Genomic DNA, 72,089 nt, shown 5'->3' with positions numbered 1-72,089 from the left:
AAATTTAGGTCAGGACCGACTTGCCTGAATATCACCAAATTTTGGTCGTGATCGACTCTGCCGAATACGACCAAATTCAGATCTTGACCAACTCGGTCAAATTTTGGTCGAGACCAACACGACCGAATTTTGACCGGAGCCGACTTGACTGAATTCGGCCAAATTTCGGTCGTGGCCGACTCGGTTGAATACAGCCAAATTTTGATCGTGACCGACTCATTTGAATACGACCAAATTTCATCGTAGGTCATCTCAGCCGAATACATCCAAATTTGGGCCAGGGCCGACTCGACCAAATCTTATTCGGGGCCAACTCGATTGAATTCTACCAAATTTTGACTAGAGCTAACTAGGCTGAATATAACCAAATCTGGTCGCGATTGTTTCGACCGAATACAGTCAAATTTTGTCTAGGTCGACTCAGCCCAATGCAGTCAAATTTGGGTAGGGATGAACTCAACCGAATACTTCCAAATTTTGTCCAGGATCAGCTGCGCCAAATTTCGATCGGGACCGACTTGACTGAATTTGGCTGAATTCGGCCAAATTTCGTATAGGATCACGCCAACTCAATCAAATACGACTAAATTTGGGTTAATCCGTCTCAACATTTAACCTAACCAAACCAAAAATATAAATTGAAAATTTGTATTGGATATTTTGGATTATCCATTTTGAAAATCTAGATTTAGAGAATGAATATCCAATCTATAAAATATATAAAATGTAGATCAAATTGATATCCAGGCCAATAAAATGAATTTTAAATAGATTGAATTTTTAATAAAATGAATATTAAATGGATTAAATCATAGAAAAAGTAAATTAAATGATGAAAATTGGATTTTTGTCTTTTTACTATTTTGTAAATTCTAATGGAGTAGTTGGAACGAAAATGATGATAATTTCCTACAAAAATCATTTAACAACACAATTTTTACTTTTATTACGTCACATGTTTTATAACAAGAAAAAAAACTTTTTCTATCATTGTTATAGTCAAGAGCAAAATCGTACTACATAAAAATAAAATAAATCAATAGCAAGTACTTGTATTAGAGTTTAAACAAATTTATTTTAAAAGAGGGATTTGTTCCTTTCAAACATGCAAATTCAACGTTGTTATAATATATCTTAATTATATAAGTCTCAAATTGATTATCAAAGCATGACCAAATCAATTGCAAAAATTAATGTGGATAAACTTTGCAGAATTTTATCAGCTTGAAGATCCATATCACAAAAGTATAAAATATTTCAACATGTCATTTAATACGTTTCGAAAACGTCAACGTATTACCAAAACAAATCCCATAGCGCAATTTGTAGACAAAGAATATTAACAAAATTAGGGTGTGAACTTAGATATATGAGTTTGGGAATAGCAACTCCGATTGGGCCTTCCTTTGTACACGGTCTTCGTTTAACCGGTGAGAAAGAAAACGTTTCCCCTTCTGCAGGTCTTGCTTCAGATCCCAATTTTCCAACACATTCTTCCCTTGGTCATGAATAATACCATTGCTTCAACCCTCCAACTTCATTCTCCTTCACCTTCCTTCAGATTCCGCAGATAGAGCCGCACACGAAGAGACACAACTTTCTCTCTCTCTGCATTATGGATTCTCCCTTTCCGCTTCTGCTTCTGCTCTTCCTCTGCCTCTCTCCCATTCCTTCATTCTCCATTGAGAATTTCCACCAAGCGTGAGTATTGCTTAATTCTCCATTCCTTTCGCTTTCTGCCATATTCAACTTCTATTCAGCTCTCTTTCCTATTTCCGAGATCTGAGCCTCCAAAACTTTGTTTTTCTTCACCTTTTAGATCCTTGATATGCTTACATTGTTTTCCGCAATGCTAAAACTGTTTCACACAAACAGGAAGGGTGATGGCAGGGATTTTTGCCAGTAACGTGTGAGATATGTTGATTGTACGTTGACTTGTAGGCATGCTGAATAATTCAGAACACGAATATAAGGAAAAGAGACACTACAGACTTGTGGCCACAACGAGAGAGAGAGCATTTTCGAATTTGTGCTTTCCCTCAGATGTGTGTTGATATTTGTAGATTTAGTACGGTGTTGTTTTCGCATTAGAGTTGTGCCAACGATAACGTGCACTGTGTGCGTATATCCGTTTGGAGTATGGGACTCGTTTGTTGTTATTATTAATGATTTATGCATGTAGTGAACAACTTTCTTTGATCTATTGTTATTCTTTGTCTGTTCCCAAACGTGGTTTTAGTGACCTTCTCTAGGGCGTTGTACTGCTGAGTTTCTTTCTTTTCCTTATGTGGAGTGCGTTTTTAATTTTGGTTTCACGTTGTGGGGAATTTTACTTATTCTTGCCATTTTTTGTATGCGCAGCTTTCCCATTGTGGAACCTGATCCTGGTCACACAAAACTTCGTCTTTCAAGAGAAGGTTTGGAGGCTATCGAGAGAATAACCAACCCCATTGCTGCAGTGGCGGTATGTTTTACTGAAACTGTAAAGCTTGCTTTATCTGTGTTTTAGACTTACGCCTGCTGTTTATGCGGATGAGTGTCATCCTTGTTGACAATTCCTTACTACTGTGTTTGTCACATAAGGCTGATAAATATGTAAACATTTGATCTATTTTGTTTGTTCTAACACTTGATAGGCAGCAGTAGGCCGTAGATTCTACTTGAAACATGAATGTAATGTTAAAGGCATTTGGCCTTCTGCACTTGATACAGAGTGTGGTCATATAAAGATATTTGAATGAATTAATCTTTTAAGAATTATTCCTGTACAAGTGTTTTTCTAAGTGTGGATGTTTTGATATTTCATAAATTAAGATGATCATTTCCTTCCCTATAAGATGAGACAAAAAAACTTCTCAAGAGATTAAAATTTATGGAAGGTTCAAAAACTACACATGTTGATGATCCAGTCTCTCCCCGCCTCCATATGCTGTGAGTCTTGATATTTGTTCCCTAAACTATTTTCAGTTTTACACTTCGTCTTCAAATCCGGACCATCAGGTCATATTATGAGAGGAAAGGACAAAATCAATTATGTTAAGATCCTCTGTCGTTCATGTAGGGTCCATCAATTTTGCTAGTGTCTCTCTCTTATGACATGGACATGGACATGAGTACCTTACATTACCCTCCCATCTTAGTAAGTAATGTGAGAGAATCGTAATCATTTATCTTTTCAAGAGTGTTTAAATAGTTTAAATGCTAGGTAAGTGTAAGTCTACCAGTTCAGGAGTGAAGCCATATTTGTCATTTTTCATTCCTTTCCCCTCATTGTATTTTTGTCTGTGATTGAATTGTTTTATTGTGTTATAGTTTCACTATAGGAACCTATATAACTGCTTCCTAATTGATAATTATTTTAATGTTATTGGTAATCACACAACATCAATTTTTATTAGTGATTCATACTGAAGTAAACTTGCGCAGTATTGAAGAAATGTTGTTAATTCACTGTCTACCTCTTTATGGGCTCAGCTTTTATCTTTTTATGGTTCTTTTTATCAGGTGATTGGGCCGTATCGTTCTGGAAAATCTTTTTTGCTTAATCAACTTCTCTCTCTTTCTTGTTACGAAGGTGTATCTTTTATAGCTACTAGATTTTTCCCACAATACCCATATTTTGGGATTGTTTTGGAATATATGTTTGGTTGAAAGGTTTAACGTGATATTTTTATTTTGCTAGGATTTGGTGTTGGGCACATGCGTGACACCAAGACAAAAGGTAGGTAGAGATTGCCATTTTTCGTATGATATACTTAATTGGATATAGTATTTTGAAATATATTTTTAATCTTTTGGTTCACTCGTTCAGGAATATGGGTTTGGGGAACACCTATAGATTTGGACATTAATGGAGTAAGAACTTCTGTCTTTTACCTTGACACCGAAGGATTTGAAAGTGTGGGGAAGTCCAATGTATATGATGATCGGTAATTGCTTTTTGAGCATGCATGCTGTTTTCTGTGTTGAATGGTATGTGTGATTTTTTTGTTGACTTTCTTTTGCAGGATATTTGCTCTGGCAACTGTCTTGAGTTCTGTGCTTATATATAATTTGCCTGAGACGGTTAGTAATTGCTGTCATCTCCCAATTTCTTGTTTATTGCTGGTGTTTATCATGTAATGTCAAATGCACAACAGAATTGGTATCAGGGATGCTTTTAAAGCGAGGATACTGAGTATGGGTTGGAGAAAGGATTTGGGAACCCATGAAATTGAAGCATGTGCACTCATTAAATTTATATATTAATAATTTGATGACTGATTCTAATATTATAAATACTCCTATGATGTACTAGATTGGTTATATTTAGGGTTTTACAATGTTTAGACTTCTGTAGATTTGCTAGGATTTCTAGACACCTAATAAAAACTAAAGCTAGAAATTACCCAGTTCCCAAATATTAGCTGTTATTTTGAATATATACTGTGTTGAGAACTATATTGATAATTAGTTAGTTTGAACTTTGGGCAATGTACATTTAAGTACAAGAGGGAAATACTTTGAAATACCAGAGTGAGAGAGAGAGAGGTGTCTTTCTCTCCTTCCTTCTTGGCTTCCGGTTTTGTGACTTCTAACCAGGTATCTCTGTTCACCCATTTTTTGGCCCACTTTCATCTACAAATTACCTTATTCCAATGTGGGCAGAATAAATATACCTGGTATTTACAATTCTAAAAATTTGTAACAAATTGGGCATTGCACCTTCTGTCTGAACGATTGAGAACAGATAAGTTTTTTGTTTTTGAATAAAATGTTCTGATATCAAGTTTCAACTTGTTAGAAACTGAATAGTCTTGAACTCTTCAATTTTAGGTCAGACTGAAATGTTAATTTTGTGTGTTCAGATACGTGAAGCTGACATCTCTAGACTCTCTTTTGCGGTCGAGCTAGCTGAAGAATTTTATGGGAGGTCTGCATTTTGATAAACTTTTTGTTTGTTATTGATAATTTTATCTTGAATTATCAATGCTGCTCTCCCTGTCCCTTTAATATTGCTCTGTAAAACCACTTCTTTTGGGGTTAAGTCATAGTTACTAACTTGTTTGTTTAATTTGCAAATTTTTCTCATCCTAAATATGCAACTCCTGTGTGTTGAACAGAGTGAAGGTAAGCCAAGGCCTTAGAGTTGTTATCTAATATTCCTTTCTTTGTATTTTTTTAATGCAAACTTTGTCATTGATAAATTGATTTATATTTGAATGTTTGGATATTTTATAGGGTCAAGATGTTGCATTTGAACCTGCTAAGCTGTTATGGCTCATCCAACGTGATTTTTTACGTAAGTTAACTTGGTACAGAAATTGGAGACTTAGAGCTGAGGGAAAAACTTGCTTGAGAGTCAGCAAGTCAGGCTTGTAATTATATAATTACAATAAGACAAGATAGATCCCAAAAAATATGGAAAGAGTTATACATAATCAGGAAAATATTCGAGCCTAATTATGTATACAATGAAAATTAAAGGAGATATTTACAGCAAACAACAAATATTCTAACATCTCAGTATTCTCAGCCTTTATCAATCAAATTTACAAAGAAACTTGGTCCAATCTCTTACATCCCATATAATCTCAAGATAGTCCTTTAAGTTGGTGCATATAAGTTGCATACATCTAACTTGCTATGTATGTAAGACATTCTTTGCCTGTCAAGAAATTTGTAGTTTAAGCGGGTTGATAATTGGAACTAATAAAAGACATAATGGGATTAATCCAATTTTGTTTTATTTTTCTTGTGAAACAATACGAGTAGAAGCAATTTGCATTGTGAAAGGAACTTGGGTATTATAGGGTGTTCAAGTCCCACATTGAGTTGTATGGGATGCTCGGTAGAGTATTTAAGTGTTTGATTCTTCTCTCTTTATAGCTAGCTTTTGAGGGTGAGTTGCTCTTGTGCTTGGGTACTTGCTAATGGATATTGGAGCTGGTTGTCGGTGTCTAGCAAAAAGCTATCTATCAAGGGTTTTGATTAGTGTCATATAGTGAAAGCTGTCGAGATGTCAGCTCTTATGGGTGATGCTATGATAGGAACTTGGGTATCATGGAGGCCCAAGTCACTACTGGCAAAGCTAAAGACGAGTTGAGGATTCTGCTCTTTCTTGTGAACTTAAACCGAAGGAAAATTAGTTAGAATTTGGTTTTGGATGGTTCATAATTCTTATGATAGCCATGAAAAGTGTAGCTCGTGCAAATATTGTCTAGCTTTTCCACAATCTTAGATAGTTGATAATTGGTCATAAGGAATTTATATTCACCAATTACATACTGAGTCTATTGAAATATGGTGGAAGTCCATTTTCAGTCTTGTAGAGGGTGGCTAGGTTGAGAGCAACAACACAGCTGCTGGGTTTTACTACAATGAACACTTCATGATTTCTTTCCTTTCATAGCACATGGTTTTACAACGAATCCTTTGGTATTTTTGAATCAATGGACTGCCACAAATGTGACAAGTTGACAGTCAGCTCGTCCCATATTCAGAATACATAACCATGGAAACATTCTAGCCACAACGAAATATAACAAATGAGATTATTAATGGGAATCAATAAATAGTTGAACATAGCCTCAGCTTGTATCAATCATGTCCACAACGAAATCTCACAGGCAATGTCACATAATTTAGATAGAATCTGAAGAAGTTAATTAATAATTTTGTTACTCCTGTTTTATTTTCTATGACACGTCTTTTATCCCTCTTGTTCCCGGTCACCAATCTGCCATCCCATTAAATGCTTGAGTTAGTAATGGATTGTAGGCATCACATACCTTGTTACTGCACTTGTCAATTATTAGAGACATAATAAAATCATTCACAAGTCTTCACCTCACATATTAAGCTTTAGGATTGTTGGTCCTTGATATGATGTTAGAGCTTTTGATTAAGTAGCCAAAAGTTTGATCCTTGCAATCCATTTTTGTTTGAAATAAAATTTGAGTTTCGACATATGGTAAAAATAGGCTTGTGAATTGACTTCTTCTAGCTCAAAGTGCTTGCGTAAGCAGCCAGTTATATGTGAATGGACAAGAAATGTGATATTTTCCTTAATTGTCTACAGAAGGGAAATCGGTCCAAGAAATGGTGAATGAAGCTCTCAAAAGAGTCCCCAATACTGATGGTTTGTTTACACCACTTGTTTGCATAAAATTTACTTTTTCCATGGCATGGGTTTCCATTTGTTTTAAATTCATTGATCTGATGGAAGGTTTTCTTACTACTTAATTGCAGGGAACAAAAATATTGATGTGGTATTTTATCTTCTAAATTCAGTTTCCAATTATCAGTAAAATAGTACAGTCTGGGATTGAATATTTTCTATAACACTAAAAGTCAACTCCATCAGGTCAATCAAATCCGAGATTCATTGGCTGTTATGGGTGACAACAGCACTGCCTTTAGCTTACCGCAAGTATGTCCGGTCCCTTTGTTCAAATTTTCTTTGATTCCCTTCTTTTTCAACCCAAATTTGGTGTTCCTTATCTTGATTTCTGTTATATGGAGCTATGAGCGTAAATAAAATGGCATGAAGATGGAATCTATTGTAGTTATATATTAACTACCCTATTGTACGTCATATATGTGGCAAAGAAAAATAACAATGTTTTAAGTTTATCTGACAGTAACATGTTGCCTGTGTGGTTTTCTTCGAGCTATCACAAGAAAAATCTCGCGTATTCTGCTGTGGACACTATTGTCTTCTCATTTCAATGTCTTGATTTAGGATTTAGAAGATAAACTTACAAATGATATTAGTGTCCAAACTTGGACCATTAGGCGCATAACCATTTTTCATCCCTATTGTGTTATCTTCTGCTTAGTTCTGAAATGTATTTGAGGAGCACCAGTGGCAGGTTAAGCCTATAAGGCATAAAGGCTGAGTTCTTTATTTGTATTGTTATTTAACTGCTCTCTTTATTAGGATTGTGTCATTGGGAAAAACCTTTGGCTTTTTTGGTCATGAAGAATGATATTGTAGTATTGGAAGTAGTTTATTTCTGACAAACGAGTTTAGGTGTTTTCTCAATTAATAATTATATATAGTTTTTTTTTTTATTCACCTGTCTGGCATAGTAGTTGCCATCTATGTATGCATATTTCTTGATGGAAAGTTTATGAATATGTTATGTAGTCTTTAATTTTGATAAAACCATTTCTGAATTGATATATCTAATCGTCGAGGCTTGATGTTAACAGCCACATCTTCAGCGGACAAAGCTTTGTGATATGAAGGATATGGAGCTCGATCAATTATATGTCAAGAGAAGGGAGCAATTGAAAGAGCTTGTTGCTAGCATAATCTCTCCAAAGATTGTACAGGGAAAGACTCTAACTGGAAAGGAGTTTGTCTCCTTTTTAGAGCAGGTACTTCATTTTGGATGTTCCTATTAGAGGAGAGAGTAATAACAAATTGATCATAATTGTGTATGGAGTGAAGTATCAAAATATTTACAGAGTGTACACGTTTCTTTTAATAATAATCAATGGAGAAACTTTAAAGAAGACTCTGCATGTTCTTCGATCTCGTAATTATTGTACAATAGAATTTGCAGATCAATTACGTAGGACAAATGATGGCTGAATCATTCATTGTGATATGCTTCTCTTTTCATCCTTTATGTAATTATTGGTTTTCTTAAAGAGAATGAATCAATATGTGAAGCAGTTATACTTCAAGTTTTTGAATGTCTTCTGCAATTGTTTTCATTGGTGAGAGTATAATTAATTTATTCCTAATATTTTTCTAAACTTGACACTTAACGAGGTGCTCATATTTTACCGTTTTCTCTTTCTCTTACAAGAATCTTTATTTTGTGAGTATTTCACTCGTCATTTCTATTATGGTCAGATTTAGATTAATGATTAAATGAATTAATGCTTTTGATGTGACTTCATTCTGTGAATCTCCATTACACCACTTATTTTATCTTTTCATATTTAGATACTTGAAGCCTTGAACAAAGGAGAAATTCCATCAACAGGCTCTCTCGTTGAGGTTTTCAACAAGAATATTCTTGAGAAATGTCTGAAGTTATACAGTGAAAAGATGGCAACGGTAGTTCTACCTCTTACTGAGGAATCTCTGCAAGGGGCCCATAATAGGACTAAAGATGAAGTCCTGCAAGTTTTTGATCAGCAGCATTTTGGTCGTCACCATGCAAAGAAATCAGTTGTGCAGCTGGATGAAGAAATCCAACAGGTAGCGTTTGAATTATTATAGTAGGCTGAAGGCTCAAAATATCCTTGGTTTATTTCTGTTATTGAAGTTGTATTAGCAAAAGCTAGTTCAGTGGTTTTCTCTGTCAAATGTATTTTATGTTTTTAGTTTAAAATGGTTCTTTCCAAAATTAAATGAATTAAGTTAATAAATAAATTCTCTTTACTGGTATTTTATATGTTTGGAAAATAACAAAGATCTTGTGGGCTAATTGAATCTTATCATAGCGTGCACAGTGGTAGAGTCAGAACAGTGAGATTGTAAGGAATTGTACCTAGTAAAATATACCATATTAGGGTTATACTTGTTGATTTGGTGACTCTGGACATTTGCTCCGCTCTTCCCTGATCCTGGAATTCGAATCTGATGATTTAAACTTAAAATTTGTTGGGGATAATTATGCAGGTGTATAAGCATGTTGTTGTGCAAAATGAGCTTCAATCTTCAAAGCTGTGTGAAGGTCTGTACACCAGATGTGAGGACAAAATGGATCAACTTCAAGTTCTCAAACTTCCTTCCTTGGCAAAATTTAATGCAGGTTTCCTGCAATGCAATAATAGTTTTAAGCATGAATGTGTTGGACCTTCGAAAGCAAAATATGAGCAACGCATGATGAAGGTCTGATAAATTAACAGTGTTTTTTTTTCTCTCTAGTTTATCACTTGCGGGGGTTATGTTTGTCATTATTACCTTATGTATTTACTTGAACATCGGAGTTTAAGGTGTCTTATCTCAGTATACAAAAATAATTAATTTCATGTGTCTGTCTGTATCACTCTATTACCTGCAAGGCTTATTCTTTGTTATTATTACCTTTTGTATTTAACTTAACGTTGGAGTTCACAGCCTCATCTCAGTACGTAAAAATGATAATTTCGTATTTTCTGTCAGTCTGTGTCTCTATTCTTAGTGTAGGTAACAGTATTCCTTATATATTTCAAGTTGACCAGTTTGGCCATATTGGGCTTACTTAACATTAAAAATGGAACTATTGCAATTCTCCACGGAGTAACTAAATTTTGCTAATTCTTAATTTCCCTGAATGAGAGATTGGTTCAAATTCTTATGTTTTTTGTTGTAACTAATGGCTATGCAGATGTTGGGGAAGTCTCGGTCTCTGTTTATAAAGGATTACAACCAAAGACTCTTCAATTGGTTGGTGGCCTTCTCTCTAGTTATGGTAGTGATTGGCCGCTTTTTTATAAAATTCATTTTGATTGAAATTGGAGCATGGGCACTCTTCATATTTTTGGAGACATACACAAGAATGTTTTGGTCAGCAGAGGCACTTTACTATAACCCAGTTTGGCATTTCATAGTTGCAACTTGGGAAACTGTGGTTTACAGCCCTGTCCTGGATCTTGACAGGTAATTTGAACCTTTTCCTTTGCCTCCTCGAATTGAATTTATGTCAAAACCTTTGTATCAGTTGCTATTAAAATCCACTTTAGATATGATTGGTTAGTGTTAAATTTCTGCATTTCATTCATGCTAATGAAAAGTTGAAAGCAAGAAACCTAGGGGTGATAGAAAACATGTAAATGCATTAGTTTCACTTTCTTTTGCCCGAATTCCACCTTAGTTCGATTTTTCTATACATGATAATTGTTATTAAAAGTAATCTGTTCCATGCTTGTCTTTAACGATGATCACCTATCTTGTTTGAGTTTTTGTGCAATGATGGTATATTTGTATTGATATATAATACTTTTGGTGATAAAAACAGATGGGCTATTCCTATAGGTGCAGTGCTGTTTTTGTTTATTCTTTATTGGCGGTGTTTTGGGAAAAGGAAACATGGTTCCCAGTGGCTATTACCTTTATACAGAAACAATAAAAATGGTTCTAATCGACCACGAACAGACTAAATCTGTGATGATGGTTGCAGTTAGCGGCGTGTTTCAAGAGTTTGGCATGCTGCTCTGCAATTTGTTGTTCTATATGGCGAGCTATTTATTTTATTTTTACTTGGAGCTCGCTGGCCCCTTCATCTCGAAAAGGTTCTTCTGCCGACTGTAAAAAAAGGTGAACCGAGGGTGACTGACCTCTAAAGTAACTTCTACGACTTTGGCCCCTCACAGATGTTCTTTGTTGCCACAATGGCACTGTATCTGATTTTATTTCTGTATCATTTCCCAATTACTTATATAGGATTGTAGAGTAAATTACATGTTATATACAATGTGCTGTGCCACAATCATGTGTTGTCGTGTAAACTGGTAAATTTAAAGTAGAAAGGAAAAAATGTTTATTCTTTTTTCTTGTTTGCAGTTGGTAAGTAAGCGATCCCTGATATCACAACGTACTCGGGGGTTTATCCACGTTGCGGGATGGGGAATACCTCCACAGTTACATTCTTTTTGATGTTAGTAATTCAATACTGTAATTTCTGTAAAACTAGCATTAATGGTGTTATTAAATAAAAATCCTATAATATATATATATATATATATATATATATATATATATATCATGCTTTAATGTTAATATTGTTTACAACTAAATATTGATTTGATATTTAAAGGGTTAAATATGTTTTTTGTTTCTTGATTTTTGGTGAAAATTAAAATTAGTCTTTTTTCAAAATTTTAGTTTAATTTAGTTTCTTAATTTTAAAAATACATGAATTTAGTCTTTTTAATCAAATTTTATTAAATTTATTTAACTTTTCAAACAGTTAAAGTTTAAATATATCAAACAATACAAAGAACTAAAATGTTATCATTAAAAATGTTTGAAATGTTAAATTATTTAGGAATAAAACAATAAAGGAAAAACTAAAGGAGGGAAAAATAAATGATATAAGAATTTAATGTGGTTACGATGTGTATGCTTACGTTAAATATTTTATTTTTGTGTGTATCTCAAGTTTTACATAGGTTGCTTGTATAGCAAAATAGATAGATAACCACTTCTTATAATACTAAGCGATGTGAAATTAAATCAAGCACTATAATATTAACAATTCTTTCATTTGGAGTTTGATTTACATTACCATCTAGTATAGTAATTTCATCATCAATTTACTTGAAGCTGAGGCAATGCAAAGCCTCAACTTATTTGTTGGGATAGTCTTGGTCAACATATCAGTTGCATTCTTTACACTTGGAATCTTCAACATAAACAAGTCTCCATCATATATCAGGTTTCTAATAAAATGATACTTCAATTCAATGTGCTTGCATCTAGAATTAAAAATTAGATTTTTAGCAAGACAAATAACACTTTGACTGTCATTGAACAACGGAGAGTCAACTTCTTTTAGAAGGTTCTTTAACCACATCATCTCCCTCGTTGCTTCTGAGATAACTACATACTCAATTTTAGTATTTGAAGGGGAAACTCATCCTTAAAGTTTATACTTCCAACTAATAGTTGTAGCACCCAATTTAAAAGTGTAACTTGTTGTGCTCTTTCTACCATCCAGATTAGCTCCCAAGTCTGCATCAAAAAACCATTGTAAAGTGAGATTACTTCTTTTAAAAGACAAATGCATATTTGAAGTGCCCTTCAAATATCTCAATATCCACTTCACACCTTCCCAATGCTTTTTTTTTCTGGATTTGATAAAAACCTATTCACAACTCCCAGTGCATGTGCCATGTTAGGTCTGGTGTAAACCATAACATACATTAAGCTCCCTATTACATGTGCATATGGCACTTTAGACATGTGACTTTCTTCTTCCTCTGTCTGAGAAGATTGTCTTTTTGAAAACTTTAAGTGAGTTCCTAAAGGTGTATTCTTGGTTTTAGCATTTCCAACATTAAATCTACTGAGCAAATTTTCTATATATTTTTTCTGAGATAAGTTCAGAATACCTTCGGATCTATCCCTAGAGATTCTCATACCAAGAATTTGCTTGGCTGGACCAAGATCCTTCATTTCAAAATTTTCTGATAATTGTTTCTTCAGTCTGTAAATTTATGCCATATTAGCACCAACAATCAACTGCTCTAGATGAAGATTTTCTACAACTAGTATACTCTAGATAACTTTGATGGTCCTCTATTTATGGATAGGTTGTTGTGTTTATTGCGTTTGCCCAAAATACCTTGGGTAATCCTGATTGAATTGTCATACATCTTACTATCTCATCTAAGGTTCTATTCATTCTTTCTGCCACACTGATTTTTTCTGGTGCCCTTGGAACTATCTTGATCATTCTGATCCCATTCTCTAAACAAAACTCTTTAAATGGACTACTGCCATATTCTCCTCCATTATCAGACTTAAAACATTTAACCTTTAAACCTCTTTCAGTGTCAACCTCCTTTTTCCACCTTTTAAACACAAAAAACAAATCATATTTATTTGTAAGAAAATAGATCCATAGCTTTCTCTTGGAGTCATTAATGAAGGTTACATAATACTGTGAACCTCTAAGGGATTTCATTAGAGCTAACCCCCAAACATTTGTATGCACTAGTTGTAGTTTTTCAACTTTAGACGTCTTACTTGTTTTGAAGAAGCTAACATTTTTTTTGCTTTCCAAAGATACAATGTTCGCAGGGTCCAACGTCAACATGCTTCAAGTTAGGTATTTTACATTTTGAGATTAAGAGCTTCATTCCTTTCTCATTCATATGCCCAAGCCTTTGATGCCACAAAAGGGAATTGTTGTCAACTTTTGCAACTAATATCATATCTTCATATGCAATCATGTAAAAAGATCCTAGCTTCTTTCCATGAATAACAACAAGATTACCTTTCATTACCTTCCAATGTCTGTCTCCAAAAGTGGTGTAATGTCCCTCGTCATTCAACTGGCCTATATATATATATATATATATATATTAAGTTTATCTTTAAAGCAAGAATATGTCTGACATTATTCAAAGTCCACACGGTTCCATTAGAGGTTCTGATATTAATATCATCTCTTCCTATAATATTAAGAGATTTTCCATCTGCAAAGTAGAACTTCCCAAACTTTTCTAAAACATAGTTAGATAATAGTTCTAAGGAAGATGTAATATGAAATGACGCACCTGAGTATATAATCCATGAGTCAATAGAACTATCTAAACTACATAATTGTACATCTTCAATTTCATCAATTGTTGCATTTGCTGAGTGATCATCATCTTGCTTCTTTTTGTTGTTGTGCTTCCTTGAAACCCTACATTGATTTGTAAAGTGACCATTTTTTCTAACAATTCCAACAAGTGATATCATTCCAGACTTTTGTTTGTGATCTCCCTCTAGACATTGATCTGTCTCGGCCTTGATCACGACCTTTCTGGCTACTGTTTCCTCTAGTTTCAATACTTAATGTTGAACCAAAATTAGAACTGGAAGATTCCACTAAACTTTTCCTTCTAACATCTTAGTTTAAGATCAAGTTGTGGATGTTATCAAGCTTCAACTTGCTATTACTTGCAAAATTACTAACTGCAGTAACAATTGCACTCCAGCATTTCGAAAGAGATGATAATAAAATTATGGCTTTCACCTTATCATCAAATGTTATCTTCACTGATGTCAACTGCGCAATAATTGTATTAAATTCACTAATATGATTAGTAGCTGAGTTACCTTCACCAACTTTGAGGTTGACTAGCCTGCGAATCAAATTCTCGTTATTGGCTACAAATGGCTTCTCAAACATATTTGACAATGCCTACATTAAATCTACTGTTATTTTCTCGCTCATGATGTTGAACGCAACATTCTTGGCTAATGTTAGTTGGATCACACTGAGTGTTTGCCGATCTAAGAACTCCCATTCTGGCTGCTCCATGTTGTTTGGCTTTTGTCCTGTTAAGGGTAGATACAACTTCTTCTAATATTGGTAGTCCTCTATCTGCATCTTCCAAAACCCGAAGTCACTGCCATCAAACTTCTCAATCCTCACCTTCCCTTCTTCCCATGCCATTGCTCTCGTTGATTTCAAAGAAAGCTCCCACTACTTCTCTAAACTCATACAAAGCTACAACCACATAACATACTAAGAAAATGGCTCTTAATACCAATTGTTAGGTATAAGACAACAAAGTAAAGAATAAAGGAGAGAAAAATAAATGACACAAGAATTTAGCGTGGTTTAGCATACAATGTGTATGCCTACATCCACGATTACACTAGGAAGTATTTTATTTCTATGTGTATCTCAAGCTTTACATAGGGTTGCTTATATAGAAAAATAGATAACTACATCTCACAATACTTAGCAATGTGAGACTAAATCAAACACTATAATACTAATAAAATAAACTTCACAAAATTTGGTTAAAAGGACTAAATTCATGCATTTCTAATGTTTGGAGATTAAATTGGGCTAAAGATTCAAGGAGGAATTTTCTTCATTTTTAAAATAATTAGTCTGGATGAAGTAATTGAAGTATTTTAAATTTCAATTTTCTTTTTTGGATAAAATAATGTGATTTCTATTTTGCGGCTAACTCAATTCTACCGTTGAGTCTAACTTAATTTAACTTGACCTTGGATTTGGTACGACTCGTCTTGACTTGTGATTCAAGTTGACCTTCAACTCGACTCAACCTTTGACCCGACTCAAACTTTAGCCTCGGCTGGCTCGACCTTTAGGCCTACCCGACTCGTCTAGACCTTCAATTCAGTTAGATCCGACTCGGCTCAATTTGACCTACGACCCATGCCGACCCAACTCGACCTTCAGCCTGGGTTAACCCAGTTCGAGCTTCGACCTAGGCCAAGCCAACTCGAGTCGACCTTTTGTCCGACTTGATTCAACTTTTTGGACCTATAGAGATTTTTTTTGTCCTAACCAATGAGCAATTCCACAACTTGAGGAATTTCAATTTCATTCTTTTTTGAGTGAATTTCAAATTATAGTATTTTAGTTATTTGAAATACCTTCTTAAAATTTCTCAATTTCAATTTCCTTTTAATTTTGTCATCCAAACATATCATTTTTCTAGAAAGAATTTCAAATTTTCTAAATAAATAAATAAATTACTCTCTTAAATTGCCTCATCCAAACACACAATAAGTGAATAATTATTACATTTAAGTGACAAAGGTGATGTAAACACAGATGGAGTAACTTCAAGCAACCACCAAAGCAGTTAGTGCAAGACAAGAGGAGATAGAAAGAAGAATAAAAAGACGAACGAAATCGGTTCATTCTCACCACATAGGTGACGATGAGCTAGAAGTAATACCTAGAAGAAATGGTCAGAATCCCCGAAACAGGAGAGAAGAGGCACGTAATTTTCAACCAAGGAGAGGAAGGTGGATTGACCCTGAGCGAGACAATAGAAGAGAAAAGATACTAGTCAAACTTCCTAAATTTAAAGGAACTAATGATCCTGAAGTTTATATAGTCTGGGAGATAAAGTTTGACCATATCTTCAGTTCTTATGATTATGAGGGTGAAGATACATTAACTATGGCCAACTTGGACACTATGAATTGGTCGAAACAAATCACCTTAGATATAGCTAAGGAAAAAAGATTACCAATTAATTCATGGGCACAACTGAAGGAAGCTATAAGGGAGAGATGTGTACCTCCTTATTACAAGAAGGAGCTTTTCAACAAAATGCAACGCCTGACACAAGGAAGTAAAAGTGTTGAAGAGTATGTCAAAGACATGGAGGTTACATTGATGAAAGCGAAAGTAGAAGAAACTGCCATGGCTACAATGGCAATGTTCTTGAATGGATTGAATCGAGAGATTCAAGACATTGTAGAAATGCACCGGTACAAGACCTTGGAACATCTTATCCATCAAGCTACAAAAGTATAGCAACTTCTCAAAAGACGAAGCTCGTATAGAAAATCATCTACTTCATTTAGAGATAAAGAAAGGTTTAAGAAGGAGAGGGCTTCTTCTACTACCTACAACACTAAAGATAAAGAATCTAGAAGTGGTAAATCAAATTCTAAACCTACTACATGTTTTAAATGTTTGGAAAAAAGGCATTTAGCATAAATATGTCCCAAAGCCAAACAAGCTATGCTGATGGAGAAAGAAGAGTCTGGTAGTGAATCTTCAAAACAAGAGGAAACATGTAGTGAAGATGAAGAAGTAGAAGTACCACTATTGAAGGGAGATCTTTTTATGGTTATAAGAATGTTGGAAAGCAAGAAAAAAGAGAAGGATGAGACTTAAAAAAATGAATAATTTTCATTTTAGGTGTCTTAAACTGAAGAATGTGTGGTCATTGATCATTGATGGAGGAAGTTGTACCAATGTAGCAAGTAAAAGACTAGTTGACCAGTTAGGTTTGGAAACGTCTCTACATCCTAGTCCTTATGTGTTCAAGTGGTTAAGTGAGGATGGTAAGTTAGTTGTGGATAGGTAGGTGAATACTACTTTCTCCATAGGAAAATATGTGGAAAAAGTAGTAAATCTACTACCTACAACACTAAAGATAAAGAATCTACAAGTGGTAAATGAAATTCTAAACCTACTACATGTTTTAAATGTTTGGAAAAAAGGCATTTAGCATAAATATGTCCCAACGCCAAACAAGCTATGCTAATGGAGAAAGAAGAGTCTGGTAGTGAATGTTCAGAATAAGAGAAAACATGTAGTGAAGATGAAAAAGCAGAAGTACCACCATTGAAGGGAGATATTTTTATGGTTATAAGAATATTGGAAAGCAAGAACAAAGAGAAGGATGAGACTTAACAAAATGAATAATTTTCATTTTAGGTGTCTTAAACTGAAGAACGTGTGTTCACTGATAATTGGTGGAGGAAGTTGTACCAATGTAGCAAGTAAAAGACTAGTTGACTAGTTAGGTTTGGAAACGTCTCTACATCCTAATCCTTATGTGTTGCAGTGGTTAAGTGAGGATGGTAAGTTAGTTGTGGATAGGCAGGTGAATACTGCTTTCTCCTCCATAGGAAAATATGTGGATAAAGTAGTACGTGATGTTGTGCCTATGGAAGTAAGTCACTTGTTTTTAGGAAGACCGTAGTAATATGATAGAAAGGTGATCCATGATGGTCTATCCAATAAATATTCTTTTATGCTCAAAGGGAAAAAAGTGGTCCTAACACCTTTATCACCTCGAGAGGTTAGTGAGGACCAAGTAAAAATAAATGTCAAAAGAGAGCAACAGAAAAAAGAAGAAAGATAGAAAACAAGAGTGGAAGAGAAAATTTTTGAAAAATGTAAGAAAGAAAGTGGTAAAAGTTAAAAACAAAAGGGTGGTAAAAGTATTCTCTTGAGAGAAAAAGAGGTAAACAGAGAGGTAGTAACATAACAACTTTTATATTTTCTTATGTCTAACAATATTTGTTTGTTTTCTACATAAGTTTCTTTGTCTCTAGGTTTGGAGCAACTTCTTAAGGAATATGAGGATGTCTTTCCTAAGGACATTCCACATGGTTTACCTCCTCAAAGAGGAATTGAACAGAACATGGATTTCATTCCGGGTTTAACATTCCCTAATAGGACAACCTATAGAAGCAATCTGAAAGAGACCAAAGAGATATAAAGGCAAGTAAAGAAACTAATGGAGAAAGGACGAGATCCAGACAATTTGAGTTTGTGTGTTATGCCAATCATCATTATTCCTAAGAAAGTTGGATCATGAAGGATATATGTGTTGGCATAAGCAAGCTTGGAGCAAAGAATTGATAAAGCCATGTACATGAAGATCATATGTGTTTGATGAAGATTGATGAAGATCCACTTGAAGATTAAGTTTTTAGTGTGTTAAATCTGGAAATAATATGTTAAATGTAATGTTTTTGTGTTATATCTTGTTGGTAGGATATGTGACATAGGTTAGATGCTCGTTAGTCTTATTATGTCTCTTTTAATTTGTTAAAATGAGTTTTAACAGGTTAAAAAACTTGCAGTATATAAGTCAGTTGAATTATTTTTCAATCGACTGATTTCACTTAAGTCAAGTGAAATCAGCTGACTGTATGAAAAATTCAATCGACTGATTTCACTTAAACCAAACTATATATGCTGTATTTTCGAGAGCAGAGTTACATTTTGAGTTTTAGAGCACGAAATCTTGTCATTCTTCTCTTGAAAACTCTATCTCTCTGCAATACACAATTGCAACTTGTTGTTTGAAGATCTTAGTTGATCTTGGAGGCATTTTGGCTTGTGAGTAGCTCGAAGAACACATGTATGGTTGGCTAGGGACAATTTGTGCCTCTGGTTGGTTTTCTGATGTGATTTCAGGTCTGTAAGTGTGATTCTTGCAGGGTAGTTGTCTAGATTTTTGTGAGTAGAAAATCTTATGTGGTTCTTTGTTCAAAAGTCTAATCTTGGTGGTTGATTTGTAAAACTTTTGAATATAGTGGAAACCAAGCTCAGGTTTTCTAGGAAAACTGGATGTAGCTCTGTGATTGAGTGACCAATATAAAAACAACTGTGCAATTCTCTTTCTCTCTTCTCACTCACTTTGAATCACTTTAAAATCTTAAGAAAATCAAGTAATCCACTCTTTGTTGTGTTTTAATGCGTTCTTGTGTAATCTAAGGCTGTATAATAGTTAGAAACATTGATTTGAACAAGTCTTATATGTAAAACTTGGTGTTTGAGTTAAATATGCGAATTTCGTATTCTGCATAAATTCCTAGTATTTTAGGTGATTGATTTGTCCTTTTAATCGACTGTTTGATAGCTCAAGAACAAATTAGTCTGTTTTTTTATTTTTTAACCGATTGAAAGTGTATTGGTCTGCTGCTTTTACATTCTAACTTTCTAGTATAGTTGATTCAATTAAGCTTTCGAAAATTTTTTAAATAGCTAATTCAACCTCCCCTTCTTGGCTTAAATCACCATTTTAAAACTAACAATACGTTAATTGTCGGGCTATCAATAACATTACCATCAGGTATAGACATCCTACTCCTAGACTTAATGAATTACTTGATGAAATGCATGGTGGTTGCTTTTTTCCAAAATAGATTTGAAAAAAAATTATCACCAAATTAGAATGAGAGAAGGGGATAAATGGAAAATTGTTTTCAGAACTAAATTTGGTTTGTACGAATGGATGGTTATGCCTTTTGGGCTAACCAATGTACTTTTATAACATTAATGAATCATGTGTTGCGAAATTTCATTGGTAAATTCGTAGTTATGTATTTTAATGATATATTAATTTATAGAAAAACAATTGAAGTACACATGGGTCATGTAAGGGAAGTTTTGTAAGTACTTTGAATGGAAAAACTATATGTAAGACTCGAGAAATTTAAATAATTAAGTAAATAATTATTTAATAAATGCAGGTAATATGAGCCTTTATGGTATTTAATGTGGATTGTTATGATGTGGAAAAGTACTAGCTCAAATCGTTAAGAGTACTTGATTGTGTGAGAGGAGTTGAGTTCAAGTCCTATGTATGCTAATTGTATGTTATTTTAATAAGCGTATTCTTTTAATGTTATGTTTGAACGAAAGTAGTGATAATGTAATCCTAAAATTATAGGAATTATCACGAAACATGAATTGGTTGTGCATTAGCTTTGTAATTGAGTGGTTGTGTGTTCAAACCTTGCTAAGAACAAATTAAGCTTTCTTTTTGGCCAAATTTCTTTTTGGCATGAATGAGAAGGGTCAGCAAACCCTAGCCGTTAGAGTGAGTAGCCAGAAGGTCTGAAAAACCATCAAGTTAATGAGGATTGATGGCTAATAAACCTTACAATAATTATTTTCGTTTTTTATTAATTTAATTAAAATAGAAGTGAAAAAGGGAGAGGGAAAGGAATTAGTTCTGGAAAAAGTGCAGAGGAATTTGGATTGAGAGTGGAGAGGTTCTGGGTGCGTGGAGAAGTCAAGGAGAAGGAGATTTCTTGTGGTTGTTAGAAGCAAAGGGAAGAAGGAGTGGGAAAAGAGAGTAAGGAACTCAATTGGAGCAAGGATTCCAAGTAAGGGGAGTTGCTTTCATATGTTTTTAATCGTATATAATATAGTGTGCCTTGTATGAACAAAATTGCATGAAATTCTCTCCAGTTTACGCTGTTTTTCATGGGTTTCTGGATTTTTGCCTAGAAACCGCGTGGCAGCACACTCATGACCAATTTTCTAGGTTTTGCTATGAACAGCCTGGCGACTATGAATACCTGCCAGACGACGCGATTCTGAATTTGTATGGTTTGATAATATTTTTCAGTGTATTGTGATGTCTTAAAATTCCTCGCAGAGTATTGGGCATGGGTGACTCTATGATGGTTTACAATGGATATTAAATATAATTGGTGAAGTGGTTTTGATGATGAATTATGAATGTAAGATATTGGTTTTGGGAGAAAGTAATGGTGATTCTGATTGCCAATGTTAATTGTTATACGTATTGTAAACATGACTTGTGTAAGGTGTACAAGTGTTATCTATGAATTTGGCCTAATTGCATGATTGGAGTGGGCTGGGACAAATTAAAAAGGTTTGCGCTGAAATGGGAAAAACTGGGATTTTACCTAGAAACCGATATGTCGCCTGGCAGCGCATGATAGCAGGAATTTTTCCATTATAGGGTCCTAGCTGGGTTGAGTGCAAGGTGTAACATCCCGATAGGATATTACGGGTTTAATTAATAAAATAAAAATACGAAAATAAAATCACATTTATTATAAGTCTATTTCCCAAAATGCGGGAAATTTAAACAAAACTTTAACTGTAACATAATTCATATGTTCACAATTACATTATTACAAAATCCACCAAAATTCAACATAATAAATTTTACATCAAAAGTCTTAAAATGGAAATCCTTTCAAAAGTCCAGGTAGTCCCTGCACTCCGCCTCTAAGCATCTCCTGGCTCACTTGTCAAATCATCCGCTCCTGGATAACAAGTTATCCGATCATCGCCACACATACACAGATAGGGTGAGCTATGCACAATATATAAATATATATGAAATAAATATGCCACCCATCCCAAAATAACATGATTAAGTATTTCATGATTTTCAAATTACCCATCCATGATCTCATAGTCCTTCATGAGTCATATACATGAATTAGGTCCTGGGACTTCGTTGTGCTCCCACGAAACTAACCCATTCATGGTCCAACCCTATGAGCCTATTCTACTTAAAGTCCTGCCCTACAGACTCCTCGTCTGTAGTAAAACATCCAAGCCTCTCTTGCTCGGACCATGGCACGCACGCAATCACTATACTATGGACTACTCGTCCAATAGCAGCCGACGAGAACATAACAGTTCCTTGCCCATCGTGCGCCTGACGCATGTAATCACCATGCTAAGGACTCCTCGCCACCTAGCAGCTGACAGGAACTACACAGTTCCATGCCCATCATGCGTCCAACCGTCAAGCACATCCCAGACCCCTATTGGACTTAGTCCTTCAAACCCAAACACCACAAACACAAGCATATAATTCCTATCCATTATGAAATAACAAGCAACCCAACTCAAACAACACACAAAAGACATAGAACTCGCAATATTCTCACTTAAGTTAGGGACCCTCGCCCAACCATGTTGTCTCGCTTAGGCGAGCCCCCTTGCCTGAGCGAGACCCCATTCGCTCAAACACCCGAATCTCCTCGCCTGGATGAAGATTCAACGTAACCAGCACCAATGTCTCCTCGCGTCCTCGCTTAGGCGAGCCATTCTCGCCTAAGCGAGTGTATCAGTCACTCAACACCTCAAAACTCCTCGCTTGGACGAGAAGCCGCACTCAACACGCACAGGCTTCATCGCGACCTCGGTTAGGCGAGCCTTTCTCGCCCAAGCGAGAGTAGGTCGCTCAATCCTGACACAAGTCGCCTAGGCGAGAAATGCGAACCAAAACCCAAAACGAGACTCTGCAACTCTCGCTTAGGCGAGATGGACTCGCTTGGGCGAAAATTACAGAGGTTCTCCTCTGATCGCACACTAAAACAACCACATTCAATCATACAGAACTAATTTGAGAATAACAATGCCCAAAATTTTCTTTGCCCTTTCACATTCAATTCTACAACTTCATTTAGCAAAAATAAAGTTTATTTCACCTCTAACAAGGTTTGAACCCATGACCTTCCACTCATAAGGACAAAGTACCACCACTATGCCAATTCACATTTTGTGATAACCATTATAATCTTATGACTATAATATCACTCACCAGTCACATTTACATTACCAAAACAAAATAAGAATAATTAAATAACACACCAAATGTCTTACATAGGACTTGAACCCAAGTCCTCTCACACAATCGAAGTACTTTCAACCATTTGAGCTAGTACTCTTCCACATCATACAATTAACATTTAAGGCCTTCAAAGTTCCCAACACCCGTATTTATTACTTAATTAATTATTTAATTAATTAATTTTCACAGGTCTTACACAAGGGTTGAGTCTCAGGGCCATTATTATATATTTAGGTGACAAGAAGAGTGTATTTAAACTTGGTGATTGAAAGGAATAATGGAGAGAATATGATGGTGGTTATTCTAATGTGTAAGTGTGAATTGATATGAAATGGTAATTGCAAACGAATTGTAATGGGTAATTAGGAATAAATATGAGGGTTAACATGAAATGTGGAAAATCCAGATTTTTATTTTTGGTGATTTTATTATAAGCATGATTGTGAACATTAAGAGTCAATGTTAGTTGCATGAGTAAGAAGGTAAATTGACCTATAAGTAGGAGTGAAATGTATTACTAGGCAGACAGTAAACACCATATTACAATAAAGTGGATTCTTCATTGTGCGATGTGATGTTATATATAAGTTATGGATGTAAGTTATTCTTGATCAGAATAAAGTGTTGGTGTGGTTGCACTTTAGGGAATCTATGTTGTCCTCAAGTAGTTAATATATATATATATATATATATATATATATATATATATATATATATATATATATATATATGGTGTAGTAATGAAAAAAAAATGGAGTATGGCATAATGATTGGTCACGTAGATCGCTAAACTGGAATTAAGCATGAACAATTAAGTTAGAAAAATCTATTTATGGAGTGCTAAACCAATAACTGACACGCTACTAGTATAGCACCTGGTGGCACAGTGAAGGCCGCCAGGTGATAGGACTATCAGGGGTGTCCCTATAATGCGTGGCGCCTAGCGGCAATGTGTGATCCGCTAGGCGATAGACCCTTAAACAGTTGGTTTGGGAGCTGCCTGGCGCTTGGCGGCGCTTAGGCTGCACCAGGCGATAGCGTTGCATGCAGTGGTTTGCGTGAGTTGCTTGTACGTAGTGATGTGAGACTTGGATCAGGAGATGTTGTACCATGAGGGGGTAGGTTCATGGATGGTGGTGAACACGTGATGATATGAGCGAGGAGATTCATATCCTGTTACTCTCGTGTGGGGATACGAGCAGGTGTTTTGGAACTTGTAATACATTATGAACTAGTTTATTAAATTTTAAGTGCGATGAATAATTTTTAAAATTTTCTCGCGTTTGGGAATAATAAAATTATGATGTTTGATTTTAAATTATTATTTATTTATTTCAATTAAGTAATTTCCAGTAGGGACGTTACATTATATGTTAATAAGGATAAGTGTAATTTTATTACACATGAAGTTATTTTCCTTGAGTTTGTAGTCAGTTCTAAAGGAGTATAGGTTGATGAAGAAAAAGTCAAAGCTATCAGAGATTGACCTACTCCTATAAATGTAAGTGAGGTAAAAAGTTTTCATGTTTTGGCTAATTTCTATAGGGGATTTTTGAAATTTTTAAGTACCATAGCTTCATCATTAAATAACACTTTTAAAAAAGAGGTGGGGTTTAAATGGGGGAAAAGAACAACAAGAGTCTTTTGATAATTTGAAATAAAAGCTTAGCATGCACTATCTAAGCTTTACCAAAATTTGAAAAGTCTTTTGAAATAGAGTATGATGCTTCCAATGTGGGTATAAGAGGTGTTCTATTGCTAGAAGGACATCATATAGCTTATTTTAGTCAAAAATTAAAAGGGGTAGCCAGAAACTATTATACTTATGATAAGGAGTTATATTCCCTAGTGCGAGTTTTGCATACTTGGCAACATTATCTGTTACCTAAGGAATTGGTCATTCATAGTGATCATGAATCCCTTAAATACATCAAGAGTGAAGGTAAACTGAATAAAAGACATGCCAAATGAGTAGAATTTATTGAACAATTTCCTTATGTTATTAAACATAAACAGGAAAAAGCTAATGTAGTAGTTGATGCATATCTAGGCGACAAAAGTAATATCCTGGCTGGATATTACGAATTTAAATAATAAAATAAAGAAATATGATTAATACCTCATTTATAATAACTCTATTTCCCATAAACGTGGGAAATATTGTAAGACCCGGGAAATTGGAATAAAAAATGATAAATAAATTACAAACAATTGTGGGTTAGAAGTACCCTAAGAGAATTTATTGACAAGTCCTAGGCAAGGAATAATGCTAGCTTAAATGGTTAAGAGTACTTCCTTATGTTGAACAGACTTAGGTTCAAATTTTGTGTGTGTCATTAGTGTGATTTTAATTGTGTTTTTATTTTACCAAAATATTGTGAATGCGGAAGCATGGTTTAAGGTTGTATGAATGTGTGAATTGATAGGAATAATGTGATGGTCTGTTGGTGCGTGTTTGATGGGTTGGAAGGATGTGGGTTTAAATTTTAGCTAGAGTAAGTAGGCCCTTTATATTTTTATATTTTTGCTAAGTCATGGAAAAATCTAGAAACTATAGAAATCACCTAAGTAATGGTCATTAAACCTTGAATTTAAGTTAATTTTGTTTTTATTATTTGTATTATTTATTTTGGGCTGAATTTGTAGGAGAGAGAGAAGAATGAGTGAGGAAACAAAGAGTCATAGTGTGTGACAAGTTGAGTGCTGAGAATTGCAATCCAGAGATGGAATTAGAGTGGAGGCAAGGAGGGGAGCTTTAGGAACAAGGAATAATTCATTGGAAATTGTTTGGGGCTAGGAAACCAAGTAAGGGGAGCTGATTAGTTTTTGTGAATTGTTTATCTCCCATTTATCTTGTATAGATTTACGTTTTGATTTTTAATCCTAAAACTATTATTCTTTTTGGTATTATTAGTATGATAATTATTTTGGTGGTATTATTTTTATCCTTTATATTTTTATATTTTTGTTAAGTGATGAAAAAATCTAGAAAGTGTAGAAATCCCCTAAGAAACCAGAGAGGTAGCGTTGGGGGTGCAATAATCAAAAGTAATGGTCACTAAACCTTGAATTTAAGTTAATTTCGTCTTTATTATTTGTATTATTTATTTTGGGTTGAATTTATGGGAGGGAGAGAATAATGAGTGAGTAAACAAAGAGTCATAGTGTGTGGCAAGTTAAGTGCTGAGAATTACAATCCAGAGAGGGAATTGGAGTAGAGGCAAGGAGGGGAACTTTGGGAACAAAGAAGAATTCATTGGAAATTTTTTGGAGCTAGGAAACCAGGTAAGGGGAGCTGATTAGGTTTTGTGAATTTTTTTATCTCCCATTTATCTTGTACAAATTTACGTTTTGATTTTTATCCTAAAACTATTATTTGTTTTGTTATTATTAGTATGATAATTATTTTGTTGGTATAAAGAAATATTTGGTATGATGTGTTTAAGATATTATATGGTATGGAAAATTATCACTTTTTTTTTTGTGGAACAAAGTTGTTGTGCAGTAGCGACATGATATAAAATATATATTGATTTAAGCTTTTGGAGGATTTTGGCAATTATAGTGAATTCTGTTGGGTGTAGGCAATTACAATGATTTTATCATTGTAGTCATGATTTGGTTTTTTTCCTAATACTTCACGGAGTGGCGATATTTTGGTGGGGTTCGTAACTATGGATTGAGTTCTTATAAAATGGCAAAAATCCTTACGTTGGAAATCTTTTTAGTTCATTCCATTATGGTTTTAGTTAAGGTGGGCAAGAGATTTTGGTGTTTTGTTATGAAATTAGTATATTTGAGCTTGATGTTTTATTATGTGTAAACATTCAGTGTATTATTGTGTTGGTAAAAAATACAATTGGCGGGTGTGGGTTTTGTTATTACTTTTGCTAAAAAGGAGTTTTCGCAGATTTAGTTATTTTTACTATTATTTATAAATTGGTAATTGAATGTATCAAATGTAGTTTGTAATATTTTATAAAGATTATTACTTATGCATATTATTGGTTGTTTATTGTGTGTACTAGGATAGATAAATTCAATTGCAATTTTACTCTCTATCAGATACGTATTGGTAGTGAAATGTTAGAGATCCTTATATTTTAGGTGATATATGTTTTCTTGGAATATTAATATTATATGTATTTTGTACAAGTTAAAATGTTCCGGTTTATGGTTAGACATTTCCAGTTGAGTTATTATAATTTATTAAGCATGTAAAACTTCATGTTTTGGTTTAGTAATTTGGTCTTGTTTTTATTTAAATATAATTTGTTGGCACCAAAAAGAAAGTATTCATGTGATAGTTATATATATATATATATATATATATATATATATATATATATATATATATATATATATTATTCTTATTAGTTTTTTTATATGTATATTGATATAATCATATAAACAAAACCGTTTGAAATCATTGTAGTTTCCTTTTCATTAGATATATTAAAGTATAGATCTTTTATATAGAAACTTAAAATCATGATTTTTAATGGATTATGCCTCTAGATCGGTTATACTATAATATACATATATAGGTTTAAGGATTTTTGGGATCACACTTGCATTCTAGTTTAATGGATAATATGTATTATTTCGGGGTTTGATTATTAAGGTTCGAAGTGGATCAATTTTGGGTTACATTGGCAATGCATCATGCCATGCGGTGTTTTCAAATTTAAAAGAAACCATAAGTGTTATAATTTAATAAGTAGGTTACAAAAGTTGAATATTTTATAAATAATTTTATTGTAAGTATACACAATCGGTGTTCTGGATGTGTAGATATGATTTCTTAATGTGATAGAATCAATTCTACAGTGCCTAAACCAGTAGAATTTATTTTACTAGTGTGGCACTTCGTAGTGGATATGCTTCCGCCAGGCGATAAGCCACAAATAGAGGGGCCACTAACGCGTGGTGTTTGGCGGCATGGGATTACCGCCAGGCGGTCTGGAGCACAATTTTGCCTAGCTACGTTTAGGGAACGCCAGGCGATAGTGTAGGGCAGAGGTCCATTGCAGATGGATTTGCATGGATGAGCTTGATGGCTTGGTCAGGGATATGCTGGATTAGTTACGAGCGGGGAGGTTCGTAACGAAGATTGGAGATGCGTGATTGATGCGGGCGGGAAGGTCTGTACCTTTTGTACTCCGGTGTGGGGATACGAGCGGGGAGGTTGGTATGTTCCTTGCTCACACTTGAGGTTGCTATGAGCGGGGAGGTTCATAGTAGGTGTTCATACATGTTGGACCACAAGCAAGTAGGTTCGTAGAGTTAGATTACAGGCAGGGAGGTCCGTAGAGCTGGACCACGAGCGAATAAGTTCGTTGAAACATGATAATCCTTAAGGACCAATGTTATGAATGGATCTTTCTCATATAGGTTGTGAATGGATCTTTCTCATTATTTATTTATTGTGTTATTTTTCTTTCTCAGCTCACCCTTCCTGTTTGTGTTTGGCGAGGATCGTCTGACTTGTCACGTAGGAGCAGATGTGAATCCAGGTGAGGATGTTGACGCCTAAAAATGGAGTGGGGCAGAATAAGGGGGATTACTTTATGTTTTATTTCTAAACATTTTTTAATAAGTTTTTATGATGTTTTTCTTTATGATGGATTTGTAATAAGAAGGATTCAGTGTATTGGAACTTCATCGATATAAATTTTAAATTTTCCCACGCTTGGGAACTTTATATATTATTTTAATTCTAAAGAAATTATATGATATTTGCTTTATCTAGTAATATCCATCTAGGGTGCTACAAATTTTAAACATTTATTTCCCCATAAAATAACTCAAATCCATACGTTATAAATTCAAATACAATATTAAAGTCTGATAACATAAATGTTTACAAAATTATTCAAAAACATAAATTATAAAACTCGAATAAAGCTTATCCCATGCTATCCCTGCTCCAACTCTATGCCTCACGAGAATCACCTGTAACATTATCTGCTCCCGTGTAACGCATACACTATCATCGCCAAACATAAGAAGATAAGGTGAGCTAACATTTAAACAATATATATATATATATATATATGTGTGTGTGTGTGTGTGTGTGTGTGTGTGTGTAAAATAAAGATCAAATATATGCACACACGCACATCAAAGGAACACACGTGTCTACCTTTCCTCTGTATCAATCTTTCTTCACAATCACAATGTTCTCGATCAATGAATTTGAATATGTTTCCACTTGGTTAAGATAGTCCTTGACTGGGGAGCTTGCAAAGCCACTTCGACGCTCAAGTTAGTAAGACATAACAGACAATGCATGCTATAATGATTGGATCAAATATCATACATCGTGAATCATGCTTATTTATAGTACATGCATGGACTTTTGTCTTTTGTGGGCCTAGGTTTCATAGGTGTGTCATAGTTTAAGATTTCCTAAGTAGCAATTAGTTACCTTAATCCTCTATTAGTAGTCTTTGATTGGTTTTATTAGGGTAACATTGCCTACGTAGCAGTCAAAGATAAAAAATCTTGATATTTGCTTTATTCAAAAGTGTAATCTCGTGTGATTTGGTAAAACTTTTGATAATAGTGGAAAACCACGCTCAGGTTGTCTTGGTAAACAAGATGTAGCTCTGTGATTGAGTGAACTAGTATAAAAACAAGTGGTGTCATCTTCTTTCGCTTATCTTGTTCATCATATAAATCTCGAGAAAACCAAGCAAATCAATCTTTATTAAGTGTGCATGTGTTTTTACGTTGCCTTGTAGTGTAATCAAGTTGGATATATTGATTGGAACGTATCTTGATTGAAAAAAGCATGATGTTTTAGTGAGTTTTGTGCATTTCACAGTTATGCATAATTTCCCAAGATATTAGCCGATTGATTTCATATTTTAATTTGTTGATTCATTGTGTTTGAACAGATTAACCTGATGTTTATTTTATTTTAATCAGTTGAAAGTGTACTATCCTGCAACTTTTGTTTTTTGATTTCTTAGTCTGGTTGATTCAACGAAAAGCTTCTTAAGCTTTAAAAAGGTTTTTTAAAGCCAATTCAACCTCTTTTTTTGGCTAAACCAACCATTTCAATACTTACACTAGGCACCACTTAGAGCCTACAAGGCAATCCCTACATCATAATTTGCTTAACCCAAATGTTGCATCTATTGGGACTCTTCTACCAATATAATCTTAATATGATCCAAAGGCTCCAATTGGGAATGTTGCAATTGATAAGTGTATATGGATTCATCTAAGTACAAAAAATATGTAGGAAATGCCAATATTTTAATTACTAAATCACTAGTTATATTTATTTTAAAGTTAACTTGATTATCTTATCTCATTTTACAGGTTTAGTCCACTTGTTTATCCCACCTGTGACATTTTCTAGATAATTAAAAGGAAATTTAAAGGAAGTTAGGTGTCTTATGAAGATGTAAAAAGCTTAGACTCAAATGTGGTTAAGATGTGATTTGAAGAAAACTCAGTATAATCATATTTTTACTAGCATGTTTCCTCTATGGTGATTATGTAACAATGTTGAATGCATCATAACATAAAAACTCAAATTCTGCAATTTTCCAATTCCCAATATACCAAAAACCAATATCAAGCTTCTACTAAGTCAAAAATATCTCCAATTTCATAATAAACCACACACACACAAACTATAACACTTATACCTTTTATTTACGTAGCTTTATTCTTAATACCAAATTGTGAATTACTTTAAATAAGTAGTTAACTTCTTTTAATTTTGGGTGTTACATTTTTTGTATCAAAATAGTTCGTCCTTAGAATAACCTGAGGGTTGTGAATTTTTCATGTTTTATGTGTATACATGTTTAAATTTAGAATATAGATATGGTTATGAAACTAAAAGTATTAAGAAAGAAAGAATCATGATGGAATGATGTGGGTGCATATTCATGACTAAATCAAAGATAATTTCCCTTCTTAATTATCAAAGTTTGGGACAACAGGTGATGAAGAATGGGTAACTGATAAAGACTATGCTAGTCAGTAGGTGTTGAGACTATATGTATAAAAGAGTTAGATTATAAGAGGAATAATGGTAGTTTGAGTTTTCAAAATCAACTTCTAGACAAGTTTGTCACCTCTCTAGTTTGTGTGTAATGTTCAACAATTGTCGTGTGTTGGCTGTGAATCAAAACGGGAAAGTTGAGTTTGGGTTTCATGTACAAAGATGTTGAAGTTTAAAGGCGAGGTCTTGAAATGGGTTAGCATTTAAAAGTAGGTTCGTAGGAAAAATTATTTTTCCAGATACCATAAAGGTTGTAAGAGAAGTTAAGTTTTGAGGATAGTGCAAGGGGAGATGTTGGGCATGCGTATTCAGTGAGATTTGAGCATCGGGCTTAGTTCTACACTCAAGCAATAGCTGAGGCTTGGAAATATGGAAAAATTGTGGAAGGCTTGAGATTAGAGTTGAAGAAGGTAGTGGCCTCGAAGTTTATAAAGGAGATTCATCTCTTTGTGAAGACGAATAAAACTATGGAGAACTTTCAGAACTAGTCAAGTAGGATGGTGTTTTCTCAAGAGACATAATCATCTGCTGGAAAGGGTAAGGTATCATAGGAGCCTTATGCTAAACCCCACATGAAAAGAGGTGGTTGGATCCTCTCAAGAACAACAACAACAACGTCGAGAGAAAAAGTGATTCTTCAGGTGTGGAGGTTCACATGAGAGAAAGGATTGTTCTTTGGTTGAGGTGAAGTTTTTTAGGTACTAGAAGAAGAGGTACATCATTAAGATTTTCCTTAAAGGGGAAGGGTAAGCTAGTGTTTCCAAAGCAAAACCAATGAGAAAAGGAAATGGAAGGCCTCAAGTAGCTGGAAGGGTGTTCATGATGCCTGGTGCTGAAACGGCTAACATAGGTAGTCTCATTCAAAATGTGTGTTACATAAATGGTAGTGTTAAGGGTTTTAGTTTGGTTTAGAGCAACACACTCCATTTTATCACATGCATGTGTAGATGAGTCGAAGTTTCTTGTGAGTGAGTTAGAGCTTGAGTTGGTGGTTTCCACTTCAACTTAGGGTCAAAAGAGTCAACCATAGTGGGTATGGCATGTTTCATGGTGTTGAAGGAACACAAATTCCATGTCAAATTTATTTATTTCCTTTGTGATCTTCAGGGTGGATTGGACAATTGCATTCACGTGGATTATGGTATGAAAAATAAGTGGTGTTTCTTGGTTTAGAAAGTTGTTTGAGTCAGTAGTTGCACGTAAGGTATGAAGTGAGTTTTATATAGGTCTCATTTTAAATTTGGGAGTGCAATTTCCCGTCTTGGACATAAATAGAGATGAAACCTTAGAAAATTGGGGCGTGGGGGGAGGGGGGAGGGAGGGGGGAACACTAGCAATATCAATATGAATGGTATAGATGCATAAATAGGAAAAAGGTCAGGACGAATGAAACCCCATACACACATAAAAACACAAAAAATAGGCAAAATGCGAGTGTGATGGAGTGAGGGTGACGTTGAAGCGCAAATTGAACAGAGGGCGGAGCGAATGAAGGAAGCCACGCCACTTGGGCCAAGATGAGTGAAGGGAGGGTGATAATATTGTCGTTAACGTGATCAAATTAATACTATTTATCTATAACAACTTTAGTATTGTTAAGAAAGTAATCAATAAAATAGTAAGGGTAAAGTCAACCCTAAGTCGTCTTCCAACGAACACATAATTGATTCTTTACAAATTAGTTCTTATAAAAACTATACAAAAGGGGTTAGTCAAATAAAACAATAATTGAAAGAAAGGAATAAGATAAAAACAATAGAAAGAAAATAGGTTCATTCCACTGCTTTTTCAAAATATGATTCATCATTGATTTACTAAAGATTAGTATTATTGATTTCTTGTCTAAGATTTCAAATTAACCAATGTAACTTCTCAATTAATTTGTTGGCGTCCTCACTTTTAACCAAAGTAACTTTTCAATCAAAAGCAAGAACTTTATAGATTAATCATAGTAAATTTAATCAAAGTAATTTCTCAATTAAATATTATCGTGCCTAATCATGTCTATTCTTTTACCTCTTATATATGGTAAAAAGCTTATTAACCAAAGTAACTTCTTGATTAATTCAATCAAAATTTTCAACTTTAATCAAAGTAACTTCTCAATTATTAACAAAAACTCATTCAATCATATGAAAGTTCCTAAATATAACTAAAGTAACTTCTTAATTAAAATTAAAAACCCTTGGACTCATATGATTGTCATGTTTATTTAGATTTAACATTGTGTTAACTTGCTACAATGTAAAAATCATTACTTTTACTAGATTAAGAATCAAAAGACATAGATGAAAATAAATCACAATAAGAATCTAAAGAACAAATGCATTTATTCATCTAATCTTAGAATCCAATTAAGAAATTAGAGTGGAACTAAGCCTTAAAGCTTAGCCCTCCATGAAATGCAAAAGTAACATAAAAGTAAAAGAAGAGAGGGGGAGAGAGAACGAAATTAGGTCCCCGTAGAGAGTTCTTAAACTCTGAAGTTTCGAGCTTTTATTTTGTTTCCCCTTGGTCTATTATTATAGAACTTGATTAAACTTGAACTTTAGCTTATGGTAAAATCCCTCAAATATCCTTAAAGTAATCATAAATATTATTTATCTTTATAGTTGTTATGAATATCTAAAAATATTTGAAGAGATATAGTCAGTTTTAAAATTATTTGACAAATATAATTGGTTGATGATTTCTGACATAATTAAATAGATTAATTACTTAAAGTTATCTAATAAATGATCTCCAATTAATATTTGCATTAATTTTCCAAATCAACCATTTGCAATCCTATAGCACAAATTTTCAAAGCTTTGACCATCTTTGACAAGTTCAAAAGTTTGACTTGTTGATTGGCCAAGAGACTGCCATGTTGCAAAGCTCTCTCTTTCCCATTAGGTTTCTTCTTCCATTAGGGTTTCTACACGGTGCTTGCATTTATTGTTGTATGGTTCATGAACATACATGCACTCGTGGTTGCAACGTGATTGCAGGTGGTTGACGACATTAGAGGTTTGATGAGCAGCATAACGAAGTTGTTGTTCCAACGTGGTGCTGTCTCGATGGAAGAACATCGTTGTTGATGCGTAGATTTGATGTAGAGGTGGTTCCTCATGGAGATGATGGTGAGGTTTTGCGTCATGTTTTTGTTATATGGTGAGTTGCGAGGGGAAACATGGAATCAAGCGTGATGGACATATGCAACATCTTCTCTAATGGTTGCTGCAAACGTGTGATTTGATTCGCAGTTCTTCTTTCGGCATTGACAAACTCACATATCTAGTTCGTACAAGAACGATGTTGGTGTATGAACTGCAACTTTTCTTTGATCTACTTCTCTGACAAAGCACATGATGGCTTTAATGGTGAGTCGTTTGCGAGGGTTCCAATTTATGGTGGTGGTGCATGTTGTGGGGGTACAAGAATGGTGTTTAGGGTTTGAGGTGAAGAAGATGAGATGATGTGACACGTTGTCATTGGTTCAACTTATATGAGTCAGGATTCTGCCATGTGGCTAGTTTTGTGAGTGAGGAATTACCACATGGCAGTTTATGAAGGGATCTGATTTTTTGGTGTAAGGTGGGGTGAAAATAAAAAGATGAAGGGGTGTAGGAGTAGGTTTTTAGTGACTCATTTGAAAAAGGTAGAGTATATGAGTAAAAACTAGGGGTGCATTTAGCACTTGGTATATTTCTTTCCAGAATTTGCTGAGTTTTGCCTTATTTTGTAACTTGGAAATAATTATTTTCACACTTTTAATGAACTAAATTTAACTTCAACTAAGCTAATGAAACCACCACAAACTCACTACACAAAAGAGATTAATTTGTTACAAGCTCACTACTCATTCACGCTCTTAGTTTGATGCCAAGAAAAATCACTACATTACATTAAGCACCAACAATAACCACTGCGTGTTTTGTATCCTTCCAAAAAGTTGCACACCACTACGTAGTTGCAATGACTAAAAAATTGGTGTCAATTCCTGCGTTAGGGAACCAAGAAGCGGATCACACAACACTATTGCACCTAATTAATGTTCCAGGAAAAAGATTTGTACAAAAATACGTGACTATTATTGCACACTCACGAGTAGGGATGTCAAACAAATTCGTATCCGTGGGAACCAGGTATAATAGATAGAGCAACTCCATGGGAGAGTGTTTTTTTTATGTGTACTTTGTGTGAGTTTGTGAGGTGTGTGATTATATTAGTGTGTGAAGTTTGAGTGATGCAAGTGAGTGATAGTGAATGAGAGAAAAGAAATGAGTGTGGTGAGTCAAATTAGTGTGTGTGTCGTGAACATGAGTGGCGTGGGTTTGTGTGCATCAGGTTTGAGGGTTTGAGTGGAGTGTTTAGTGAGTGTGGTGAGTGAGGGCTGGAGTGATGCACTGTGAGTGTTGTATCTGTGAGTGTGATGTGAGGATTGTGAAGAAAGTGGCGCATGCATGGAAGGAGAGTGCGTTGCATTAATATAAGAAATCAGGGGTCTGGTCAATGCAGAGAGAGAGACAGTTACTTTTTTACTTTTTTCACTTTTTACTATGGGCAAAGATGGAATTATATATGTTTTTGGGGGTACAGGAAAAACGTTTAGAGGTGTAGCGAGAAGCCCCCAAAGCTTCCTTGGTTCTTGGCCCATACAAAAAATAAAGAAAATTAAAAGTAACTAAAAATAATGGCCCAAAACTATAAGGCCGAAAATAGTTATTTATTTATTTATTTAAGAACAAGATAAAGAAAACGGGTATAGCCATTGGCTCAGACTATCAGGCCTTGGGGTTATTTCCATCAACACGTGCTTCAGTGTTGATCATACTCGATATCGAGAAATCTTTTAAGGTTTTTTGTGACACATCATACCAAGGGTTTGGGTGTGTTGATGCAAGTGAAAATGGTAGTGGTTTATGCTTTATAGTAATTGAAAGTTCATGAGAAGAATTATCCCGCTCATGACCTGATATTGTTGTAGTAGTATTTGCTTTACAATAGTGGAAACATTATCTTTAAGGAGCTCAATTTAAGGTTTCAATAATACAAAAAGGGCTTGAAATATCTGTTTGACTAGATGAAGTTAGACATGAGGCAAAGGAGGTCAATAGAGTTCCTTAAAAACTATAATTTTGAGTTGTTCTCCCACTCTATAAATAAAAACATGGTATGAGATGCTTCAAGTAGAAAAAGGTTTCAGGTTGGATTCAAGTTGCAGGTTTAATGGTGAAAGAGTTAAAATTGATCAAGATTTAATTTTAGAGGTGAAGCTGAGGAAAATCTATAATTAGATTGTTTTCAATTAAATTTGATATATTTTTAGACATACTTTAAATTGATTTCAAATTCCATTCTGAAACATACTTTAAATTAATCCCAAATTCAGTCTTTAATTACAAAATTAAAAAACATTATATAATTATTAAATAACTAAAACATAATTCCTAATTGTAAAAGGTAATAAAAATTTATATTATAAATAATTAGGATAAATATATTTTTCTTTAATTTTTAATAAATTTGAAATTAGTTATTTTTTAAAATTTTTGACTTATTTAGTTTTTATTTAAAAAAATACGTGAATTCATTTTTTTGGAAGTATTTCAAACTTTTATATAAAAAAGAAAGTTAAGGGTGGAAACGTATTTAACCCTAAATAATATAATTTCATAAATGAAATTAGTGAAATGGTGAGCGATTAAAATAAACTAAAATTCCACCCACCATTTACACGAAGCCAAACAGTGCAGGGAGCTGTGGCCTCCCTTTCTCCACCCAACCTCACGTAGCTTCTACTCCCAACCTGCCGCATACGACGACGACAAGGGCGCGCGACGATGGCCGAGGGCGACGGTGACTCGACGGGTGGAACCCTAATCCCCTAATCTGTGAGTTTTCTTCACTCTCGCACACCAAGCCACTGTTGTTTTGGGTTTTAAAATATCTTCGAACTCGCCAACTCGGTTGCAAAATCAGATTGTCCGAGTTCCCCGATTCTACTGAGATTACATCAAAATCGAGTTTACTTTCGAGTTGACTCGGAAGCCATGTGTAGAAACGTAAACTCGTCCGAGTTAATTTAACTAGTTAACTCGAGTTTGATAACATGATTAGTAGAACTTTATTACAAATGTAATATATTTCATGAGTCTTTCTAATTCTCTTTCCTTATTCCAGGTGTTTTCAAGGGTATTATTTGTGAATTTCACTCAGCTGGATAGCTAGCTGCTTTTCTTTTATCTGATTGATTGTAAAGGATTGCTTCTCGTGTATTGATTACAAGGTATGGTTGTTTCTCTTGCAGAATCACATTTCTAGGTAGTGATTTACGGCTATATATCTGTATGCATGCGTTTAAAAGATAATTTGAGAAAAGTAGTTAAACCAGCTCTGGAACGAGTGATTCATGTATAAGTCATATTATACCCCATTACCAATCTAAAAGCAAGAGAATATATGCTATAAGAGCAGTGATAGAATGAAACAGAAACTTTTTGTTTTCTTAGCAGGTCCAATTCAGTGCGGAGATAGGGATTGTTTTGAATCAAATGTACCCAATTAAGTCAGCAGGACAGGATGATTTTCTTTTAATTTTAATTTTAATTTTTATTACTTTAATTTTATTTGATGGTATTTGCTTTGTGATTATTATGCGTTGCTTTGGAGAAATCTGTGTAATATTCATCTTATAGTTGCAATAATTTCGGGGGCAATGGGTTTCTGGGGTATATAATTTATTGAGTTACGTTGTTAATAAACTTCAAAGTTTTCACAGTTTAATTTAATCCAAAGATTTGTTGAGAAGTTTTCTTAGATTTTTGGTTTTGTATTTGATATGTTAAGTAAAACCTCTCACAACCAATGTTAGGTGTGTACCTTTCATGTTTTTATGAAGGTTGAATGCTTGAAAGATTGCATAAATAATTTTTAAAACTTGTTTTTTAGCGTATACCTGAGTCATATTTGGTCCGCTTAATGAAAGGTAGCTTATATTTATACTGATTTTAGGTTTGGCTTCTTATTTAATAATTTCACATTATTTTCTTGGTAAGGCAGCAGTATGTAAAAGACACGTGGTGTGTAATTTAAGACTATCTTTTGTTTTCTCAAAATAAGTGAAACACTTATATTTAGCATTTACGTTGATTTCAAGGGTGATTTTTAGCAATCATTTGGACGAAAAACGTATCAAATTTACCAAAACATTAATGAAAAAGGTGGCATCTTTTGCAATATTTTACATCAAGATAGCATCCAAATAAAAGATTTAACAGTGACAAGGATTATGCAGACTATTCAAACTGTAAGTATGATAAATTGACTTTGTGAGAGAAAGAACAATCGTTCCTACTCTTCCAATATTTTGTGGACAAATTTTCTTTTCTTGTATTTTCTTACGTTTCCATATGCAATGTCATCATTCTTTCTTTCTAGACCTATCTTTCTTAAATATCCTACAAAAAAATTCACTGATCACTGTGCAGCATGCACAGACAGCTTAAAGTAGTATGGAAAGTTGTTTTTCATGTTGTAATATCTAGGAGTTGTTTAAAATGGGAAGCCGCCGAACTAAATCTATATACACCAATATATTGAACTCTTGGAACACGAGACTGATATTCTTGCTTCAATGTTATGCATATATATATATATATATATATATATATATCATTTGTAATTCTCTGTCAACATCTCTGGAATCTTGTATGCATTTTCTCACAATATATTTATACCGTAATCCTTCTAATGTGTCATTTTATTAAATTGGATTTTTTTCTGCTTATCTGGAGATGAGACATGAAAACTTGACATTCTTTATTCTAATCGCTTGAACTCTCTCAATAATGGCAGTGACAGATATAAAACAACTTGCATAGTAAAATTTGATAATGATGAACACATATACATGGTAATTTTTTACTTAGGCATCTTAAGATTGAGTGATGGAACAGTCTGGTCTACAGTTTCCTTTTAAAGCATCTGTACATCGTACATCGTTCTCCAAATACCACCAATCCTGCTCATATAGTTAGAGACGATGGTAACACTAAAGCTAATAACACTCAACCATCATAAACTCCTGAACATGTAGTATAAAGGGGAAAATATAATGTCTAATCAGGTAATTTCATGGATGGGAAGGGTAAAGTGAACTTAGGAAGTAAGGAGTGTAAACAGCAAAGGCATGAAACAAATCCCAATTTATCTGGTGGGCTGTTTAATTACCAGATTTGCTATTCTACTGGGAAAACAAATCAATACCCCGAGGTGTTTCTTCTCCGTTTATTTTACCAATGTTCATTCATCAGCTAACTCTCTTGTAGTAAGCACCGAAACTGTAACAAAGTAATGCTAATTCTATTCTTTTCAATTTATGCTTTCAGGTTAGTTAGCATTTGACTATAATTTCCATTTTGCCCTTTGATTGAACTCTTTAGGATTTTGAATGAATTCGGTTTTTCTTCAAGAAGACAGTGAGCAATGCTAGGCTTTTCATATGGAGAAATACCTCTGTTGCTTGGAGCCACTGCTGCTCCGATAGGTCGGGTCATGCTATTCTTACATTTGTTTATCATATAGAGAAATATTTTCCCTCTTGCTGTTCTTGCATATGAATTTCTTTTTCATAATAATTTTTGTCTAAACAGGGAAGAGTGCAAGTTGTGCCTGCCATGGCTTTTTGCACATCCATGATGACTTTTTTATCTTTAGAAACCCAGATTTTGAGCAATGGAAAATGTTGAATTGAAGGTGCTTTAACGAAGTTGAATCCTTCCCGGTGCTGGAATTGATATCACATTGTCCAATATGGCTTTTCAGTCATTCTTTTCAAAGTATAAAACCTTACCCTATTTCTTTTGCACCTTTGTCCAACACAAACCCAATTATCACATTCATTCTTTCGCAAACCCTCAAATCTTACCACCATCATTACCAGACCTTGTCAATGAGATATCCCGTCTACTCAGTGACCACCGATACCCTCACCATGATCTAGAACTCTCTCTCAAGCCATTTTCACCACAAATATCCACTAATTTGGTCGAACAGGTCTTGAAAAGGTGCAAGAATCTTGGCTTCTCAGCCCATAGATTCTTTCTTTGGGCTAAATCAATTCCAGGTTTTCAGCACAATGATGTGAGCTTTCACATTTTGGTGGAAATCTTGGGAAGTTGCAAACAGTTTGCCGTACTATGGGATTTTCTCATAGAAATGAGAGACTCTCGTTCGCATGTAATCAACAGTGAGATTTTCTGGCTCATTTTCAAGGCATATAGCCGGGCTAATTTACCAGATGGTGCAATTCGGTCTTTCAATAGAATGGATGAGTTTGGAGTTATGCCAAATGTTCAGGATTTGGATAAGTTGTTGTACTTTTTATGCAAAAGGAAGCATCTCCAGCAGGCTCAAAATTTTTTTGACAAAGCTAAGAATCGTTTCTCTTTATCTGCTAAAACCTACAGCATTTTGATAAGTGGATGGGGTGAGATTGGTGATTCGGATAAAGCCCGTGAGCTGTTTGAAGCAATGCTTGAACAAGGATGTCCAGTGGATTTGCTTGCGTATAACAATTTGTTGGGTGCTCTTTGCAAAGGTGGTTGTGTGGATGAAGCTAAGAATGTTTTTCACGATATGTTGTCAAAAAGAGTTGAGCCAGATGCTTTTTCTTATTCAATATTTATTCACTCGTATTGCAATGCAAATGATGTGCAATCAGCTTTCAGGGTTCTTGATAAAATGAGAAGGTACAACCTTTTGCCTAATGTTTTTACATACAATTGTATTATAAAGCGACTATGTAAGAATGAACTTGTGGAAGAAGCTTATCAATTGTTGGATGAAATGATTTCGAGAGGAGTTAAACCAGACATTTGGAGCTATAATGCAATACAAGCTTACCATTGTGATCATTGTGAGGTCAATAGGGCCCTGAGGTTAATGTTTAGAATGGAAAAAGATAAATGTCTCCCTGATCGCCATACATATAACATGGTCCTCAAATTGTTGATCAGGATAGGAAGGTTTGATAAGGTAGCTGAAGTTTGGGAGAACATGGTGGACAAAAATTTTTTTCCATCTGTCTCAACATATTCTGTCTTGATTCATGGTTTTTGTAAGAAGAAAGGAAAACTAGAGGAGGCATGTAAGTATTTTGAAATGATGATTGATGAAGGAATACCACCTTATGTTACTACTGTTGAGCTACTGAGAAATCGACTCTTGGGTTTAGGGCTTTTAGATCACATTGAAATACTGGTTGATAAAATGAGGCAGAGCACTTCCCATGCAATTCAAGAATTGGCAAATGTTATGATTGGTAATAGAGCAACTCATAATACTTTGAGACGTGATGAGACTGACATAGAAAGTGACTGAGGAAGTGGCTATTTTTTCTCATAGTACTTTCTCATTATTCTATTTTGAGAAATATGTGGAGGAAACCATTTCATTGCTGCAGAGCACATAATGGAGATGCTAAATCTGTGGGCTATGGTTAACTGATGCATTTTGAGGTTCTAACTGTAACTATAATCCTTCAATGTAACTTGTATGATGCAAGTTAATCTAAATTTTAAACCCTTGGAAATTTTACATGAAACACCTCAGTTTTTGTATCATGAAGAAATGATTGCCAGCTCGGTTCATTCATTAAGGCAGAGATTATGAGTTTTATACCTTTAGTCATTATGGGTGTGGGTGAGATTTAGCATTATGCAACTTCTTTTACTGTTATTTGTTCGTGCATGTGAATTTTGTGAACTTTTCATTTCTCATAATGTTATGGATGAGAAGTTGCTCCAGCATTTGGATGCCACCAAACTGGTCCTGATATTTGTTATAATAGGCATCAAAAGGATAAGAGGAAAGGTAAAGGCATGTATAGCTGATCAAATGGAAGGGGAACAAACATGCATTAAGAGTTGCTATACTCTACTTACTGCATGGGATGTGATTGAATAAAATTATTACTATAACTTGGGATATACCTCCTCTTCCTCCTAAGGTTTTTTATTTCTTTCTTCTCTGTATCATTTGTTTCGCTTGCATTTTAACATTGAATTCATGAATGATCCTTACCTTCTTTGCAGAAGTGGCCTTGTGTGTTCTTAATTCAATTCTATGACAATTGATTAATATGTGGACGAATGATAAAGTTTGGTGGATTTCAACGATAAGCCTTTTTTGTTCTAAAAAATAAATTAAATTAAATTGAGGTTAGTCATATTGAAACAGGTAAACTGTCTGAATTTATAAATAGAATGAGGTTACCGTGTATGCATTTGTTGTTATTTTGGTTTGTACCTTAGGCGATGGAAACAGTTTGCTTGAGTTTTGAAATGTTAATTTGTGAGGGGTTGCAGTTGCATTCTTCCTACCACCCAAGAGGTTGAAAATGATGAAATGTAGTGGTTCCATATCATGCTTATCTATCTGTGTTTTATTGGGAATATCTGGCAATGAATCACTACTGGAGGCCTGCTGATAAAGACAGTCACTATACTTTTGCTATTGACGAAAATTTAACTCTTAGATAACGGTGATTCATCATCATTTGAAGTTTATCGGGTTCAGTGTGATGTTTGTGAGACGCTCTCCCCTGTTTACTCTCACTTGGAATGGTTGCATTGCATGAGTATAAATGGTTGTTTCCAACAATTAAATGTTAGTTTGTCTGACATATTTGCATAACTGCATTAGTTACATGCTTATTTTATGAATGCAATTCTTCTTAAAATTGTTATTTTTGTTGTTTTTCAGACACAGTTCTTAGTAAAATGGGTGAAGGGACATAATGATTGGTTTCTAATAGTTTTATTTCAATATTCTGCATTTTCTAGATCTATTACATCAATATGTATTCTTAGAGCGTTTGCCTAAGGCTGTTGTCTAAAATTATGCAGGAGCTTTTGGTCAAGAATTGGAATGTTTTTCCAATGAAAAAAAAAAGAAACTGTGGCAAGTAAAACAGTGTGCTCCATATATTAGTACCGTGAGGCTCCATATCTTGCTGAGGCTTACCAGATATGATGTGTGTACATATCTTATACCGACTACTAAATTATATATTTTATGTACTTGATACTGTGTTGGGAGTTTATAGTGTACATATATAATAAGTTAATAACTCATTTAATTATGGATAATATAGTCCTTAAATATTTGAAACAAATGAAATGTGTTGAATTGACACATCAGATGATTTTGACCAATTGTATCGTCCAAGTCATTTATTGTCTCTCGTACATGCTTTATGCTTTATGTTTGATCCATACTGATTTAAAAATTATTCTTCTTATGTCGCCAGAATTCATTGAACTGTCAGACTATAAGGTACCATCTTAATTATTCTCCTACTATCCTGATTCGATTTCATTTATCACTTATCAACTAGTGAAACTAGTGGGTTAGCACTAGTGGAGGGGTGTATGTAAGTGACTTTTGGTTAACAAATTTTTACTCTAAATAAATAAAATAATATGGACCTATGAACTTGTTTAGTAGATAGACAGATACTCTTCTTTAATTAACAATGTTATCAGAAAAACCGCTATGATAGCGGTATGATGAAAATCAATGACAGTTGTAGTTTATCGTTATAACATGGAGGTGGCATTGTGAATTTTTTTATGACGGACTGTGGTGGCTGCTTTGGGTTTCACATAATAGCGTTGCATAATGGACATGGCAAAAGGAACAGCAACAACAACTGTGCAACTCTTCATATTCTGTTGTATTTTAATTTTTGAATCTGAAATTTGTGATGTCATTTGATTTTGTTTTTATTTAAATTTCTTAGACATAATATTATCAGTTATTAATATTTTAAGATTTTTTAAAATTATTTATAACTATATATTTTACTTTTTTATATCATGTTTATGTATATATTTAGTTTTATTTTTATCCGCAATGCTTTCATTATAACCCATTATGATTTTTGATATATTTTCATAAAGGAATTTTAGGTTTTGATACTTTTCGTAACCGATGTGCATAACATTGCTAATTAATTGTTTGGTGTAGCTTTAAGATAATAACTTCTTTTTATCCTTTTGCCTATAATATCTTGTCAATGCAATATATTCTTTTTATCTTAAGAAGAAAATTTAGTTAAGAGATAATAAGGTATACAATATTTGAACTTTCTCTTGATCTTTTTAGTATTTGATTATGATTATTATTACTCTCATCACGTCATTATCGTTTACGATTATTTTTATGCCGTTATCACCTCATATGCAATGCTTTTTACGACCATTTTCATCCTTATTATTTCAAATATTACTACTGTTAGAGTTCTAAATTTGTTATGACAATTGCCATTACTTTCATTATTATTTTCATAATTTCTTATTATCCATTTCATTATTATTATTGCGGCAAAAAATAGAATATTGAGATCATTCTTTAGGAGTTTTGATGACGATAAAAGCAAGTCTAAGAATTTAAAGTGATGACAAAAGATATTGGAATTCTTAGCATTTTATTTATATGATCAAATCTTTGTATTAAGTCATATATTAGTGAATATTTTGTGTAGGACTTAGCTTAGAAAGTCACAAAGTAACATGCACAATGAATTCCTAAGAGAATTTTTTAGTTTTCAGAAAAGTTGTGATAATTGATGGTTATAATTGATTATCTAATTAAAATCAAGATTCTCAAGTTATGTTATGTGATAATTGATAATCGTTGTTGGTAATTGATTATCATAGTGAAAATATGTTTTCAGAACACTTTTTGTGATAATTAATTATCTCTTTGAATAATTGATTATCAAGGATAGTTGCAACATGTCTTTTTTAGTTTCTTGATCTAATTTTTGAATCTATATATTTTGGGAGACTTATTTCAAACATAACTTTTCATTCAAAGGTTTAGTGTTGTTATTGCAAAAGAAAATCTTTGTTTGTCAAAAAAGACTTTGAAAAACTTAGTGTGATTAGAGTACAATGTTATTGAATATCGGCTATGGCAAAAACCGGTAGCAGTTTTCCAGCTAGTTGTCACAACAAGATGGAGGTGAATTGGGTTTTCCATGGCAGCCGCTTTGGACATGGCGGGTGGCGGTGGTAGAGCGGTTGTCGTGAAAAAATTGGACTGAATAAAAAAAAAAAAACCAACATCTTAAATGGAGGAGAAAAGAAGAAACGGGAGTAGGGAACGGCGAAATGGGTGGGAGAAAGAAGATAACATTCAAAACCTAATTGCATCTTTTACTTTCTAATTCATTTAAAAATTGGGTCTGACTTATTAAACCTTTATTTACCCTAACGTGCAAAAGATCTCATCCTTTCTTATTTTATTCTTTTACCTTAACTTTAGCCACCATTTTCATATTCTTTTAAAACTGGGCCTGACCCATAAACATTTATTTAATCTAACCTACTTGCAAAAATTCTTCTCCATTCTTATTTTATTATTTTACCTTAACTTCCTACCAGGTATTTTTCTTTAACTTTTTAACCTAAAGCTTCCCACCCACGTTAACTTCTTTCTTAGCTAACGTTAGTGAATCAATTGTCACTACCAGCCATTATTGCAGCTGCCAACCGCCAGTCGTCGCGCCACCATTGACCGCCACCACTGTTGCCGCTAGCCACCACCAAGTCTATTTTTTTTTGTTAAATATGTTTTTGGTCCCTCCAGTTTAGTGAAAATTGGAATAAGTCCCTCTTCGAAATTATTGACCAATTTAGTCCTTTATCTTTAACAATGTGTGGATTTAGTCTTTTTAATCAAATTTTGTTAAGTTTATCTTACGTTTAAATCGCATTTCATGATAGTATTTGAGTTGTTTATGTCGTTCAACACATTTTCATTTTAATGTTAACTCAAATATTATCATAAAACACGTTTGAAACGTAAAAAAAAGTTAACAAAATTTGGTTAAAATGATTAAATCCACATATTTCTAAAGTTAAAGAACTAAATTATGCCAAAATTTTGAAGAGAGACTAATTCCAATTTTGACTGAAAGTTAAGAGACCAAAAACATATTTAACCCTTTTTTTCAATTTTTTAATTTTTTCTACTTATCTACTTTCACTATAATTATTTTGTACAAAATATACCTATTTTCTAGCAACAATAATGGCCAATGATAAGGATCCTTCAAGAACATCTCATAGAAGTGACCCGGGTTGGAACATCTGATGGATGAGTCAAATTTAAATACAATTGTTTCAATTATTGTGGAAAGTTATGAAAGGAGGAGTTACTAGAGCAAAAGAACATCTTATGCAAAGAAGGTCAATGTTGTTGCTTGCACCAAGACTCCCAAAAATTTGAGAGAAGAACTTTGGAAATTATATAAAGAAAAATAAGACAGCTCCTCCGTCAATCTTGGATATACCACAACTAATGATAACCATGAGAGTGAAGATGAAGTTGAAATTTCCATGACTAGTAATGATAAAGGGAGAAATAACAGTGGAAGAAAAGGACCAATGGATATGTTTTGTAGAAATCCAGTTGGTGCAATAGAGATGAGAAAAAAGGAAAAACTAAGGCAAGTTAACATCAAAGAGGCATGTGACAAAAATTTAAAGGCCTCGACTCATCAATATATTGCTTGATTTTGGTACTAAGCAGGCTTGTCATTCAACCTTGTGAGGTTGAAAAGTTTTCAAGATATTATTGATGTCATAGGTGCATATGGACCTAATTTACCTACTCCTAGTTATCATGAAATTAGAGTTCCACTTCTCAACAAGGAAATTGAGTACATTGATAAGTTGTTGCAGGATTATAAATTGCAGTGGAGCAAAGATGGTTGTTCTATTATGTCAAATGCATAAACTGACCAAAAGCACCAATGCTTGATTAACTTTTTGGTGAGCTCCCCTACAGGGACAATGTTTGTCAAGTCCATTGATGGTTCTAACTTTGTGACGACAGAAGAAAAAATATTTGAGATGCTTGATTCCCTTGTAGAGAAAATTGGAGAAGAAAATGTTGTGTTATAACAAATAATGGGAGCATTTAATATGTTGGCTGGTAAGTTGTTAGAAGAGAAAAGACCCCATCTCTATTGGACTCCTTGTGTTACCCACTATATAGATTTGATGCTTGAAGACATTGGAAAGCTTCCTTTGATAAAAAAGACAATTCAAACAGGAGTTAGTCTTGTTGTCTTTAACTATAGCCATTTTAGTACCTTGACTTTATTGAGACAAAATGTTGTTCGAGTTATAACAAATAATGGGAGCAATTATATGTTGGTTGGTAAGTTGTTAGAAGAGAAAAGACCTCATCTCTATTGGACTCCTTGTGTTTCCCACTGTATAGATTTGATGGTTGAAGACATTGGAAAGCTTCCTTTGATAAAGAAGACAATTCAAACAGGAGTTAGTCTTGTTGTCTTTATCTATAGCCATTCTGACAATTCAAACAGGAGTTAGTCTTGTTGTCTTTATCTAAAGCCATTCTAGTACCTTGTTCTTATGTTGGAATCAAGTTGTATTCACTCTCAAAGTCATGGCTCCTCTTGTTCATGGGCTTCGTCTAGTGGATGGGGAAAGGAAAGCAATTATGGGTTATATATATATATATATATATATATATATATATATATATATATATATATATATATATATATATATATTGTGTATGTGTCTTGCAATAGAGAAAGCCCAAGGAAAAAAATAATGAAGTCATTCAACAACGATGAAAGTATATGCAATGATGTATTTACAATCATTAATAACAGATGGACATGTCAACTTCATCGCCCCTTGCATGCTACTGGTCACTTTTTGAATCCATAGTTCTTTTATTCCAACCCAAACATGGAATATGATTTAGAAGTTACAAATGGATTATATGACTACATTAGGAGGTTGATGCCAAGTAAAGATATGCAGCAAAAAAATTTAACTAAGTTGCCTCTTTATAAGAGTGCAAATGGACTCTTTGGTGATGATTTTGCCAAAGAATCAAGGAATACCACAACCCCAGGTAAGACACTTAAACATTTTTTAAATTGCGCTAAGATATAATGGATTACATTCTAAGTTACTTTCTTTGATTGTGTAGCTCAATGGTGGAAGAATTATGGGCATGCAACTCCGAACTTACAAAAGCTAGCAATGAAGATTTTTAAGTTTGACATATAGTTCATCGGGATGTGAGCGAAATTGGAGTGTTTTTAAGTAAATAATAAGACATGATTCATTTCATTATTATCTTATTTGTAAAGTGTAGAAAGAAATTAATTCACATATTACTTATTCATAATGCATATTCATTCAAAGAAAAGAAATAGGTTGGACCACAAAAAGGTTGCATGATCTGGTTTACATAAAGTATAATCAACAACTTGCTCAAAGATATGATATTAGGGATGAAATAGACCCTATTCTATTGAATGACATTGATGAAGGTAATGAGTGGTTAGTGGAAGAAGTTGATGATGATAACGATAATGAAGATGGGGTAATGAGTTAATTTTTTATGATGATCCCACTCTTAAATGAGCAACTGTTTATGAAGCTTCGTGTATTGGAGAACTGGTAGTTTATACAAGGAGACAAACAACTAATAAAAGAAAGCAACCCTAAAGTGGTGGTATTGTTATTGGATCTTCCCATGCTTCTAAGAAAGATTAAGGTGCAACTCCAACACAACCCCAAAAGGGTAAAGAGAAGACTCAAATTCAAGTTCAAAATGAATTGTGTGATAGTTCTGATTCCAAGTTTGAAAGATTACTTAACTTTGACAAGATTCTCTCAAAAGCAGAAGAGGAAAAGGGATATGCCCCCATTGGATGATGACATTGAAGACAATTATGTTGGAATTGAAGAAGAATTCGATGATTAGAAAAAAACTTAATACATATATTTTATGATTTTTTGTTATTATATATTTTGAACTTTAAATTTATGGTGCTTTGATATGATTTTATTATTAATTGAATTTTTAGACATAATATCATTATTTTTTCATTAAAATTATATGTGGTGGTATTATAATTTTTTACCGCAATATTTCTGCCATAATTCATTATGGTTTTCGTTATAACTTTATAAAGGTTTTTGGAATCGCCGATATTTTTCGTTATTCAATATCAATAACACTGGTAGAGCGATAAATTTCACCAAGTGGGTTCTTGAGGATTGGTTGTTGTTGTTGTTGTTGTTCATCTTTTGTGTGACTCAAAGGAGATGGTTCATTCCTTATGCGATGCAAGGAAGGTATCTTTGTAATAAGTCATATATTTATATGATCAAGTCTTTGTATATATTAGTGAGTATTTTGTGTGTGGGACATAACTTAGAAATTCATAAAGCAACATGCACAAAAAAATAATAATTAAGATTCTCATGAGAGTTTCTGTGATAATCGATTATCACAACAAAAATATGTTTTCAGAGAACTTTTTGTGATAATCGATTTTCTATTTGAATAATCGATTATCAGCAATAGTTGTAACATGTCTTTAGTTTTTTGACTTAATTTTCGAATTCCTATATTTTGGGAGACTTATTTCAAACATAACTTTTCATTCAGAGGTTTAGTGTTATGACTACAAAAGAAAATCTTAGTGTTTGTGAAAAAAGGCTTTAACAAACCTAGTGTGGGCAGAGCGATAACTTTTACCAAGTGGTTCAATGTTGTGATTGCAAAAGAAAATCTTTATGTTTGTGAAAAGAGGCTTTGAAAAACAGGCTTTGGAAAACCTAGTGTGGATAGAGTGATAATTGTCACTAAGTGGGTTCTTGAGGAATTGAGTGTTGTTGTTGTTGCGAGGAGAAATTGTTCATCCTTTGTGTGATTCAAAGGAGGTGTTTCATTCCTTGTGTGATTAAAGGAAGATGTCTCTTATATTTTTTGTCTTCAAGAAAGGTGTTATCTAAACCTTAAACTATTTTTTCTATGATTGCTAGTTTGGTTTATTTTTAGTGTTAAGTTGATCCGAACCAATGTAAAATATCGGTGTACGAATTTTCTCTTTCTCTACACTCTTGAATGATAAAGGACTAAATCCACATATTTTAGGGAGACTAAATTAGTCCAAAATTTCGAAGATGAACTAATTCCAATTTTCACTAAAAATTAGGGGACCAAAAAGCATATTTAACCCTATTGTTAATATTCCATTCCTTATCATAATAAATAATTTTGACTTAATTAAGTTTGAAATATCTGATAGTTTATAGTTTATTGAGTATTAAAAAAATTTATATTTTTCTATTTTCCAATTAAGTTCCTATTAACTATGTAATGTAAAAGTAACATCTAAATGGGTGATGTGGTAATTATCTTGCCTCGTCGTTACATGTACTTTTATAATTTTATTACCTCATAATCTAACTATTACTTATTTGACAATATAAATAAATATTCAAAATTTTCTCCAATCTATTCACTATAAAAATCTTTGGCCACCTATCTATTGGCTCAGAATTAGTAAAGAAGTTTTAAGAAATGTCAAGGGCCTTAAACGACTTTAACATCGGTCAACCACAAGAAAAATCGTATCTAAACAATGCAATTGTCTTCAACATCCAAAACCTCCAAAATATTGTTGCATTCACACTTAGCAGGTGCACATTGCAAAATGTGGAAGTTGGAACTGAACTAGAAAGTAGGTTTCACAAGTCAAAGCACCTGAAGCTTCGACATGGTTCCCATGATGAGAGGAAGAAGTATGTTGAAAGTGTTATCCTTTGCGATGAGTTGCACAAGAGAGGAACAATTCATAATAACGAAAGTAGGATTTCATGAATGTTGTTGGAGTCCAACCAAAGATACTGTAGATTCTGCAACGTTTCATGGAAATAAGTGTTCCTCCACTGAATGTGTTACAAGAGAGGTTGATGAGCTCAAAATAATATTTGATGAGAAGTTCGTTAGAGAAGTTGTCGAAAAGGTATAAAATTACACAAGTCAACAAGATAGTGAAACAAAATAGCATTCACATCAATTAATTAAAGAGGAACTCAATTGAAAAATATAATTTTACTAAAACACTCTATAAAACATAAAATTTGATAAAAACTCATTTAAATTTTCTCAAATTTATATTAAGGCATAACTTTTACTATTTTTATCAATTGCTATCACGTTTACCATCACTATTGATTTTTAATTACCATTATCATCTAATCATTTAATACTTTCATCATAATTATTACTTTCACTTTTATTATTACTACAATTTTATTATTATTATAATTAATATTTATGTCATCTTCAACATCATTATATCATTGTTATCCTTATTATATTTATTGAAAGAATTATGATAGTATGACTCTATTTTTTTTTACTCCAATGTGACTACGTGACGTGGCCAGGTGAGGTGACTTTTATTTTTGAATTTAATATAATTTTAAAAAAATACTGAGGCGAGAAGTGGTGGGGAGTGAGCAGCCCGACTTTCCCACTTTCACTTTCTTTGGAGTCTTTATGTGTTTCTCTCTCGTGCACACATACTCTCCTTTTCTTCTCACCCCTAACAATTTTTTTTGTGCGAAGTTTGTAAGGTTTTTACGAAGGAAGATAAAAAACAAAGATGGAGAAAGGGTTAAGGAGAAGAGGTGAAGCAATTTTTCATATTGTCTCTCCCGGGTAGAGCTGGAAAGGGTTAGGGAGAAGAGTTTTTGATTTTGTTGACGAAGGTTGTTTGTCTCTCTCGCAAAGCACGAAACGACATGATGGAGAAAAGGTGAAAGTGTTGTTGACGAAGGCGTTTTCTGTGTCGACCAAAGCACGACAGGGATTTGCATTGCAGTTTCTTAAATCAGTGAGGTGAAGCGGTTCCTCCATTGGGTTTGGGCTGTTCGGGCATTGTTTTTGAAGGTTGCAATTCTAAGAACCACGATTGTTGTATGACATTGGAGGTATGGAGAACTTTTGTACGTTAAGGTGTGTTTTAGTGTTTAAAACACCCAAAGTTTTGATTTTTTTTTTCCATTTGAACTAGATGATTGTTTATTCTAGGGTTTCTATTTGTTGTGTTTGTGTGGGTATCTTTCTGTGATGGAGTTCGTTAGGTTTATTTTTGGTGTAAAATTGGTTGAAGTTGAAGTTGCTTTTTAATGAATCAAGTACTTTGATAGGTGCATGGATACTAGTTTACTGAATAGGTTGACCAGAACTGTCTGCATTTTTTGCTAATGACTTGTGTGCACACAAGTGATGACCTATGGTGCATGTGTGCACACAAGTGATGACATATGTGCACACAAGTGATGACATGTGCAACATTTTTTGCAAGCATATGATATCGCTCAATTTTTGGAACTTTCATGTTATAGCAATGACAACTTGTGAATGTGGTGATTAACTTTGTGCATCTGTGTTCATTTCTAGATATGTCTTTCATATTGTTGCATAACCAAGTTGATTAAAACTGTCTGATGTAATGTGATGACCTATGTGCACACAAGTGATAACTTGTGCAACATGTTTTGCAAGCATGTGGTATCACTCAATTTTTGGATCTTTCATGTTATAGTAATGATAACTTGTGAATGTGGTGAATAACTTTGGTGCATCTGTACAATTTATAATGAGTTGTGTTCCTTTTGACATATGTGTTTGATGAATTTTAACGAACTTGCATGTTATTTAGGAATTGTTGAAGTAAATAAATTATGAAATTATGTCTCTTTATTGATTTTCCTCTTTACCTACTATTACTCATAAAAGTTTATACATTTTCATTGACTAGGTTGCCATATTCAGACCCATTGGGAACCTCAACATCACAATTAGAAACATTTTTATGGCAAATAAATAATCTTCACACAAATATATCTTTTCTTCATTTCAAAGATTTGCTTCAACTCACACAATATAATAATTTATGTCATGAATAGATTTTCAAGTTTGACATAAGTCATCCAACTAAAGAAGAAGTTAAGGCTTCTATGTTTGTGGTGCGACTTAACTATGTTGTCAAACCAAATGTGGAGGCCAATGTCTAAACCAGTGTGCAGTCCAATCCGAATGCAAATGAAAACACAAATATGGAACCCAATTTGCAGCCTATTATGTAGCCCAATGTGCAGCCTACTAACACTACTAATGTGGAGGATATACTGTAGAGGATGGTTCCTCCATCCACCAATATTCCATATTTTGAGGTTGGGGAGAGCTCCAAAGCTGGATCTTCTATTTTGGATAATATATCACTTACGTAACTCATGATTGTTTAATGTCTTTTAGTTTATGTTGTTAATTTGAACTTTTAGTTTCATGACACTATGTGTTTGGAAGGATGTACTACATCTATGGTATTGAATTTATTTTGTGCACTTTAGTATCCATGTAACTCACTACTACTCAAAGAATAGACGTTGATGAGGTTAGTCCACACCTAAAATAGGACATTCATTTCAACTCTAGAAATATTATATGGTTATGTATGGACTATTAAGTGTTGACCGACAATTAAGATTTTGCACCCCCTCAAAATTTGTGCTTTTTGGAAAGGGTTTCAATATTTACACCACTTATAGTCAATCACACAAATTCAATAAGATATAATGCAAGATATTGAACATCATGAAATTAGTTGTGGGATAATTGTTGCACAAGTGCAACATGACATACATGTCAATTGTCACAATAAAAAATGCTTATCAATGAAGTATTAAGTGTTGACATACACTAAACATTTTACACACCCTCACAATTTGTGGTCTATGGTAAGGGTTTGAAGATGTAGCCCACTTTCCTTGAATTAAAAAACCTTACTAACATATATTCTACAGAGTTAACTTCACCAAACTTGATGTAGGATAATTGATACAACAGGACATACATGATAACTCTAGTAATTTTAAATACTGATCATTCACTATTAAGTGTTGACCTGCGCTTCACATTTTGCACGCACTTATAATTTGTGATGTTTGGTAAAGGTGTCAATATGGACCCCATCTTTAATGAATTTAAACACCTTAATTATGTATATGCAATGTATTCAACATCATGAAACTTGGTGTGGGATAATTCGTCTACAAGTACAACATTCTTATGTCTGCAAACATTATATGATGACCAAAGAACTATTAAATATTAACCTGCTCTAAATAATTTGCACATCCTGACAAAATCTGGTATAAGGTTAGAATCAATTTTTTGAAGAACATCAATTTTGGTATGGGATAATTGGTTCACAAATCCTACAACACAGATTACATATTAACTTGGTGTGGGATAATTGGTAAAACATGACAGATATGATAGCTAGTAATTTTAAATGCAGACCACTAAAGTATTAAGTGTTGACCTGCAAATAACATTTTGCACATAATTAATTATCTGTGGTATGTGTGGTAAGGGTTTGAACATGTAAACCAATATTACTGAATTGATGACCACATACATATTAACTACTAACCTGCTATAAGCTTTATCCACACTATTACATATGGTTCAATAATTCAAAAAAAATCACTCAATCCAAATGAGGATGAACAACATTCACCTATATCCACCACCATACTCTTCCATAAACCAACAATTGTATCCCACACAAACACTCAATAAGCCAAACAATAACTTTACATAAACCACTCAAAAATTCATAAATCAATTAGTAAAGGAAATAAGAACTTCCCATAAATTAGTTCCATAAGTCTACACTTCCAAATTACCAAAGTTAACAATATAAATCCTAACTACAACAAACAATTTTTCTAAATAAACTATTTATGGCGTTTCCTTCTGTTATACGTCACAAAAGGAGTTCTTATGGCAAAACTCTTGACATGCATATGTGGATCATCCCTTCATCGCACTTACATATTGCTCTCTTGGGATTGCTCTGCTTCCTCATTTGGAACATGTTCTTCTTGGGCAACTTGATCTGAGGTATTGTCAGCAAAATCAGCCATGTCAACATGACCCCTCTCACCAAAATCGCCAAATTCAGTAAAATCCTTGGGGTGGGTGGAATCAGGTGTATGCACATCAGCAACCTTCATTGACTGCACTCATATTTATTACCTAAATACATAACTCAAGTCAGCACAATGTCGAAACTCAGACTTACTTCAATGCAATTCTTCTCACTTTGAACAACTATCATTCGTGCACAAAACACTTATCACATAATCACTTAATGTAACTTACCTCAACATAAAGCACCCACCAAATCATCTTTCTAAATCACGTGTATTACATAAATATTATACTTGACACACAAAACACACGAATTAAGTGTTATTCATTTCCACCAAGTCATTCAATCATATTGCATAAAAATCATACGAAAATAATGACCTAGTTCTATTTTTTAAGTAATCAATCTACAACTTATGTTACTTGTGATACTTAATGGAACAAGGTTAGACTTCTCTAACAAAACCTAAGCTAAATGTACTTCTTCTCCTGCAATGTTGACAGAAAACACAATTATTGATAACCACAAAATTAATTTTTGTCTCAATTTGACAATGAAAGAAAAACTCTGTTTTAAACAAAAGAAAATTTGAAATGTTAAACCATATACACCACGAAAAACTTCATTAATATGAAACAAGCATTATTTGTAATAAAAAAGATGTCCACTTTTTATTAAAAGTTGCCAATGAAGATTACAGTGATGCAACAATTGACCTACACAATATAGATATCAATTTTGCCTTTAAAGAATGACTCCTAGGACCAACTCTTGATTCTCAATCAACATTTTCAACTCTAATACTACCTACATTCAAGATCAATAATTTATAAATAGTGAAGACCAAACAGAAAATAAAACTCAAACTTGGTTTAAGATAATTAGCCTAATCCTAACTCACAAGTTATATACCATCATCTCTCAATGACAATAATGATCTGTCAACCGAGCATTTCAGTCTCAATGGTCTTATTTTAGGACCAACAAAAACAAAACAAAATATCAATTCCTTAACCCAAAAACTCACAACGGTGATTTCAAAAAAAAAATCCAATGTGTTTGCTTACTGCAAAAACGGAAATAATAAATGGTGGTTTGGTATGTTGCTATGAAATAAATGATTTTGATTTAATTTTCTCATCTCATGACGCTTTTTAAAAGACTAAACATGCTCTTATAATTCATTTCCCCGTCGGATCATGAAATCTTGCTTTTTAACTGCCACTAAGGTTGTAGTAGTAGTAGTATGTCGCTTTCTGTGTGTCCATGATTTCAACTACGGGCAAAGAAAAATGTGAACAAACGTGGAGAAGAATAGTCTAAACTCCAACTACAACATGATCGAGAACAGAAAGATAAAATGAATTAGAAATCTGTGTATAGATAGAGAGTGGGAAAAGTTATAAACAAAGTAATAGGAGCATAAACAGAATGGGGTCAACGCGAGACTTGGAGACAGAGAAAAGTGATTCAGAAGAAGCAGAGAGTGGTAAAGGAACATGGAAGCAAGCAGCTTTCCATGTTGCCACCACCATTGCCACACCTGCTGCTTATGCCCCTTTGCCCTTTGCTATTGCTTCTCTCGGTTGGCCTCTTGGTAATTTCTTATTTATTTTTTTATTAAATTCTACAGTAGTGTCGTTTTGTATCCACCAGGGTCCTCATCAAATTTTATATATTTTATTCATTTCAAATGGGGACACTTTCATATGTTTTGTTCTTCATATGTTGAATAATTAGTTAACTGGTTTTTTGTTGGTATTTCTCTCTATGAATGAATTGTTCCAGGTGTGAGTAGTCTCGTGAGTGCAACACTTGCCACCTGGTACTCTAGCTTTTTGATCGCTTCTCTGTGGAAATGGAACGGGGAGAAGCACTTTACCTATAGACATCTGGCACATAGTATTTTCGGTATGTACATGTTATTTAATTTCTCTGCTTGTGGCATTAATAGCTATGGTGACTTTGATATTCAATAGTCTAATTTCTTGTTTATTGATTCCTGAAGGATTGTGGGGGTACTGGTCTATTGCTATTTTTCAGCAGGTAGCTTCTCTGGGAAATAACATTGCCATTCAAATTGCAGCTGGCAGCAGCCTTAAGGTTATGCATCTACTCAGATTTTAATTAAGTTCAAGTCTTTTCATATAAATCTTCTTATGGATATGTTCTAATTCCATGTTTATACAGGCAGTTTACAAGCACTATCATCATAATGGAACATTGACCCTGCAGCATTTTATTATTTTCTTTGGAATCTTTGAACTCCTTCTCTCCCAGCTCCCGGATATTCACTCACTGAGATGGGTAAACGCACTGTGTACTTTCAGCACAATAGGCTTTGCTGGAACAACCATTGGTGTTACCTTTTACAATGGTAAGCTGGTGATGGATCTTCCTTTTCTTGTCTGTCAAAGCCTCGACACCTGATTGATTCCTCCTCTTTATTTCACGCACATAAACTGTTTGACTATTTGATTTCCAACATCTCTTAGGGAAGAAGATTGATAGGACTTCAGTAAGTTATAGTTTGCACGGTAGCTCTGCTTCTAAGTTCTTCAAAGCCTTCAATGCGCTTGGGACCATTGCCTTTTCATTTGGAGACGCAATGCTTCCAGAAATACAGGTACCTGTTAGTTCTAAGTCTCTTACATTGTTACACGTGTTCTTTTGCCTTGCTATTCTAAACAAGGTTTTGGTTTGCGGTTGTGGTATCACCATGATCCCTGGTGTTGTTGAGGAAAATTATGGATAAATGTGGCCAATAACAATTGTCACCATTGACTTCAAAAAACCTTGATGTTGTAAATGGTGGCTTGGCCTTTTCTGACAGTGTATTCCTCTTCCAGAATACGGTGAGAGAACCTGCTAAGAGGAATATGTACAAAAGCATATCAGCAGCATATACTGTCATAGTATTGACTTACTGGCAATTGGCCTTCTCTGGATACTGGGCATTTGGATCAGAAGTCCAACCTTATATTTTAGCTTCACTGTCTATTCCAGAATGGACTGTTGTTATGGCAAATTTGTTTGCAGCAATTCAAATATCTGGGTGCTTTCAGGTACCTCTCTAGCACTTCAATATAAGAGTACTTGTTTGAAACATCTTGTGGCAGAGTCAAAGAGTAGTGAATGTTAGTCTTTTGCTCTGTGGTTATCACTGCTATACATCATAACATTTCTAAGGTCAGTCACTGTTTATGTCACTGGTGTTCTTTTTTAATTTACCAGAAGGAATGAATAATATTATGATGATATGAGGTGACCTAATAATTTTTTGTTATTCCAATTAAGAAACTTATATCATGGTTCAAGTTCCTTTGCTAATGGAGTTCCTTTGTCAGATATACTGCAGGCCAACATATGGCTATTTTGAGGAAGGAACAGGGTTGAAGTCTAACAAATCTACTACCTATTTTCCCTACAGAAATCGCCTAACACGACTTATTTTTACTTCCATATACATGGTTCTTGTTACTCTTATTGCTGCTGCAGTGCCCTTCTTTGGAGATTTTGTGTCCATCTGTGGGGCAATTGGATTTACTCCTTTGGACTTTGTGTTCCCCGCTTTAGCATACCTTAAGGCTGGAAGAGCGCCCAATAACTCCAAACTTGGCCCTTTCCTGCGACCATTAAATATTTTAATAGCTACCTGCTTTTCATTAGTTGCTATCTTGGGTTGCATTGGTGCAGTCAGACTCATAGTGGAAGATATCAAGAACTACAAGTTCTTCCATGATATGTGAGGATTTTGGACTAAGTTGTACTTTTATAATACATTATTTTCCCAAATCAGCAACTTCATAGTCTTGATCCCGCTATAAAGATTAAGAAACATCATGGTTGGTGATAATTTCATTAAAGTGGTGTAGAAGAGGTCATGTACTGTATTTTCTGGAGCTTTCTTCTTAGCCTTTTACATACAGAATTCATTTTTTTCCTATTAATCGTTTGTTCTGAACTTTAGCCATTGTCTCAACCACCAGCAAGTTTACATCATTGTTAAGATAATTGGAGGAGCACAAGGCTTCACTAGTCAACATCTTTTCATGGCCCGACTTTATAGATGAAAGCTTTTTTTACATTATTAACACTTTTATAAATACCGTCCTTTTTTTTATACTTAAAAGCTTAACATAAGATACCACTATGCATTTAGATAGTGATCAGTTTCTTAGTAGAAAAAGGCATAAAAAGCCATATGAAAAGTTTTTATTATTTTTTAGATAACGGAAACAATAGTCAAATGAAAGTCACTTAATTGTTTTGACTTTTTGGCGCCTTTATAGATGGCAAAACCCCGTTACCGACGTCCTTCGCTTCGCACTGAGTAGTTGATAAGTACTTAACAGGGCTTCGTCACAATCACAAAAAACTTCTGTTACACTGAAACGACACGAAGCACCTTCTCTTCAAACACGTTCCTCCTGAACAGAACACTAACTTCGTCTTCACGTTCCGGTTAGGGTTAGGGTTTCGAACTTCCACCCAATGTCGTCCATTAACTTCTCGCCCCTTTCCTCTGGTTACAATTCAATCCCTTCCATGTCACGCGCCACCGCTCCTACCGGCTTTTCCACTCGGCGTCCATGGGAGGAGTTCGTTGCGCTTAGCTCGTTCACGCTCCCCTACTCCCTCGGCGAAGCCACGCTTCGTCTCAGGCGCAATCTTGGACACTTCCGTGTGAATTACGCCATGATCGCGCTCTTCGTCCTGTTCCTCAGCCTTCTCTGGCAACCGATTTCCCTCATCGTGTTCATCGCCGTTTTCATCGCGTGGTTCTTTCTCTATTTCTTCCGTGACGGCCCTGTGGTCGTGCTCCACCGCACGCTCGACGACCGCCTCGTCCTTGCCACGCTCGCTGCCCTCACTGTGGCGGCGCTCGTCCTCACCGGCGTCTGGCTGAACGTGGTTTCAGCTGTGCTCGTTGCGGCGGCGGTGGTGGCACTGCATGCGGCGTTTCGGAACACCGATGATTTGTATATGGATGAATTGGAAGTTTCTGATGGGGGTTTGGTCTCGGTTGTTGGCGGTAGCCCAACGAAACGAACAGGGCAAACTAGAATATAGTTGGCTGTGGTATATATAACAATTTGTTTCGTTTAATCGTTGTTGTATTACTTGCATTGCATATATTCGAAGAAAATAGAGGCTCCAGTTTTAGGTTTTGGTCACTTGGAAATGTGAATTGTGTCCATATGATAGTTTTTACGTACCGTGTTGTTAGCATGGAATGGGTTCGATGGTGGCCCTTTCCTTTTTTCGTGTTCGCTGAATTCGTGTAAATTCTTGAATAAGTACTCATAGTTTGAAGCACTCGCTTTCAAATTCTGTATTGAGTTCCAATTTGGTTTATGGTCTGGTTTGGTGTGCTTTTTTGCATTTGTAATAGGCTAGCACTAATGGATAAGAATTGATTTTTTTTATCTAGTGCAAGTATAGATAGATTTTGGTTGCTCTGAAGAGTGGACCATTTTGGTTACTCATTTGTTGTTTCTACGTGTGTGGTGATCGTTTCAGTTTGCTATTCTGGCCCTTTTTGTGAGTATATCATATGATTAAATTAAGAACATATATTCCTTAGTGGCTTCCTCTTGTGTAATGCTGTGCTTTTTGGAGTGGCTTGACTACAGTTGTTTTGAGATTTGATCTTCTAGTCACCTGTGTGAATCAAGTATTGAGACTTACTAAGTTCTAGTGTCCAACAACATTTGAGATAATTGAAAAAAGAACCACAGAATTGTCAATTTATTATGGTCTAGTGAAACCATATGTCAAAGTAACTGCCTAAATGTTTAGCTGACACCTAATTTAATCCATGCCAGTTGCCTCATTTTGGTTACCTAGTTTGAGAGTTGGATGGAAGTTGAGATTTAATCTCACAAACATGTAAGGACAGAATGTAAAGCTTAAGCAATCTCAGACTGAGGGTTGAAACTCTTCTCTCAATCCATTCTTAAGTACTCTTTTGTGTTCTTTTCTGGGATGTTGACATGGGTTTCCTGATTTTTCACATCATAGGATAGGAGGCATTTGGATCTGTAGTTCTTAGAGTCATGGCTAAATTGGATATGTTAAAAAATATGTTTTCATTTCTTGTTTTACTAATAACTATAAATTTTTCACTTTCTTTTAAAATATGTCTATAGGAAATGGTGCAAACAGCTTTTTATTGTTTTCACTATTTCTGGTGGAATTATTCAAAAACAGGAAATTGGTGAGAATGGTATAGCACTTTTGTATTGATGAGTGAAAACAGGAATGAAGTATAACATTTTTGCCCGCAAACTGAAGCTGGCTCTTAAATTCCCAAATATTTATTGGTTATTCAGATATAAAATATATGTAATCTGTCCATTTTTCATATAATATTATGGTTATCATATAAAACCTAGTGCACACTTACCTCCATACTAGACTGTTCTGCTTAGAAAATTTGATTCTTTCGCCTGAAGATTATTCCTCAAAAGTGATTCCTTGACAGACTTACTAATACTATCATGTTAAAAATAGAATTAATTATGGTAATTTATATTCGTTGGACATGCTTACTATCATGTTAAAGATCTTGTGCTGAAATTCTACTTAATAGTTGTATATTTGATAAAGATTGTTGATGTATGTATTATTTTCTAAATTCTATTAGAAGCTATTGTGTGAAAAAAGTCTTTGTAGACGTACCAAGAGGACAAATAGGATAGGAGTTTCTGTGTATAAGTACTGCCTGGTATGTACTTCGTATGTGCAGGACTATCACTCTGAGCTTTAAGAGAAAAAGTTGTTTGGCAATTACTTGGGCATTAAATGTTTATAAATGGCAATTACCCATATTTTTGATAAATCAACTCATCTCCACATATGTTATGTGAATTTTATCTTTAATTTTGTAACTTATTTTTAAGATATATTTAATTATATTTACTTTTTTATAATTTTTTATTTTATTCATTTGTTATTTAATCTTATTTATTATCACTATAATTAAGCATGAGCAACTACAACAAGTGCAATTCTTCTTTATAGTTTTTTTTTTTATTTCTTTTGACTATAACTACAAATTCTTTTTCTCGTACTTTCTTCTTTATTATTTTCATCTTCATATTCTTTTTCATCTGTGATCATATTCTTTTTAATTTTTTGAATACTGAAATAGTTAAAGTAATACACAACATTAAACTTTTACCAAATCTAAAAAGATTATTTTCATGCTCCATCATTTTGTCTTGTTTAGGTTACAGTATATTTTTGTTTGTCCATTTCATCGTGTACTCTTATTTAACTTTACAATTTTTTTTTATTTCATTTTATGGACTTTTATATGTTACAAAATTATAATTATAGAAAATATGAAGATGAATATGAAATAGAAAATATGAATTTTGTTTTAGAAACTAAAGAAAAAGAAGAATAGATAATCAATTGAATCTTAGCATGAAACTCTGGATGAATTTGCTATTGCTCATAAAAAGATATAACAAATCCAAATGATAAAAAAAAAAAAAAATATATATATATATATATATATATATATATATATATATATATATATATATATATATAAGAGCAAGAAAAAGAAAAATATTCAAACAAAATTTTATTCTTTTGATTAAGTATTGTACATGAGAACACATAAAGTGAAGTTCTAAAAAAATATTTATGATTCATGACAATAGACAAATATCAATGAAAATTTTAGAAATCTAATAATAAAAAACATTTCAATCAGACATGAAAATTTGCAAACCCCAATAGACACTTTTATTCGTCTTTTTATCATATTTGTGTATAGCAATAATTAAATAGATTTAATTAATATAAATATTTCCAAATATACAACCATGAAAAAAAAAAGTCATGTGTATGAATAGTTAATATCAATAGACATTTTTATAAGTATTAATGTAAAATATCTACAAACAGGTTACCCTTCCTACCATAAAGGGGTAATACTACAGAATGGATAGAGTATTTTGGTCCATTAATCTCATTAGATTATCTTGCATAACTTACAACCTATGCAAACCAACAAGATCAACTCATCCATTTGTATGGATTTGTCCACTAATGAGTATCGTGAGAATTTTGTCATTGATTAAATTTATTTTCAAAAATGTCTTTCTTATGTGTTTAGTTTTACTTGAAAATTTTAATTACTTGAATTTAGTTACATTTATTATAAAACTTTTAATAGATTTGTCATTAAAAAATTATAAACTATTAAATTATAAATATTATTTATTTTAAGAAAAACTTATAAAATTCATTATTTCTATTAATTTCATCAAATACAAATAAAATTATTAAAATTTTATACCACGACATTTTGCATGTTATAATTAAAAAAGAACGTTATAAAATAAATAATTCTTTATGTGGACCATCTCCCACAAACCAAATATTATGCAATACAGATGAAAAAAATTATCCGACATTTCTTATGTGAGAGGAATCTGTCCAACCCGATTTGATACCGACCAAAGCAGGTGGGTCAAATCGGGACAAAGCGGCCCACATTGTCATTCTAACTAAAAGATTTTTCTTTTTTTTTTTTTTTTGCCTTTTTTTTGCCTTTGCTTAATTTGTAGACACGGTACTGTTTTTTTCTTTAACAGGATGATATAATGTGAATTCCAACTGTGGCAAATATTCAAGAAAACATCTGCGGCAGCCAGTGTGCAAATAAAAAGGCATGCTCTCTAAAAATCAATCACTACCATAACCAACTCAACATCATGCTCTGCTACTCCACATTTAGCATTCTACAAGGAGAGAAGATTCCTCATAATTATTCAGTCTATTATCCTGCTACATAGTGTAGCTATTGGCAACTCATGATGAAGGTTGTTGGACCTTCCGACCATAGGTTAGGATCATCACAAAATCTTTCCCTGAGGATCCTATGGTTGCAGGAATTCTGTGGCCTGTAGATGCCGTATCAAGCCACAATTCAACTAAATTCTGTACCTGTAGTGAAGGAAGCACAGGATGTCCCATGCATTTGATCTCAACCTGCAACAGAAGTAACTTCAGACTATAAGCAAGAGCACGTCTTAGAAGATATAATAGTGCAACATGTCATGCGCTAAAAAGACAAGCAGAAAACTTTAATGATAACAAAACTGCAAATGCTAAAACCCAGAAGGTTTGATGAAAATTAATCCTAGTGAAGAACCAAGTTACCGGAGTCCTTGACCCTTTGCATAAATATGAATGTATTCTACATATCCAACAAAGACTTACCTCATCCTCACTTTTCAGGCCCAGTTTCTTCATTAACAATTTTTGGATAAATGAGACAGGTATGCTTCCGTCCCTTGAGCAAGATGAATAGATAGACATGAGAAATCAGAGCTCGGTTAGTTCTATATTTGAAAGCATAACCAGTTTCTCAAGCATTCTTCCAGATGGATAACTAGAAACTTGTACAAAAAGAGAAAGAGACATTATTATACACTAATAGTGCTACTACAGTTATTGATGAGAGGGGAGGGAGGTATGCATCCCCACATCACAGTAGAATTGTTCAAAGAATTCTTTAAATTTGAAGTGGTCAATCATTTCATGCATCCATGGCCTCTTTCCTTTCTCGACAGTCATGGATTTTTATCAAGCTTGTCTTTTTGCTATTTCCTTTTTCCAGTATCATGCTAAAATAGCTAACATATTACCTTGATATGCATATGTTCCTATTAGGTTAATTCTCCTCTGTCTAATTGATGGAATAATAGATCATTGACTACAGAGGCATAATCAGCCAAAGGTCAAACCAATCACTTCCTTTGGTGTTATTTGGTAAGTTGCATGAAATTTTACTGAGTCTATTTGGACAAACTTCTAATATAAGCTCATGATACAAGAGGAAAAACTAAAACTAACTTCTTCATAGCTAAAACTAGCTCATGTGTTAACTAACATATAGAAGTTCTCTCATATAACATTTCTATTTTCTTTTAACTTGTGCACAAGTTAATTTGAGCTTATGAAGAAATTAATTTCATTTTTTTCTTTCCTAAAAGGGCTTACGAAAAAGTTTGTTCAAACAAAATCTATACCCTAGTCTGGATGGGCTTACATAAATATTAATGAATAGCTAAGTAGAATATTTTCATTTAAAAGATATAATTAAGTTGTAACACGGTGTCTACATTGGTCCAGAAAGTGACGAGGAACTTACTTTATTCTTACATAACTTGAAGGAATTTGGGGTAAAGGTGCATCTCCTTCCCTGAAACATTAGTGGGAACTTAGTACAAGTAGAAATATTCAAAATATGATTTACGAAATACATATAATAATTACTGGATGCCAAGATAGAATTTGTTAATTCAAGATTCAAAGCTAATGTTTTCTCACTGGTTTTCGGAAGCTGCTAAGGAGAACCAAATTGAGTCATTCCATAAGAGGTTACTGTCATTAGCATCCAGAACAGCCTGAGGGGATATTCTAGATTCTCCAAAAGCATGTTCCTTTTTTGGGCGAACTCTTCGCAATTTGTTGGGTTTTGCTGTATCTGGAGAGACATGATCAGTGCTAATCTTTTCATCTGCAACTTTTGCCTTGCGCTTATTTTCCTTAATTTTGGCTTTCAGCACTTTAGTATCAGTGTCATTTACTTTCACGGATTCTGGTTTAGCATTAGATGCTTGCACATTAGACTTGAAAGACTTGCTCCTACTTGCAGCCTCTGCTAAATAGTTCAAAGTTTTCCAAAGATCCCATTTTGCTTCCTGTGTTTCAGCACCATTCTGCAGTCCTCTATTGCATATGGATTGACTATTTTTACAAGGTGACAAACTCTAAACCAATAAGAAAAACACATTGTGCCATCAGGGAAAACAAATACACCAAGATAAAACAAAAAGAAAAAAACAAAGTCAACAGAACCATATATTGTGAGCACAATGAGAAGAGCATCATCGTCTTTCTTACCTGTCCCGCACTCTTTGCAGACTTGTTTGAAGTGTCAGGTGAGCATGAACTATCTTGGCGATCTTCCAGTAATTCCTCTTCTTTTTTAATGAGCTTTTCAACAGAGAAACCAGAGCCCTGCAGGCCTAGTGCCTTTCTTGTTGGTTTTGTTCTTCTTCCTGTCATGGTTGATTGTGTAGATACCCTTGGAGTGCTGACAACCAAAGATGAAAGTGATCTTTCCTTTCTTCTAGCTGGTAATAGTACTGAAGGGATAGCTACAGCTGCCTTCTGCTTTCTTTTATTGAAAGGGAAAATTTTGTTCCTTAAATCTTGCAAACTGTTGTCTGGCCTGGGAATAGGAAAAACGTGGAATAAATTAAAAGAGAAAAGCTATTTCAGAAAAAAAAAAAAAACAAAAACTTAGTTGTGTGCTTCAATGCCAGAGGCATTCATATAAAGAATAGTGATGAAGGCAATTAATATAAAGCATATATTATTATTTAAGTTTTGCAAGTTTTTCACATCTGGTTGAGACTTGAGACAGTTTGCAAAACTATCATGTATTGTCTCTAACTAATTCACCAATACTAATGCCTGCAATGTTTGATCCAAGTTCAACATTATATGCTCTTATAGTCCAGTACTTTGGTCGTTTATGGTCAAGCTCCTCTGCTAATAGGATAAATCCATCAATTTTGGGAATGGACTAAAACCAATAAATAGGGCATCCTTTCTCGGAATAAAAGGGAATGGAATCTTCTACAGACAAAGCAAAACTAATAAATTGAACTTAAATATACTCAGCTAAAGAATATTCTAAACCCGAAATAATGGGGTTAATTATGTCAGCCATTCCATCTATTAATGGGATCACAACTATTTTGATGATTAGTCCTTATCTGATTCAAGCTAATATTTCAGATGAAAAATGATTAACTCCATCTGATGGAGTTAAAGCACAATTGTTAAATTTTTCTCTTGCTTTATGTTTTGGTTATGCATCTTAAATACTTTGATATTTTCTATGCCAAACATCAGACGCGTAAAAAGTATACATGAATGGAAAATTCAGAGAATAAACTGCAAGCATAATATGAAAATAGTAGGCTATGTTATCTATTGACGACAAGCTGAATGTATTTTATTCCCTTGGATGTCATAGTTCACTTGCAGGAACATTACAACGAGTTATTATGATGCCACAAGTGAATGTCAGGAGCAAGTTTCCAAAAATTAAGAAATCAATGACTTTATGTGATGGCCACATCACAACATCACAGTTCTCTTTCTTGCGTGATGTTGCAATGTAATACCAACCTAGAGGAAGATCTGATTGCAGCATGATTGATCCAATACACCTGTTTGTTTCCTTTTTCTTTCCATAATGGGGTTTCAATAAATGTTTGAGCAACTTAGCAGTATTAGACAGCTTTTAAGTGCAAATTTAGACACATCAACAATAAATTCAATTTTTAAATGAAACGGTCTATCATGTATCTCTATTTTAGCAGCTTTCAAAAATTGACATGCAAAACAGAATCTCTTGCCGGAACAATAGACCAAGGTAAATCAACACCTTCCATTTTTGTAGCTATTCCCCCCTCCCCCTCCCCCTCCCCTTCTTTTTGAAGAAAAAGTACAACAAAAAAGGGATTAGTCACAATTATCTGAAGGGACTGACCTCATTTTCTCCAGCGGAACAATGCCCAAATCAATGTTGCATACTGGACAATTTTCCAATTCTTCATCTGTAATTTTATCATAAATGCACTTCCTGCAAACTGCATAAAATTCTACGGGATCAATTTGTCTGGTCATCCATGAAGCATTCATAATAAACACAAATCTCACATCACAATGTCCATAAGAATCGAGAAAAACCATCAGGCATAGTTACTTACCGTATAAACCTCCACAATTAACAACATAAGAAATGAAGCCAAGTAAATCAAGAAAGACTATTCTTGAATGGTTTATAGACTTGGATACGATTTTCCGAAATATACTATTTAGACATTCAAAAAATATAAGAAGTTTATAAGCTAAAAAAACCACCAGAAAGTACAGACGCAAGAAAAGTTCCTATCACGGAAAAGAAAAACTAGCCGGTGACACACAGAACTTCCTAATGTGTAACAACCACGTTCTCAATGGTGTGTAACATGGGTATACTCACAGGAGTAAAAATAGAATTTTCAAAAGTATTTACTTACAAAACACCCATATCTGTAATTAAACAAATACCAAATATTCCCCATCTTGAGTTAAACAAGCCACAAACCCAAATGAACAACGCAAAAACGGGACAAACCCCATGAATGGAAAACGCAGAAAGAATAAAAATTTGAGAAAATTCAGATGATACTGAATAAAAAGGCAAAAGGGAACGAGTAATATAAGGGATAGAGTGAGAAGAATTAAGAAGGAAGCGATTAATTACACGTATGAAGGCAAAGAGAAATGGCAGTGGCCTCCTTGAGGAACTTGTTGCAAAGCGGGCAAGTCATGCATGCTGCAATTGCATCCCTCTTCACTCTCACAAGCCTCTTCATCGTCATGGATCACCCAACCTTAACTCTCACACCTCACGTATGTATGTATATGCGTGTGTGTGTGTGTGTGTCCTATGCTATCCACCACAGTGCATGCAAATTTACGTCCACTTCGCTACAATCACCTGCATTAACACCACCATGACAAAGAAACACACATATAACACTCCCAAATCAAGAATCAAAGACCGAATAATAAGATATTATGAGCAGAGAAAGAAGGAGCGAAAGGGACCTAGGAAGTGTGGATCGGTGAAGAATGCTATAGAAAGGAGATGGGTCGGTGAGATTGGACGTGGATTTAGGGGGGGCTTGTTGGATTCGAACAGCGTTGGTGTTGTTGAGGTTGATCTCAATCGAAAGGAGAAAAGCCTTTAACCAACGCTCCAAACTGGTTTTCTCTCTTTTGTCTTCTTATTCTTTTTTTTTTTTAATTTTTTTTTTTTTTTTCCTTTTCTCAATCAAACCTTGCGTTTATTTGGTTCGATTTCTTCAAGCAGATGGATTGTGATGTCGGAGGCAAAGATAACGTGCACCGTTGCGCTCTCCTACTTTAAGCTGCGCACTCTAGATTAATAGATTATTATTACGTGTAATCACTTCGTTGGCGGGGGCTTCTTTTCTCTGCGCTCGCCTGCACCCCATGGTCAATGTACTCGCGCCTCAACTGACTTTTATATATATATATATATATATATATATATATATATATATATATATATATATATATATATATATATATATATATATATATATATATATATATATATATATATATATATATATATATATTAACATTAGCTTTTAGCTTCACTTTTAGTTGTTAGTATTTATGGTCTTTTATACTTTTAATATTCCATTTTGACTTTTTAGCTTCAAAATAAAATTATATATATATAGATAGATAGCTACGAAATATTTGAAGTATTTCGGTTGTCATATTATAGATTACTCTTGAAAAACATGTTTGTACCAATTCCTCGTTCAAATGAAATTAGGCGATATAATAAATCAAGTTTCTTTGTTTACAAGACTATAATCTCAACTTTTAAGTTATATTTATCCTCATTTATATAGTTGACTCTTGAATTAGGGAAAATTGTACCAAAACTTTATATATAGTTAGCTTTTAAATATGTTTTGTAAGTCTTTTATATATATATATATATATATATATATATATATATATATATATATATATATATATATATTTTTTTTTTTTTATATTTTTTTTCATTTGTTTTGTATGCTTCCATGCTTATGAATACAATACCCAAATACTCTTCTTAATTGTTTTTCATGCTTGTAATGACACTATCTCTCTTTCCTTCTTTTAGCTATTCGATTTAGCTCAATATTTTTGAAATATGATATTGATTTTGGCTTTCAACAACAATTATCTTTTTCTTCCCTCATATTAGGCATGTACTACTTGTAAATCAATTAATAGTTTTCATGCAATAATAATTCATTATAGAAAATTATTTTAGGATCTTAAGATTCATGATTCTCAATATTCATGCAAACATAATAGGATATTAAGATATTAACCTTGATCCATAAGAGATCCAATAATGCGTTCTTCAATCTTTTTTCTTCAACCTTATTTTTTTCAATCTATCTCTTTGGATTGTTTCTCTTCCCACACTCTCTTTCTTGATGACTTATTGTAAGAAAACCTTTTGACTAGAGACAAAATCCTAATACCCTTTTATAACGTCCAATAAGTTGGACCGACTTTATTTTATTTTATTACGACTTCCCATAATAATCAATAGATCTTTATATTTTATTAAATCACAATAGGACCCATCATTATATTTTAAATGAGTCACATAATAGAATTAATTGAAACATTCTCCCACTTGACTCATATGATGTCATAACATTATATGATTTAATACATAAACATAATGTGCATTAAAGTACCTTACATAAATTGGTTCAATCATTATTCACAATCAAAGATATAGAAATAATAATAGTCACGATGGTTACACATCATTCACTCCTCGACATGATCCCTTCCATGTACTATTATATCATTCATTTCTCCTTAATATAATTTTAGGATGAGAAGTCCATAATAATTAATTCAAACATAATGTCATTTTTTCAATAACAATAACATAACATAATTTGTTTTCTTCATCATAATTTGCATGCATAAACATAAAGAAGAAAACACAACTTCATAAACTTATACATTAAAGAGCTTAGAGTGTCCAATAAACATTAATAACATTAACATTCAACATTTAACATTCACTAGTAGACATAATGTTCATATTCTTTACATGGCCAACATACAAATTGAGCGGTAACCCTTTTGTCAAAGGGTAAAAAATCATAAGACTTGTGCAAACATGTTCTATTGACACTCTATGTTTCTGAACTTCTTCTTTAATGGTAAAGTATTTGAATTTCATATGCTTAGCAGCTTTGGAATATCTGTCGTTCTTAGAAAATAAAATTGTTGCGGAATTATCACAATAAATTTTTAGTGGCTTGGAAATACTGTCGACTACTCCAAGTCTTGAATTAAAGTTCCGCAACCAATTAGCCTGAACTGTGGCCTTAAAGCATGCCACAAATTCAGCTTCCATGGTTGATGCAACAATGACAGACTGCTTCGTACTTTTCCGTGAAATTGCTCCTCCGACTAAAAGATACACATAATCAAATGTAGACTTTCTTGTATCCATACAACCGGCAAAGTCTGAAACTGTATAACCTATCACCTCAAGATGATCAATTTTCTATAAGTAAGCATGTAGTTCTTTATTCCTTGTAGGTATCTTAAAATTTTCTTTGCAGCTTTCTAATGCTTCAGTCTTGGATTACTTTGGTATCTACCAAGCATACCAACTGCAAAACTAATATCTGACCTCATACATGTTTAAGCATACATCAAACTCCCAATAACAGATGCATAAGAGATATCTTCCATATGTTTCTGTTTCAAATCATTCTTTGGACATTACATAAGACTAAACTTGTCTCCTTTCTGTATTGGAACGAGAGATATTGAAGATTTATCCATTCTGAATCTCCTTAAAACCTTATTAATATATATGTTCTGAAACAAACCTAACGGTCCTTGTGATCTATCACGAAATATTTCTATTCCTATCATATATTATGCCTCACCCATATCTTTCATTCAAAGTTATTAGAGAGAAACCTTTTAGTCTCACTTAATAGACCAAGATCATTAGTTGCAAGCAAGATATCATCAACATATAGAATAAAAAATGTAAATTTCTCCCATTGACCTTCAAATATATACATTGATCAACAATGTTTTCCTTAAATCCAAATGACACAATGAACTTAAGATACCATTGTCGAGAAGCTTGCTTAAGTCCGTATATTGATCTCTTAAGTTTACACACCATGTGTTCCTTTCCTTCTTTAGTGAACCCCACCGGTTGATCCATATAAACATCCTCTTCTA

The 72,089-nt window shown here is 33.8% G+C and overlaps 5 protein-coding genes across 10 annotated transcripts; 4 read left to right on the top strand and 1 right to left on the bottom strand.

Moving 5' to 3' along the window:
- The first annotated feature begins 1,360 nt into the window (after window positions 1-1,360).
- LOC114191583 (guanylate-binding protein 4) lies at window positions 1,361-11,476 on the top strand. Of its 4 annotated transcripts, XM_028080838.1 has the most exons (18): window positions 1,361-1,460; window positions 1,562-1,701; window positions 2,362-2,464; window positions 3,505-3,574; window positions 3,683-3,721; window positions 3,812-3,929; window positions 4,008-4,065; window positions 4,848-4,912; window positions 5,103-5,109; window positions 5,221-5,281; window positions 7,061-7,120; window positions 7,231-7,250; window positions 7,346-7,411; window positions 8,197-8,364; window positions 8,942-9,199; window positions 9,623-9,835; window positions 10,314-10,585; window positions 10,944-11,476. In XM_028080838.1, the coding sequence occupies exons 2-18, from the start codon at window positions 1,616-1,618 to the stop codon at window positions 11,083-11,085; spliced, it is 1,806 nt and encodes a 601-aa protein (XP_027936639.1). In that variant the 5' UTR covers window positions 1,361-1,460; window positions 1,562-1,615; the 3' UTR covers window positions 11,086-11,476. The 4 variants fall into 4 exon arrangements, with proteins under 4 accessions (XP_027936639.1, XP_027936638.1, XP_027936640.1 ...); XM_028080837.1 differs by having other exon boundaries at window positions 1,380-1,701; XM_028080839.1 differs by lacking the exons at window positions 1,361-1,460; window positions 1,562-1,701; window positions 3,505-3,574.
- Window positions 11,477-36,999: 25,523 nt separating this feature from the next.
- LOC114191613 (pentatricopeptide repeat-containing protein At1g52640, mitochondrial) lies at window positions 37,000-43,442 on the top strand. Of its 3 annotated transcripts, none has more exons than XR_003605987.1 (5): window positions 37,000-37,191; window positions 37,481-37,586; window positions 39,742-39,845; window positions 39,952-41,817; window positions 43,207-43,442. XR_003605987.1 is itself a non-coding variant. In XM_028080901.1 (4 exons), the coding sequence occupies exon 4, from the start codon at window positions 40,112-40,114 to the stop codon at window positions 41,678-41,680; it is 1,569 nt and encodes a 522-aa protein (XP_027936702.1). In that variant the 5' UTR covers window positions 37,000-37,191; window positions 37,481-37,586; window positions 39,742-39,845; window positions 39,952-40,111; the 3' UTR covers window positions 41,681-43,442. The 3 variants fall into 3 exon arrangements, 1 of the variants encoding a protein (XP_027936702.1); XR_003605986.1 differs by having other exon boundaries at window positions 39,952-42,308; XM_028080901.1 differs by having other exon boundaries at window positions 39,952-43,442.
- Window positions 43,443-56,371: 12,929 nt separating this feature from the next.
- On the top strand, window positions 56,372-59,116 carry LOC114189724 (GABA transporter 1-like). The gene is made up of 7 exons (XM_028078384.1): window positions 56,372-56,763; window positions 56,955-57,077; window positions 57,175-57,269; window positions 57,357-57,543; window positions 57,662-57,792; window positions 58,016-58,231; window positions 58,514-59,116. Exons 1-7 carry the CDS (start codon window positions 56,598-56,600, stop codon window positions 58,913-58,915), a joined length of 1,320 nt encoding a protein of 439 aa, XP_027934185.1. The 5' UTR covers window positions 56,372-56,597; the 3' UTR covers window positions 58,916-59,116.
- A 317-nt stretch (window positions 59,117-59,433) lies between these two features.
- On the top strand, window positions 59,434-60,758 carry LOC114189725 (PRA1 family protein D-like). Its single transcript, XM_028078385.1, has one exon. It carries the CDS (start codon window positions 59,661-59,663, stop codon window positions 60,237-60,239), a length of 579 nt encoding a protein of 192 aa, XP_027934186.1. The 5' UTR covers window positions 59,434-59,660; the 3' UTR covers window positions 60,240-60,758.
- Window positions 60,759-63,583: 2,825 nt separating this feature from the next.
- LOC114192633 (E3 ubiquitin protein ligase DRIP2-like) lies at window positions 63,584-69,068 on the bottom strand. The gene is made up of 8 exons (XM_028082412.1): window positions 68,868-69,068; window positions 68,521-68,757; window positions 67,762-67,861; window positions 66,099-66,429; window positions 65,523-65,965; window positions 65,344-65,394; window positions 64,410-64,482; window positions 63,584-64,178 (listed from the first exon to the last, which is right to left on the bottom strand). Exons 2-8 carry the CDS (start codon window positions 68,636-68,638, stop codon window positions 63,999-64,001), a joined length of 1,296 nt encoding a protein of 431 aa, XP_027938213.1. The 5' UTR covers window positions 68,639-68,757; window positions 68,868-69,068; the 3' UTR covers window positions 63,584-63,998.
- Between the last annotated feature and the right edge of the window lie 3,021 nt (window positions 69,069-72,089).

The sequence above is a fragment of the Vigna unguiculata genome, chromosome 7 (genome assembly GCF_004118075.2).
Source record: "Vigna unguiculata cultivar IT97K-499-35 chromosome 7, ASM411807v1, whole genome shotgun sequence".
In the NCBI taxonomy this organism is placed as follows: domain Eukaryota; kingdom Viridiplantae; phylum Streptophyta; class Magnoliopsida; order Fabales; family Fabaceae; genus Vigna; species Vigna unguiculata.
This window is presented reverse-complemented; position numbering and strand designations above follow the sequence as displayed.

What these genes read in the sequence shown, in the direction of transcription:
- LOC114192633 (XM_028082412.1), bottom strand. Translation starts at nt 68,638, where the DNA reads ATGACGATGAAGAGGCTTGTGAGAGTGAAGAGGGATGCAATTGCAGCA. An exon ending in CTGCAAAGAGTGCGGGACAG is followed by an intron (nt 65,966 to 66,098) that starts GTAAGAAAGACG and finishes TTATTGGTTTAG; the next exon opens with AGTTTGTCACCTTGTAAAAA. An exon ending in TCAAGTTATGTAAGAATAAA is followed by an intron (nt 64,483 to 65,343) that starts GTAAGTTCCTCG and finishes ATCTTGCTCAAG; the next exon opens with GGACGGAAGCATACCTGTCT.
- LOC114189725 (XM_028078385.1), top strand. Translation starts at nt 59,661, where the DNA reads ATGTCGTCCATTAACTTCTCGCCCCTTTCCTCTGGTTACAATTCAATC.
- LOC114191613 (XM_028080901.1), top strand. Translation starts at nt 40,112, where the DNA reads ATGGCTTTTCAGTCATTCTTTTCAAAGTATAAAACCTTACCCTATTTC.
- LOC114189724 (XM_028078384.1), top strand. Translation starts at nt 56,598, where the DNA reads ATGGGGTCAACGCGAGACTTGGAGACAGAGAAAAGTGATTCAGAAGAA. An exon ending in TCTGGCACATAGTATTTTCG is followed by an intron (nt 57,078 to 57,174) that starts GTATGTACATGT and finishes TGATTCCTGAAG; the next exon opens with GATTGTGGGGGTACTGGTCT. An exon ending in AAATATCTGGGTGCTTTCAG is followed by an intron (nt 58,232 to 58,513) that starts GTACCTCTCTAG and finishes TTCCTTTGTCAG; the next exon opens with ATATACTGCAGGCCAACATA.
- LOC114191583 (XM_028080838.1), top strand. Translation starts at nt 1,616, where the DNA reads ATGGATTCTCCCTTTCCGCTTCTGCTTCTGCTCTTCCTCTGCCTCTCT. An exon ending in CTCTCTTTCTTGTTACGAAG is followed by an intron (nt 3,575 to 3,682) that starts GTGTATCTTTTA and finishes TTATTTTGCTAG; the next exon opens with GATTTGGTGTTGGGCACATG. An exon ending in TCCAATGTATATGATGATCG is followed by an intron (nt 3,930 to 4,007) that starts GTAATTGCTTTT and finishes TTTCTTTTGCAG; the next exon opens with GATATTTGCTCTGGCAACTG.